The sequence below is a fragment of the Aythya ferina genome (genome assembly GCF_964211825.1).
Source record: "Aythya ferina genome assembly, chromosome: 3".
In the NCBI taxonomy this organism is placed as follows: domain Eukaryota; kingdom Metazoa; phylum Chordata; class Aves; order Anseriformes; family Anatidae; genus Aythya; species Aythya ferina.
The window spans coordinates 84,299,098-84,365,004 of NC_140298.1; the positions used below are offsets into that span (position 1 = coordinate 84,299,098).

The window sequence follows — 65,907 nt, forward strand, 5'->3', positions numbered from 1 at the left end:
CAAATTCCAAATGTTTATTGCAGTTTTAATTCTTTATGCTGAGGAATGATGCAATCATACAGCCATGCTGCACAGAGCTTTCAGCAATACCATGGGCCATAAAATCTAATTCTAAACATTAAAATTGATTATTTCAACCTTAACAGTTACTCCAGTCTTCTGCTCTATCTCCCTTTTCTCCTTAGACTTGCAGAAGTAACTGCAAGTTACTTGAGCGAGCGGTGTGTTTTGGTGGTGGGTATGTATTCTATACATACGTTTCTGGGGGTGGTGGTGGATGGTTCCAGAACACTGCCGTTGTGCACCAGTTGGAAGGGCAGATTTTGGAAAGCTAGCACAGAGAAAGAAGCAGTGCCCGTTCTGAATATGCACAGTCAGCACATGGATTAACTGCTGCTCCTTTTCTTAACTGCCTTCTCTTCCCCCCCATCCAGGTTAGCTTCTGCGCTGAAGGTTGCTGAGGTTTCTCTCTCTTTAAAAATGAGTGCATCTCGAGGGTGCACATAGTAAATATAAACTGTGGCCTTTAATCTTCCTGCTTGATCTTTGAATGGGGAGAACGTGCTGTCATGTTTTTGCACTGTAACAGGAAAAAATAAAAATCAGGCAATAGTTGTTGCCGATTCTTAATTCTCAGGGAATGTTGCTATAATTGTTTTTAAAATACACTTTTTTTTTTTTTTTTATGACCACAGAACTAGCTTCTAATCTTTTTTTCGTATATTGAAGCAAGCCTTTAACTACAGCAGTCCTGAAGATGTAATGTGTTCTGCTTTTAAACTTGCTCTTGTGGAAGATTTTGTTTTATGGGAGTGCCTATGTTTCTCTTTGGTTCAAGAAAGACGGTGATTAATTATGTTTTAAAGGATTGGATTTGTTGTTCTGCAATGCTATTAAATGAAGTGCACACAGTATCTTTGGCTAAACTCTTGTATTTGCTTCCCCAGTTAAGAAATGTTGAGCAAAAAAGTAAACTCAGTGAAAGGTACTGAGAGTATCTTACAGGTAACAAGTATCATAATTGTGCTTTATCTTCTGTGAATACAGAAGGGTGACAGCTGCATTTTTCCTGTTTTTAGAGACCAAACATTATACAACTTTGCCTACCTGTATGTCTCATCAGGCCTGCATTCTGATAAAAGAAAGTTATTTTAAACAATTCTCACTGTCTGCCTATGCAGACTACTTTCCAGTCACAAAGTGATGTCTTTGATCAAGTACAGTGCTGGCCTCAAATGTTGCTTGCATAGGCATAGGCGTAGTAGCCCTTTCAGTAGCAATGCTCAGGTTTAAATGGGCACTGGGTCATATGACAGCGAGTGGCTACAGCTCTGCACAGCACTTCCCTTATATACCTCATGGTTGCATTAGACCCTAATTAACACAAACTCTCCATTAAATGTATTCCATATAGATTTTTACCATTTTCATCCAAGAAACCATTTTAAAAACATGATGCCCTTCTTAGGAGTTCGACACAAATATTTCCTCCCACCTGTGTAGCTAGGTGAAACACAGGGCTGAGGATAAATTGCATCAAAGGATTTGAGTTAAGGCATCAAAATCATCTCTACTGTAAGGAACCACAGAGTTATTTATTACTATGATCCATACCCCATTGCTAGGTGAGAATTTTGTAATGGAGGCACTGTATCGGGTTTGTATGGCAAGGTTTTGGTAGCAGGGGGCTGCAGGGGTGGCCTCTGTGAGAAAAATCCAGCTGCTGCCCCATGTCAGATAAGGGCCAGTTTCAGATGGCCTTTAAAAGGGACCTGCCACTAGCCAGAGCTGAGCCGATAAGCCATGTTGTTTGTGCCTCTGTGAGAGCAGATTTAAGAAAGGAAAGAAAACAAACACAAAAAACTTCTGGGGACAGCAGCTGGGAGGGTGAGGAGTGCAAAGCAGCCCTGCAGCCCCCCAGGTCGGTGCAGCAGGAGGGCAGGAGGTGCTCCAGGCAGGCAGCAGCAGTTCCTCTGAGGCCTGTGGAGAGGCCCCTGGTGGAGCAGGCTGTCCCCCTGCAGCCCATGGGTCCCACATGGAGCAGATCTCCACGCTGCAGCCCCCCCATGGGTGGAGGAGCCCCCGGTGGAGCAGGTGGATGTGGCCTGGAGGAGGCTGCGGCCCATGGAGAGCCCCCGCAGGAGCAGGCCCCGGGCCGGAGCTGCAGCCCGTGGAGAGGAGCCCACGCAGGAGCAGGGATCTGGGGGGAGCTGCCACCCGTGGGGGACCCGTGCTGGAGCAGTTTGCTCCTGACAGACCCCATGTCACGGACCCACACTGGAGCTGTTCTTGAAGAGCTGCTGCCTGTGGACAGTCTCTGCAGGCTCAGTTCAGGAAGGACGGCATCCATGGGAGGGACCCCACAGGGAGCAGGGGCAGGGAGGGACCGTGAGGGAGCGGTGGGGACAAAGTGTCAGGGACTGACCACAGCCCCCATTGCCTGTTCCCCTGCATTGCTCGGGGGGAGGACGTGGAATAGGGTGGATGGGAGGCAAGGTGTTTTAGTTTGATTTTAGTTTCTCACTGCTCTAGCCTGTTAGTAATAGGCAATAAATTTTACTAATCTCTCTACTCCGTGTCTGTTTTGCCTATGGCAATAATTGGCGATCGATCTCCCTGTCCTCATCTCAACCCTTGAGCCCTTTCCGTTTCATTTTCTCCCCCTTTCCCTTTGAGGAGGAGAAGTGATCAAGCAGTTGTGGTGGAGTTCAGCTGCCCAGCTGGGCAAAGCCCCCAGACTCACCTTACTACCTGAGCACACCGTACTGCCCTGGACACAAGAACAGCCAGTGTAAGGGCTGTACCTTCACTGCAGTGCTGTCCCACATGATGTGGCCTGAATTTTCCCCTCTTGTCACTTCGGGTGACTGGACCAGCCATGTGGAATAGACCTGTTCTTGCTCCAGTGTCAGTCACACTCGTTTGGCACAAAGGTTTAGCAGCACATGGTTGCTGTGTTGCTTTATCCAGCTCCTTCCCAGCAAAGTGTAGGAAAGCCTGTCTTTTCTTAGCACAGACAGGTGGGGAGGCAGTGGGAGATCTGTACTGGGCCTGGCCTGAGTCCACGTCAGAAAAGGTTGGTTTGGCAAATGGCAGCACCCTCCCCGCTGCCCCTTGTACTTGTGTTAGTGAATTCTGCCTGTGGACAACACAGGAGGATTGGGGGTACCATGTTGGAAGAGAAGCTGACCTCGCAACACAGGGCAGTCCTGAGAGGTAGAATACAGCACCTGGGACGTGGATGCTTGAGTTCACAAATCCTTACCCATCCAATATGTGTGTTTTTTGGTTTCTCTCAGGCGGTGTGTATCGCCCAGCCTGGACTTGCAGCCAGATCTGCTGTGATGTAAGAGGCTCTCCTCTCAAGTGATGCTCTCATGGGGAGGGGACAAAATTGCTTCTTCCAGAGGTCATGCTGAGGTGTAGGAGCCCCAATTACTGCAGTATTTCCAGAAAACACATTTTTTTTTCTCCATCTGCATTTAGTTATGAAGGAGATTTTTTTTCTCCCCCATGCAAAGAGCATCACAGCCATCCACGTGTTCCTTCACATTGTGCTCTTTTTGGGCTTTGAGATGAGTCCAAATGGAGGCCAGTGTAAATTGGTTGGCACGGTTCTTCAGTGGGTTTTAAAGCCAGAACTGGTCCCCAGTGAGTCTAAATGAAATGAAGAGCTTCAACACTTACACGCCTGCATGTTTCAGGACACTTCACTGTGTGCATGTATGTCTCAGCTGGGCTGTGGAGCCTGCTTTATTCCTACCCCCGGGTAGCACAGATTGCACTGCCAGGCACCCTGAGGTAGCCTGGGGGGTTCAGGTATTGCTTTCCCCTCTTAAGGAGGCACACACACAGAGCCCTGTGGTGGTTTTTTTGTTTGTTTGTTTGTTTTGTGTGTGTGTGTGTTTTTGTTCTTGTTGTTTTGGTTTGTTCATTTTTTTTGTGTTTGTTTTTTGTTTGTTTGTTTTTCTTCAGTGTTTAATATTTCAGTCAGTGGAGTTTTTAACCTACAGAAATAGAAGCACTCGCATACTATGAAAACTAAAAATTTTCATTTAAAAAAAAAAAGGTGAAAACACAACAGTCTTGGTGAGAAACAGAGAGAGAAAAAAAAAAAAAAAAAAGGAAAATAAATAACCAGCGTTGGAAAATAATCAGGGAGCACTTAAAGTCAAAAGGGAAAAGCCAATTTAAGGTAGTAGTTAGCAGGGGCATCCTGCCACGGATTCTGTAATGGCAGGGAAGGAGGGAGGTGAAGGAGGACAGGAGAGGCTGCGGCTGAGCCAGGCGGGTCCCGCCGCTCCTCCCCGAGCCCCACAGTCCTGCTCGCTGCCCGTCTCGCTGCAGGGGCTGGTCCCTGCCACCACAGAAGACCCTCAGCACACCCAGCACAGCCTCGGGCAGATGTTCCCGGTGTGTCTTTCTGCTGCTCCTCAGCAGCAGCGCGGTCACTTGGCGCAGCCGGGCAGCCCCAGCACGGGCACGGCCGCGTCCCCCATGGCTGAGGGTCTCACCCTCACGCCGAGCCGTGCTTCTGGTGACACCCGGTGACACCCCTTGGGAGAAGTGTGGCTGTTGTTGGACGTGTCTCTGGGTCCGTCTCACGGGCATGAGCTAGGTACGGCTTTGTGATCGGTGTCAAGCACCTGCTGTGCCTGGGCTGCATTCGCCATGAGCCCAGCCGAGCTGACAGCCCTTGCTACGCCTTCCAAAGCCGAGCCCTGAGCAGCAACTTTGCCGTTTCCTCCCGGTTTTACAACCACTTTCGCCAGCCCCGCGCTGAGCAGCCTGCCGGCAGGAGGGACGGGAGCGCCCTGCGAGCAGCGGGGGGACACGGGGGGGACACGGGGAGGGGACACGGGGAGGGGACACGGGGAGGGGACACGGGGAGGGGACACGGGGGGGACTCGAGGGAGGGGACAGGCGGGGAGGTGGCAGGGGCGGCGCGCCGGGGAGGGGACGGCGGCGGCGGGGGCGTTGCGGGGGGCTCTCGGCCGCCCCCGGGGATGGCGCCCGGCCCCCGCCCGCCCCCCTCCCGGCCGCTCCGGGGCTCCAGAGCCGCGGGCCCCGGTGCCGGGACGACGATGGGCCGGTGGCGGGGCCGGGCGCGGGGCGTCGCGGTGGCGGTGGCGCACGGGCTGTGCTCGGGCTCGCTGAACATCCTGCTGAAGTTCCTGCTGGCCCGCTACCACTTCGCCTTCCTGACGCTGCTGCAGTGCCTGAGCAGCGCGGCGGCGGCGCTGGGGCTGGAGGCGCTGCGGCGGCGGGGGCTGGCGGCGCTGCCCCCCTTCGGGCCCCGCCTGGCGCGCCCCTTCGCCGCCGTGGCCGCCCTGGCCACGCTGCAGTCCACGCTCACCCTCTGGTCGCTGCGCGGCCTCAGCCTGCCCATGTACGTCGTGTTCAAGCGCTGCCTGCCCCTCGTCACCCTCCTCACCGGCGCCCTGGTGCTCCGCGACGGCATGCCCTCGCCCGGCGTGCTGGTGGCCGTGCTCATCACCACCTGCGGGGCCGCGCTGGCCGGTGAGTGCCCGCCGCTGCCGGGGCTGCACGGGGGGCACCGGGGCGGGGAGGGGAGGGGGCCCCGGGGAGGCTGGGGGACCCCCGGGGGCACAGCACGGAGGGACGAGGGCCGGGGGCTGGCACCCAGCGCGCTGGCGCCCGGGGATGCCGCTCCCGGGAGGAGGCGGGTTGGGTTGGGTTGGGTTGGGTTGCGTTGGGTTGGGTTGCGTTGGGTTGGGTTGGGTGAGGGGGGGGGTCAGGAAAACGCTGAGGATGTTTGGAGACCCTCAAAAAAGAGAAGGAAATCTATCGGGAGGTGAGCGTGCCCAGCCCCGGGACCTGCATGACAAATCCCGGGAGCCAGGGAGTGCGCGCTGCCGCCCGTTTCCTAAATCTCCGTCCTCCCCGACCGAATCGGGGCTCTCTTTCCATCTCCATGCAACAACCGTGCTCCTTCCTCCCTGTGACTCCGCCAGGAGCTGGTGACCTGACCGGGGATGCCATGGGCTACGTGACGGGCGTGCTGGCCGTGCTGATACACGCCGCCTACCTGGTGCTCATTCAGAAGACCAGCGTAGACAGTGAATACGGACCCCTGACGGCCCAGTACGCCATCGCTGTCTCAGCCACCCCCTTTCTCATTATCTGTTCCTTTGCCAGCATGGACTCCATCAACGTCTGGTCGTTCCCTGGGTGGAAGGACCCTGCCATGGTGTGCATCTTCATTGCTTGTGTCCTGATTAGCTGTGCCATGAACTTCACCACCCTCCACTGCACTTACATCAACTCGGCCGTGACCACCAGCTTCGTCGGGGTGGTGAAGAGCATCGCAACCATCACGGTGGGCATGGTGGCCTTCAACGACGTGGAGCCCACCAAATTGTTCATAGCCGGCGTGGTGGTCAACACCCTGGGGTCTGTCATCTACTGCGTGGCCAAGTACGTTGAGACCAGGCGGCAGAGCACCTACGAGGACCTGGAGAAGGAAGCTAGAGCCGAAGAGGGAGCGAGGCAGGATGGGGACCAAGCGCTGTTTGCCATGGAGGCCATTTCCCAGGAGAAGGGGGCCGAGGAGGCGGCAGTGGAAGGGTCGGCCCGAGGGGACAGCCAGAGCGCCGGGGAGGAGAAGGGCGGCGCTGAGGAGCCCACCGAGGCACCGGCGGCCCGGGGAAAAGCTGCTGGTGCACCTGAAGGGAACAGGAGCTCGCTGAAGGATGCCTATCTCGGAGTATGGAGGTTGGTGAGGGGTGCTAATTATATAAAGAAGGATTATTTGATAGAAAACGAAGAGCTACAGAGCCCCTGAAAAGCAGGTTGGAAAACCCCACAAGACGTGTTGCTTGAGGACAGACAGCTGGTTCTCTGTACAGGGGGAGAGGCAGAGCATACATTTCCACATCAGTGCTGACGAATCAATCCAAACCGTTTAGGATAATCTTACCTCATTGTCAAAAAGCAAAAGGTCAGAGTTTGCTCATGCTTTCGGCTTGCATCGAACTGCTTCCAATACACCCGTTCAGACCCACCACAGCTAAAGGTGCCGAGTCCTCTGCTGTGGATACAGAGAGAGGTGGGTGATGGCACGTCGCGGGGCACCTGCCCAGGAGCTGCGGCTGTGAGGGATGCCGGTGCCACCGGGTTAGATGGCAGTGCCAGGAACACGGCGGTGGCCTGTAGCTTGAGGCGCTGTGATGTGCTGCTGTATCTGTGTCCACCCAATTATAGGTCCGCTCCGTAAATGTGTTCCTGCAATATATAAAGCTCCTGCCAACTGTGTTCTGTGTGCTCCTCTGTGTCGATATGATTGCAACAGAGCTAGAGATCGTGCCACTCTAATTACATTGGTGTTCAGTCACCCTCTTAACTGAAGAACCGAAATTCTCCCCGATGCCGTGGCCAGGCTGGGCCTTGGACCTGCTTCACCTCGAGTGGTTTGTGTCTTCAGGAGAAACACTTCTTTCCTGTGGTCGTGTGCAGGAGAGCAGAGCCAGACCCGAACTTCTGGGAAGCTTCGGTCAGCAGCAGCAGGGCGTTCTCCTGTGAGCTTTAACTACATGTAGCGCTGGGAATAGCTTGACCCGAATAAAATAATTTGGAAGCGTAGGAGTGATGTGGGTTGGGAGGGCTATTAACAAACAACAGGGAGAAAGCGTGTGCCTTGGGCTATCCCCTCCTTATACCTAGAGCCGGGAGGATCCGAACTGGGACTGAAAGCTGGGAGCAGGCTACAGCAGGGCTGGGGAGACCACCCCTGGGGGCCTGTAGGGACACCCACACCGGGGTCAGGGCGTTTTGCTGTGCCCTGGCCGCAGCTGGGATGTAGCATGGAGTGGCTGCCCTGTCCCCGGAGGAGAGCAGGCAGGCGGGGAGCAGCGGGGTGCCCGGCGGGCTGGGACTGCTCGGGGTGCCCAGCACCAGGGTGACCACCTCGGGAGGGGGAAGCTGCAGCCCTTTGCCCACGTTGTCCCCTTGGGCTGCGAGGGACAAAGCTGGGTGCTCCCGGGGGAGGCTGGAATGTGATCTCCAGGGGGTCCTGTAAGCAATATGCTCGTATTTTGCACCAAACACGTGCAACAGGGGAGGTGGGAGAAGCAACCGTGTGAGTGTTTCTCAGCCTGGGGATGCCCCTTTGGGAGGCAGGAGGCCTGGAGCCAAGCCCTTGCTCAGGACCAGGCAGAGAAGAGTTTTGACCCCGAGTCTTCCTCTTCCCAGGAGCGCCCCAGCCATCGGGCTGTCCTGACCACAGACTGAAACAAATCCTTGGCATTTCCTGAAGAAAACGAACCAAGCTGTTGTTGTTGTTATGGCTGTTGTTGTTATTGCTGTTATTAATATTATTATTATTTATTAAGCCACTGAACTACAAATCCGTTATCCCCACAGCCCTAATTAAGCAGTGCCTAGCCCGATGCCTTCTTCAGCCAAACAGGCAGCGTGAGCCTCACGCTGCAATCAGCACTGAAATTGGAAACGAGCAATTTCCCCAGCAGGGCAGATCTGCAAGATTGATCTCTAGGGAAGCTGTAGATTCTCGCCAGACAGAAAATGTTGGGAGCGTTTTTTTGTAAAGGAGCACAGAAGTCGGGTGACCTGGTATCACCCACGAGTTCGGTTATAAATGGTTGTAAAGGCATCGAGACTAAAAGCCTGTAGCTGCTGAGCCGTGGGGATGGGGCAGGGAAGTCCGTGCATCACGTTACGTGTACCTTGTGCTTAGGAGTGGAGAGATGCTGGCTGTGCTGAAACATGTTTACTTTCTGTTCGAGCCCCAAAAGGCATCTTTTTTTTTTTTTTTTTCCAATAAAAACACTATTTATTGTTTATGAGTTAACGTAATGTTTTTATTTGTAAGTTTTTCAAAAACATCCGGAAGAAGCTCGTGCCTGTAACGTGCAGTTGCCATATTACAAAACTCTTCACACCATCAAACTGTGTTGTAATCCATGCAGCTGGCTGAAGAGAAGTCTGCATTTCTGCTCTGCCCCACGCTGAGCTCAGTGCTTTCTGTCCACGAGAAATGCAGATCTCTGTGCCACCTGACTGCCCGTCCCGGTGCAGCACACAGTGCCTGTTTGGCACACAATATACACGGCTCTCCACCGGGATTCATGCTGCAGGAGTTTCTCCTGGGAGAGTTTAATGTGTTGCCGCTTACTGTTGTGGAAGTATCAGTAGAAACTTGCCGAAATTCTCCCAGTTCTGACTGTCAAAAAAGCTGCTGTTACCACCTTGTACATTTGCATGTATAGGAAAAAATGTGATTATCTTGTATTCTGTTTATACCTTCAAATTCCCTAAATTAAAATGGGAATTTGGCAAATGCAACTCACTTTTTTTCAGTAAAAGAAACTGTCGCACAATAAGGCAAAAATATTGCCTCGTGCTGAGGCATTTTAATAGCATCGGCGGAAGACTGCAGAATGAGATGTGGGAATAAATGCACTGCTTTCCAAAAGCCTTCTGGTTTTCTTATTGTCGCTACTCCAGGGTGCTCAATTTTGTTTCATTTCTAATTATTCTTGTGCCTTTATACTGTCCAAGCTTCCTCAGCATGTGACAGCACGCTATAAATACTGTCATTGACAGAGGGACTGAGGACACACAAAGGAGCACAAGAAATCTGAAGTGGCCGAGTCGTCTGTGTGGTTTTAAGTGTCTGTTGTTCTCAGCAGTGATTTCCTTGGTACGTGTTAAAGGTGATTTACTGTCACTAGTGCAACTGCTGTAACTTTAGAATAAAAATAATTAAACGGGAGGATGCTCGTTATGCCTAGCTACATGATAAAGTCACTGCGTTATTGAAGGACTTTGTATTTATTTCGCACTATTCAGTAGTTACACTACGAGTTGTGTCACCTGCCAAGACGACGGGGTGACTGAACAGCCACTTTTTATGTAAATGAAACGTAGGTGCTGTGCCTGTGGCCGAAACTGAGCTGTGCCCCGCAGTGGGGCTGGAAATCATTACAGGATTCACCCTAGAGGCCCACATAAACGTGCCTGCAGGTTAGAGAAGGGAACTGCCCTTGTTCCAGGACAATGATTGAATCCGATGCACGATGACTGCTTTGAGAATAAGCATTAATTTCGGTGTTGATACATCACCGAGTAACGCCTGTGCTGGCACTGCTATAGGCGCATGCACGCACATGCAGACAAACAGACATGCAGCAGGAAAAGGGAAGCCAGACTGGTTACCTTTTCTAAAACAAATTGGTTTTGGACAATTTGGCCAGAGTAATTGAAGGCAGTGACAGTTAAAATTTCTAAGAGTAATCAAGAAGTTTGCATATGTTACTAACAGTCTGGTGCCGAGTTTACCAGTACTGCCAGAAAGAAAGTGGTCAGCGATCTGCAAATAAACAGGTGAAAGAAATGCTACAGTTTATTAAATGATGCTCACACTCCTCTGTGTGTCCAGGGCTTGCTTATCGCCAGTGCTTAACAGCCTCCCCTAATTTCATTATCTCTGTTTGCTGCAGGCAAAGGGTTTGGTGCACTGAAAGGTGCGAGCCCTTCTGCTCTGGTCTCCAAAATAACAAAGAGGACTTGACACGGAGGCTTCTGCCATATCATCCCTTCTTTTCTTTTTATTTTCCTGGAAAGGAGCTGGGGGGAGGTGTGGACCAGCAGGGTCTTGTAAGTCCAGCTTGCTTCCTGCTGTGGCTGCCCACATGCTAGACGTTGTGCTTGAATGAACTGGGGAGGGAAGGTGCCTGAGATCACAGCCTGGGCAGAGAGCATGAAAACACTGCCAGGGGAGGTTCAAGGGATTGGGGCGGATGGGGAGAATGTTACAAACCCACAACTACTTAGGTAGAAAAGCAAGACGTTTCTGTACATGCCCCTCTCCAACACCCACGTTCATGGGGACTTGGAAGCTAGTGCCTCCACCAAATTTCACCTTGTCACTCTTCCTACAAGGAAAGGAACAGTGACAGCGTCAGAAACTCAGAACCAAATATTGCGGAGAATTTGCAGTGAATGTACTTTAATGTGGGGCCCTGCATGAGCAATACGCATGGAGGAGAGGTGGCCCAAGTAGCCTATGGGGTGTGTGTGCATCTCCTCTTTGCAGTCCTGTGATTTTCCCTCACAGGTAGACATAAATTCTGCACTGGGCATGTTAATTTTGTTGATAAACTTGTCCTTTATCGAACCAGATCAGTGTCAGTTCTGTTCTCAAAATCATGCCACTGATTTTGTTCCTGACAAACTTTTAATAGAAGTCAGGATTTCTGTGGAAAAGAGCTGCAGCTGCTAAGGCCATAAACTGCTTTTACTTGACATGGAGGTGAGTTGAGAGAGAAAGATGAGCTGTAGCTGGTCGTGATGGTAAGCCAGTCGGCTTTGCAGGCTGCTGGAAGCACTGAGTGTCATCAATAAATAAAAACAGCTGCAGGCTGCTGTGCACGGTGTCATTAACTCCTTGCATCTTGAATTGAATTCTCTTCCATGAATTTTCAGTCCTCAGAGTATCTCTGCAAACCCTTATGGTCCGGCCAATTCCAAAGCAGGTATGCTTGGTTCAAAGGTAAAATATAGTTATTATTATTATTATTATTTCATTAGTAACAGCTAAGCATGACCAGAGTGGTCTGTAATATCTGATCATGTCCTAGGGTGCCTCCTGGGTGCTGAACTCTTCTGAATCGCTTGAAGTCACTTATCAAACTGGGGCTGATCATGCTGCACCCAACGTTGTCATCCAACACAAACTGCTGTTTATTTCTCCATTCGGAGGGTCTACCTAACCCTGATAAAGTATACTTGTATACTTGCAAAGGTCTCTAAGTATTCAATGCTATAATTCAAGAGATACTCAGCAACAGCCAGCTACTAAAGAGTAGTCTCGATTCCATGTGTCTGTATCACACGGGATTTGTTCCTTATCATTTTTTCCTGTAAGATGTGGAAGGTAAGAATGACAGCCAGAATTTGCTTTTCCACAGAAGATTTTGCAGGAGGAGTTCTGGCTAATGGTTACCCAAGCTTTAGACTTTCCCCAGTTTTATCTACTTCAGTGCCTTTCCTCAAAACCATTGCAAATTCTGATCGTGAGTGAGCTTTGGTGTAAATTTGGCACCATTCTTTTTTCTGTTCTCTTTCTGCAAAGAGAAACTTTTGCCTGTACCCCTGAGGCCAGTTGGGCAGAGCACAACGTGGTCCTGGGCAGGGCGCACACCCTGTGATTCTCACCTCTTCAGGGAGAGCAAAGCTGCAGCCAGCAGACAAAAACCATCAGACCCCACTCTCCCAGACCATGACGAGGACGTGCTGTTCTGTGATTGAGCTTAATTACTGATTTATACTCGTCATGAGCAAGCACAGAGAGTAAGGCCTTCAGAGCTAAGGGTGCTTTGCTGCACTCCCAGATTTGAAGCATGGGGTGAAATGGGAAATTATTTGCCTGTGGGGCTCCCACTGGCGTGTTCTGTAAATCTGGGCTTAGCAACACGCGGCCAAGTAAGTCAGCCAGCTCTGAAGCCTCGGGCTGCTGTGTGAGGGCAGACTCCTAGGTGGCAACACGGAGCACTCCCTGCAACACCCTCCCGGTTGGTCATGACCAGTGCCCTCTTCCAGTAGTCCTTTCCTTTGTACTGAAACCTTTAAGGGCACGTCTATGTTGTGCCTTGACCTGGCCTTCAATCAAGAGGACACGAACCTCAGTGAAAGCATTTTGCTGCATTAGGGGCTTGTGTTTCACCTCTCTGACTGTGTCTTTCTAGCAAAACAATGCCAATGAAGCACACCCACCCCAAGCCTCTGCACTCCCACTGCTGCGGTTGTAGGACCGATGGTAAACGCGCCTCCTGCAAGAGCAGAGACTTTGGTGGCACTGGGGAAGGGCAATCACCTCTTCCCAAAAAAGCCTCTTCTTGGAAAGGCCTGGCACATCGCAGCTCCCTGCGCAGGGTAACCCAGGTCCCACACGAGGAGCTCAGCACAGGCAGACGGTGGCATCGTGGTGAGGGAAGGGAACGGTGCAAACGCTGCATGTGCTGTCCAGCAGCCTATGACTGGAGCAGAAATAATTCCTTTACCTTTTTTATTTAATTTTATCTTTGTTCGGTCACAGCTTCCCCTGTATTTCTGAAAGGAAAAATGCAAATCCACTATTTCTTAATTTATTTATTTTTTAAAGTAGAGAAGAATTACTGAAGAAGCAAGTTCCTGCAGGCAATACAGCACTGGCTGAGCTTGCAAAATAATTCAGTGTACGGAATGGATTAGATTGGCGGCTGCTTTATTTTCATTGCTTCTGAAGTAGCTGAGAAAACGAAGCTGTAAAGGTAAGAGCTGTAATAAAGAACGAGCTCTGTAAAGCGGCTTTGCTATAGCGAGCCTTAAAACCCCTTTGAGAATGCCAGAGATTTAGCATTATTCTTGAGCTGACTTGACACACAAATCTGGCGTCTTTGCAGTTGAGCCTTCGAATGAAAAATGCTATAAATTCAATCTTCAGCAAGATAAGGAGTGAGCAGCTGACTCCCAGGGCACAGGCGGCACTGGTTCGCTTCTGCTATCGGTGAGCGCGCCGTGCTGTGAGGGGATATCTCATCTGGGTAAGTGCGTTTCCAGCACCGGGGCACATGAAGTCTGACTGTGGATGGCCGCCAGTACAGACACACAAGATCAATTTTGGAGAAAAACTGCTCTCGTTTTGACTAAAATGCTAAGCTTGAGTAATAATTTAGGACTATTATAAGCTATCAAGAAAGGAGGAAAGCCAAAAACTAGTCACACAGTCACATTTCCAAAGATGCACAGTGCTGTTGCTCTGCATTTTTCAGTCAGAATAATGAATTTATGTTTGAGTACTTGTGACGCGGAAGTTTATCATTTGGATTACTTTAAATCCAACAGAGCTATCTGATCCACACGTAGGGGTGCGGAGCCCATGAGCTGCTTCCTCAGGAGCTACCTGTGTCGGAGCTGTTGCCACCAACGCACTTTCAGTAGGCTACAGATGGCTGGGGCAGCCCCCATCCAAGGCAAGCTGGGACCCGGGAGGATGGAAATGACTATATCTGCTGCCTCTTTCTCTCCAGGCTTTTGTGTATCCAGCTGAAATTTTGAACTTCACAACCATTTCAAGTCGCTGGTCCTGGCCACTGCTCTCTTTCCTTCAGGGGAGCACTCTCACCATGCCCAGCCCGTGTATGTGCCGCCCCAGGAGCTGGAGGCAGCAGTTTGGAAAGGATTTGGGCTAGCAGCTCCAGTAAATAACAGCGACATATTTTGCATGGCAGTGCTTAAAATGACATTCTCATTGCTATATTGCCAGAAAAAAAAAAAAGTTGTTTTTTTTTGGACCACAGATTTCAGGCTAATTTAGTCATCTTTGTTTCTGCTAGCTTGTTTTCTTAAGAACTTGTGAGGATTTGGGTGGACTGCTCTATTCTCTTTTGGCCTGTCTGTTAGCACGATGTGAGATAGAGATTAGACAAGCCACTCAGGGCACTGTGGTGGTTACGGCAGTCGTGACAGGAGCTGCTGTGTTCCTGGAGTGGTGTGTATGTTTCAATAAAGCACATTAGACATGGAGTAGAGCCAGGTCTTTCATTGCTGGGCTCTCTTCAACTGCAAACAGAATTGCTCTCCCTCCGAAACTGAGCAGTCACTTGCTTTTGCAAAAGGGGACATGAGTATTTGGCATAATATTGTGAATTTTCATCCATTGATTTGTACCGTGAATTAATTCTGTATGTTTTGTGAGATCGATGCGTTTCAGAAAAATTAAAGAGCCTGTTCTGCTCTGCTACATTGTCACGGTCCCATAATGCCAATGAAATTGATTGGGAAGAAGTTGGCTCAGGACAAATAGGTCCCACACAAGCTGTAAGCATCACTCACGGTTAGGAAACGATGCACACAGAGCTGCACAGTTCCCTGATGTGGCAGCAGAGAGGAGTGTAAAACATCTCCTCTGAGGGAAGTGTGACTCGCTGTAGCTGTCACAAGCGTTACTGAGATGCTCAGGAATTTTTCTGGTTACAATTTCAGGAGTTGTGGGGTAGTTTCATGTGGGAATCTTTGTCTACTTGTTTTCACCCTGCTCCCTGTGTCCAGCCACAGACCCTGTTCTGGGAGACACCTGCCCACGTGCTAGGGCACAGCCAGACAAGCTGTGGATCTGCCACTTGGCACAGTGCAGGGGGAGGAGATTGGTGCAGGAAATGGGGAAAGGATGAACTTGGGGGGACTAAAAACTTCCTCCATCAGTAGCAGATCCACTTGAAGAGATGTATGCTGTATGTTCTCAGTCCAGGAGTGCGTCACCTGGATAAGCAACTGCTGTGTGTGTGTGCAGGAGGTCAGTGGAGGCATGGCTCTAGACTGAGGGGTGCTCCCAGGCTCTGCAGTGAACCACGGCTGCCTGAAACCTGTAACTGTGTCTCTAAAGCAATCCTGAGTGTGATAGCAAAATGTTTCCATTGATTTTTATATTTAACATTTTAATTTGAAGACGAATGCCTAATCTGGTTTGAAATGACTGGATTCGATGACAATTTGATTCCCAAGGCTGGACGATCCGTTAAAGCACCACAAGCTAAACACAATGCAGGGCTGAACTTTCCAAAGGCACAAAACAGGCAGTGGTACAAAGACACGTGGCTGCTGATGGCAAAACCTGATTTTAATTGCTCTTCCCCCTGTGGAGCTCTCCACCCCTACGTGAAGGTGACCAGCCCCTCCTGGGGGCTGAGAGGCAGGTTTATATACTGAGTGGGTGGGATGCAGGCGTTCCTGAGCTGTGTTTGGCTGACAGGGCTACAAAAAGCAGGACGGAGGTAGTCATGCGTTACAACTAAGGCTTGTTCTCCAGATCTAAATCCCATACCCTCTGGCTGCACTTGTTGTCTCAGAGCTTGGCAGTTGTGTCTTATGCCTTGGAGAGGGCTGAGATGGTCATAGTCACCACAATTACCTTCTAACTGCTTCAGCAAGAGCAGAGCCAGCAAGTGCTGCCTTGGTATGGGGAGGAGAAAGGACTGTAGGTTGGTTTGCCAGCCAACTCAGTCCTTGTTCCCATAGGGACTCTTCTTGTTCTGGTCTCCCTGTCCTATAGCCAAGGATCTCAGCTGGTTCAGCTCCTCCCCACCCAAGTTAGATATGCTCCGACATCTACGGGTGTGTGGAGGGAGAGTGTCTGCTTCTCTAAGGGTATCTGGCCAAGGATATTTTTCAAGAGGTAATAAGAAAGGAGGAAGCCATAAACAAGAACATGCAGGGGCACACACCTGGCCGACAAATGATAAGGGAGGCAGTGACAGGAACCAAACCTGGTCAGTCACACACATTGATGAGGGCACATGGGAGTGTGGGAATGCTTATTTCAGTGAGATAATCTGATCAGGAGCCCTGTCAAATAGGAAACTAAGGGGAAAAGGGGAAAACCAGAAACAAAATACGCAGAGATGCAGACTTGACAAAACAAAGAGACAATGACAAGAAACAAGCTTCATGGTCACACTGCTTGATGGGCTAGCAAGAAGGCAGAGGTGCTGCTTCCAGGAAGATCAACCCAGACTTTGCAATGGATGAGATGGTAAACTGGGGGGCTGGGAGGGGTATGGGGATGGCCAGAGCTGCAAGGAACATGTGGGAAAAGGGGAGCCAGGAGGGACAAATAGGTGGGAGATGGAGAGGGGTACAAAAGTGCCAGGTGCATGCTGAACAGTGCTGGTCTTTGTGCTTGTCTGGCTGAGCCCTGAGCATGGTCACTGCAGCCTGTCCTGCCTTCTTGTATCTTCTCATTAAACCTTCTCTTAACCATCTCTCTGCCTCATCTCACTCTCTATCCCATCTCTGTGTGTGCTGCAAGGACACGTGTGCGTACTGTGAATGTGGGTGCCTGTGGGGTGAGCATGTCAGGAAAAATTCAGCCACGTGAATTGATAATATTTAGCATTTGCATCCCAGAAGTATCTGGAGGATACAGATGAAATCAAATTTCCATTGTGCTAGGCTCTGCTTATACAAGTGATGGTCTCTGCCCAAAAACATTGCAATAAAAACAAACTGTTGAGTGATCCTCTGCAGTAGTACTTGCTACTGGAAGATAAAACTACATCAAGAGCATAATAAAATTACTCAGTTCACAAACCTGTCAGGGCAGATAGATAGCACTGTCTCATCTAATAGGGGTTTACATCATGTGGATAACCTCTTATTAGTAAAATACCTTATGCAATATTCCTTAACAATTCATAATGGCTTGTGTGTGAAGAGAGGAAGACGAACTAGTGAAGAGAGCTCACGGCTGTAAAGGTGAGATAAAGAAAGTGCAGGGAGTTCTGCTACAGAGCAGCTGCCCAGATGCTCTTCTCCTCTACACAGGACTCTGAGCCCACGGTGCATTGTTTGAGTGAAAGGCTAAGCCGAGCTGTTGCGTGGGATTGCACTGTCTGGAGCTCTCTAGCAGTGAGCTGAGCACATATATTGCAGATGACAAATGTTCCTGCTACCTCTGACATTTTTCACCCTTTGTTAGAAGAAAAAAACAAAACAAAAACAACAACCAAAGAAATTCTGCCTCTGACTATAACATTATCTTCCTCCAGTAAGAGGAGACAGTGTAAAATTGTTTTTATATTTTTAAGCACCGTTTCTCGTCTCAGAGTTGCCTGTTGAGTTACTGAACACATAGACGTAGGCACATAGGAGCACCACTTACTTTAGAAGATAAATGGAGTGAAAGTGGTAAACATTTCCTACATGCTTCTTTTCTGGTTAATGGGAGTTTCACAGGTGACTCCAATGGGACCAAACAGACAAATAATGAGGGGCCATTTGAAAAAATCTTGCTGAATTTCATACTGATAAAATTTCATAAAAGATGTTTAGTGTGCTTCACTAATAAATATCAGCCTATGCTATACCTTTTTACTATAAATCCATTGTGTTTTGGAGGCTCTCTACAAACTAGGTTTTGAAGATGATCTTTCTGTGGTAACAAAACAAAGAGCGAGCAGCTACAGCACGCAGAGGACACAGGTTAGCACTCATTAGCTATGTAAATTACAAAATTACACACTTCAAGCTGTGGACAACCTACAGTGGCCAGCAAGCGAACAACAAAACTTAAATACCTTGTCAATAGACATCTTCAGAACTGCTCTGTTTAGCATTTCCTGATAGTAGGTCCTGGTTAGCAGCTTGGGTCTCTGCTGCCACTCGTTGGCACCCACCCCTGCCCTGAGCTACTTGCAAGCTTGCATTCCTCCTCATGGGTAGAGAACTCCAGCAGGCAGCAGGGAACCTCAAAACTGGGCACTGCCGTTCCCAAAGCCTTCTGCTGGGCTTTGAAGTTCTGGTGCCTCCTCTGCAAAATGGGTTGTGACACTCCTGGGTTGGTCTGCTTTGAGGATTAATGCGCTAAGTTACTTTCAATAGCTCTTCATTGTTCCTCAGAAGATTATCTCAGATATAGATTGCCTCAAGTGCGGAGACATCTGAGGTAGCTCTGTGTGACAGCATGGGATTACCTGGGTTAATTTGCATAGGGTGCAGCACCCTATGAGGAGAGCTGCACTGATACAGAGCTGCCTAAACTCACGCACATGCCTGCCCTTGAAAGCCCTGGTGCCTGGGGCAGCTTTCTGTGCCTCCCTAACATTTCATTTTCCCCTTTTCTTTAAACTAGGCTTTCTACTGTTCCTCACAACAGACACTACATTACAGGGCCTAGAAGTGCCTACAGTGTGCCTGCTGTCCTTGTCACAGACTGCACCCAAGGGCCCAGCTGCTTCTACAGTCCCAGTGCCCGATCACCTCTGGGTGCAGACCCTTTCCCTAACCCCCAGCCTGACCCAGCTCCATGCTGTGCCATTGGGTCCTGTCACTGTCCCCAGAGAGCAGAGCTCAGCGCTTGCCCCTCCGCTCCCCTCGTGAGGGAGCTGCAGGCCGCCATGAGGCCTCCCCTCAGCCTGCTCTGCTCTGGGCTGAACAAACCAACGTGGTGTTCAGTTCAGGGCTGCCCATGAGAGAGAGAAATATACCTCACCAGAGTCAGGCATCAGGCTCCAGGCTCCGATTTCCCTGTCCTTAGTGGGTCTGGGGATTTGAAGTTCAGAACTGGAGTCCTCTTCTGAGGGCTTGCATCTCGTGAGAGGAGTTGATGGTTCCCCTGTGCCAGGGAAACCAGAAGCATTGCTCTGTCACAGCTGAGTACAGCAAATTATTTCAATTTTATTGTGCTGTCACTGCTGTGCTACTGAGCAAGAGCAGCCTCCCTGCTTCCCCCATCCCTTCCCAAAGCCACAAGCATGGCAAAGGCTTAAAATATGTTGAACAGCAAGTAGCTCCTCCACTTAATCTGATATCTGCCATAACACATGGCATTGCACTGCAGTGCTGTGCTCCAGCCTCAGATTCTTCTGCAGCATCTCCAGCTCTTCTAGCCTCTGATCCTTCCTGAAGGGTCCTGCATGTTTATGGGAAGCCACAGAGCACTTGTGACTTCTAGAACAATGTGTCTCTGCAAAAGAGTAATCTCCAACAAATCAAAAAAAGTTCTGCACTCTAAAAATAAGATGAAATTTTAAAAGGGCTATAAAAAGCTAAGTCATTGACTGGATCCGGATGATGTACATGAAAGAGAGAACAATATTCAATTTGTCTAAAACTGTAAGTTCTTCTCAAAAGGCACTAAAGAAAAGCATTCAGAGGCATAATGTAAATTAGAAAACCACCAACACAGTTCATACTTGAATGAAACTAATTCACACAGGATGCAGCAAATATGGAATAACTATAGCACCACTACTATTATTTTTTTTTTTTTTTGTATCACCAAAGCCTTTATTTCCTTTGAAGATGGATAATTGTGAGGAATACAATACTTTTGTCTCCTACGTACTATTCTTCTCCTGGTCACTCTACACTACACAATGTATCAGCTACAAATGATTAAAGCTGGCCTCCTTCCCTTTGGTTGTTTTTCAGAGACTCAGTGTCTCCAATGGGCTGAAGCTGTGTAGCGGAAGAGTGTGCATATGGACATAAAAGCATGCTATTTATCTTCAAAGCAAAAAGCAATTGAGCAGTCTTGACAGATGTCTGGGTTTCTCTGAAAAAGAATTGCTTTTATTTAAACAAATTAAAAAAAAAAAAAAAGTAAATTCAAAGCAAAATATGAATTCCTGGTATTATTGTCTTGGCAAGATTGCTACCAATTTCATATTTTTGGTCCACCTGTGACATTCATACTTTCTAAAATGTTGTGAATCTAGAGCCATTAATTAATGGAATTTCACCCATATATATATACCCTATCATCTTAAGACCTAGAAGTAAAATTTGGCTTTGTCTGCATTATTATTTCATCGGACTGAAATTTTAGTTATTCTAAGAGTAGTTTTTGATTCTGTGATTGGTCTCTCAAGGTCTTTGTTGACTCTCTGTTCCCTGAATAAACGTAACAGTATAGCTGCCAACAATATCTAGGGTCTCTTCTGTCCAATCTCTAATAGACTCCCCTGCACTGATTTATGGAGCTGTTAAAAATGGGCAGGTTTGGGCCCTATGTTGCTATCAAAAGGCTGTTCCAGAGCTTTAACTCTCCCGTAATAAGAAGTTTTTTTTGTTTGTTTGTTTGTTTGTTTGTTTTTTTTTTTTTTTTTTTTTTTTTTTTTTTTACTCATTTCTAGTCTATTTTTTTCTCTCTGTGATTACATGCTCAGTTTCCAAATTGTGGATAGCAATTTGCAGTTTAGCATATCCATCCCCCCGAGCCATTTTGGCTATGTACTCCCTCCTACTTGTCATGTTCTATATCATCTTCATTAGTAACAACTGAAGAAAAGGTTTGCCACTGTCCTTGGATTATCCCTGAGTTTCTGTCTGGTTGTTCAAATCCTCCTACTCTCTTGAGCCTTTATAGTATAGGATTTTCTTATAAGGTTATTACAAATCCTACTTTTCCCTGAGACAAATTTTCCTGTGGAGCTTCTCTGTCTTCTACAGTTCCGATTCCTTTACAGTTCCTATTCCTCTTTAAAGAAAAAATATTTTGTTGAAAATGGCATTACTTCAACAGCTGGAGATATGGGGTGAGTGAAACTGGGGTATTTAAATTGTGAAAAAGATAGATAGGTTCAGATTTGGCATTGTCTGAGTACTGGCATGAGATATACTTCAGCAATTTCAGAGCCTGACTGGGATCCAGAAATCAAATTGGTTTTGGCCTATATCTCCCTATGGGCTTTATCCATTTGCCTATTTTGAGAATGTCTTATATACACTGACAAGTCTGGTCTCCCCACAAATTTTGTGCTTGTTGCCATGTTATCCATCCAGAGAACATTCAGAGCATTTGTTATTCTTTCCATTGTATGTACCATTTACACTTATGGATAAAATAGGCAAGCATGCTTGTGCTCTTCATGAGAGATGGAAAGTTTTCCTCTTTGAATTGTAATACAGCCTCAAAAGTTCCTGTGTTCAAATTGCTATGGATTTGGAACTGACCTTGGGCAGAGGAAGGAAATTTCTGTGAACACTTCCTGGGTGGCTGATCCAACCATTCAAATATACTGGTGATAGCATTACCACCTACTGATCCTGTTTAAGAGAAGACTGAGTCTTTCTTGCTTTGAATGTCTATTTTCAGATGGGTTTTCAGTGCTCAGGATACCGAGTATAGGAGCTTCCTTTCTTTACACCTAGCACAAAGTGCTGACATTCTAGAAAGACATGAGATTTCACCAGGTGCTTTCCTGTTTGGTGGCTTAAAATGGTTCTTTGCCATGAGCACTGGTCACTCCAGCACCCCTGGAAACACCCTCCCCATCCTCTAAATAACAACTTTCGACATGAAATCAGTGGGTTCCTGTTGATCTTTATTGAATTTTGCTTTGTTCTCACTTTTTCTTTGGAAATTTAGAAATACAAATATCAGAAATAATGAGAAAATACTGAGAATATGGCATTTGAAATTATTAAAAATCTCAAGCTATATCTCTACTATCTAGGGAGAGGAAGCCAGTGATTTAACTCAGAATGAAGAGGAGACTGGTGGCGAGGTTCTAGGCAGATGGATAAAAAGGGCTTCAATATATGTACCCTTCTGGGAACTGCTCTCCCAGACCTGCTTTACTGGGTTTATATGCCAAGGTTTTGGTAGTGGGGAGCTCTGCAGAGGTGGCCTCTGTGAGACGAGGCCAATGGGATGAGGTTCAACAAGGCTGGGTCCTGCACTTTGGTCACAACAACCCCATGCAACGCGATAGGCTTGGGGCAGAGTGGCTCGAAAGCTGTGCAAAGGAAAAGGATCTGGGGGTGTTGGTTGATGTGTGCCTGAACATGAGCCAGCAGTGTGCTGAGGTGGCCAAGAAGGCCAACGGCATCCTGGCTGGTATCAGGAATAGTGCAGCCAGCAGGAGCAGGGAGGTGATCGCCCCCCTGTACTCTGCTCTGGTGAGGCCACACATCGAGTGCTGTGTTCAGCTTTGGACCCCTCACTACCAGAAGGACATCGAGGCCTTGGAGTGTGTCCAGAGAATGGTGAAGGGCCTGGAGCACAAGTCCTGTGAGGAACGGCTGAGAGAACTGGGGTTGTTTAGTCTGGAGAGGAGGAGGCTCAGGGGGGACCTTATTGCTCTCTACAGCTACCTGAAAGGAAGGTGTAGGGAGCTGGGGGTTGAAGCATTAGGGACTGACCACAGGCCCCATTCCCCTGCTCCACTTGTGGGGAAGAGGTAGAAGAAGGTGTATGGGAGGAAGACATTTTTAATTTGCTTTTAGTTCTCACTGCTCTGGTGTGTTATTAGTAGGCAATAAATTACATTAATCTCCCTTGGGCTGAGTCTGTTTTGCCTGTGATGGTAATTGGTGAGAGATCTCCCTGTCCTTATCTCAACCCGTGAGTCCTATTTCCATATTTTCTGCCCCTGTTCTTTTGAGGATGAGGAGTGAGAGAGTGGCATGGTGATGCCCACTGATGTGGAACTGCCGCACCTGTGCCCATGTACCTCATGTCCTTCAGACATCATCGTGGTGACTATTGTGCATGATTTAGGGCAATGTGTGTATTTCAGCAGGGTGGTGTGAAGGGACACTCCTCATTTCGGGCGGTCTTCAAGGACCGAGCCCGGCAGCGCCCTGGCGGTCACCGCCAGATGGCGGCAGGGGCCGGGGCTGGGGCCGGGCATTTCTACACAGAAACAAATAATTCCAGGTGAATGCCGGAGTATCACTGTAACTGGGCAGAGCTGCGTGCTGCGGGCTCAGCAGGGCAGCAGCCACCACCCAGCAGGGATTTCCAAGCCTCGCAGCTGAGGTGTGGGGGGGACAACAGCCTCTAGGAACCTGATGGGTTTCAGTGTGCAGCCGGCACAAACAAGGTACTGTCATGGAAAAAGCTCTTGCCCCACCTAAAGCTTGTTAACAGAATCACGTGCAGGGGTGTGGCCCTCAAGGACAGTTTATTTACGTGTGGGTTTAGCCTGGTAAGTCCCTCTGTTAGCTGCACTGCTTTACAAACTCCTTTGAATGTAGGGGGTAAGGTGCTGAGAAACCTGGCGGCAGCTTCTCACCTAGGGACCAAAAAGGAAAGGAAAAAAGGTTTCCAAACAATTTATGTGGGGCCCTGTGCTGGTGCGTGCCAGGTCTGTGAAGATGTTTGAGTCCAGGTGTGCATTAGATGCATGTACTTCTGAGGCTTTCAGACTTTCATGTAAAACTGCTAATACGGCAGTAACTTAGCCCTGAGACCTTCCAGAGTCCTTGGTCTGCACCTCTGTGTGTGGTATGCCACGCTTAGCAGACTAACTTGTAGAGCTGCCTCTTTACGAAGGCCTTGGTGATGTGATTTGCCTTTATGGCATGGGCAAGGTTTGCTGCCGAGGTCATATCGTTATCAGACTGAGAGCAGAGCAGGGGAAGGAATTAAAGCTGGAGTGTGCAGAAAGCTTTCTTTCAGTCCTAGAATGTATCTTTGTGTTAACTGTTCTGCAACTGCAGAAATAGCCTTGCATGCTCTGAATTTATAGTTAAAAAGCGACATGTTTTTCAGAGATACCAGTGCCAAAGATGGTTTGGTGACTAAGATTATTAGGAGTATTGTTGTAGTAAGATGCTGGGCTAACGAGACTTAGTCTAATGAGGGCTGGAGCATTTCTCTTACAAAGACAGGCTGAGGGAGCTGGGGTTGTTCAGCCTGGAGAAGAAAAGGCTCTGGGGAGACCTCATTTCAGCCTTCCAGTACCTAAAGGGAGCCTACAGGAAGGCTGGGGAGGGACTCTTTGTCAGGGAGTGGGGTGGCAGGACAAGGAGTAATGGCTTTAAACTAGAAGAGGGTAGGTTTAGATTAGATATAAGGCAGAATTTCTTTACTCTGAGGTTGGTGAGGCACTGACATGGGTTGCCCAGAGAAGCTGTGGGTGCCCCATCCCTGGAGGTGTTCAAGGCCAGGTTGGGTGTGGCTTTGGGCAACCTGGTTTAGTGGGAGGTGTCCCTGCCATGGCACGGGGGTTGCAACTGGATGGTCTTAAAAGGTCCCGTCCAACCCAAACCATTCTGTGATTCTGTGATTATTCATGGTGAAGCTTTGCTTTCCTGAAAATGGCTAAATATATCTGCCTGAAGATATTAGTGAATGAATTCCTTATTTTACTTTGCTTGTGCATGCAGCCATTGCTTTATCTGTTAGAGGTAAAATAGTCTTTATCTCAACCCACAAGCTTTCTCACTTTTGCCCTTCTAGTTCTTTCCCCCATCTGGCTGGGAGGGAGAGAGCAAGCAGCTGGGTAGGGCTTGGCTGTATACCAGGGTTAATCCACAACAAGGTCTCATAAACACAACATTTCTACACAGATTACACATATTTAAAAAAAAAAAAAAAAAAAAAAAGGAAAAATACGTATAAAAAAACGAGTTCAGGAAAATTACAGTGTGTTTTGGCTGCTCTGCTTTCTGCTTGTGAAATACTGAAACAGAGCAGTTGAGAAGCAAATCTTTTCTTCAAATCGTCAGTTCTCCCAGTATCCAAGCTCTTAATAACTGCCTTTGTTCTGCGTGTGGGAGCGTGACCAGAGGCCCCTGGCTCGGTGCTGCAGCTGATCAGCAGATGATCTTACACTCGCTCCCACCTGCCAGAAGATGCCTCTCCTCTCTGAACATGAACCAGTATTTGGCCTCAAGTTTCTGCTGCTGCAATTGTTGATTAACAGTTGGATGAACTTGCCAGGGGTTTGCCTCAGCTGTGCTGATTGGGTATTTCCTGTAGAGGGAGATTCCTGGCAATGCTGAACATCTCACAGAAAAAACGAACCAGCTAGCTGGCCCACCTAAAACTATGTAGGTAGAGACAGTCATTCAATGAATGTCAATCAGATGAGACTATAGGCAGTCCTTGAAATGATACGAAAAACCGTGAGATAGCCTTCATAAAGTGCTGCAGGGGTCTCATTAGGAAATGAATTCAAATGTATTGATGAAAGTGAGTCTGATTTACACTCCCAGGTATTGAAATATTGAAAGCACATGGCTTTCACCCCCTGCACATCTCTGCCCCGGTAGCTGTGTTCATTACAAATCAGAAGGTTTGCACTGAGTCTGCCACCACTGGAGAATCTAAGTTGGGAAAATTCTGCCATTTTTGTCATTGTTATGTTACTGAAAAGATGCAGAGGAGATGAGATGTATCAGAACTGTGCTCTGAAGCTCTTATAAACTGGACAAATAACATGGAAATGCAGTAGCTGAGGGAAAAAATGGGATTAAAAAAGTAATCAGGGAGTTCAGTGTAAGTCAGTGTGACTTTGACCAAATTTTCAGTCATCCACTGTCCTTGAAACTGTGACTGGTGGGTGTCTGGCTCTCTACTTCCTCCTACATTGCCGGCAACAACTTTAAATCATCAGAAAGCTGCAGTGGGTTCAGTCCATCTGTCGTGGTTTAACCCGGCTGGCAGCTAAACACCACGCAGCCGTTCGCTCACCCTCCCCCCTCCCTCTCTGGGACGGGGGAGAGAAATGGAAAGTGAAGCCCGTGAGTTGAGATAAAGACAGTTTAATAAGACAGGAAAATAATAATAACAAAATAATAATAACAATAATAACAATAATGGTGATAATAGGAAAGTAATAATAATATGTACAAACAAGTGATGCACAATGCAATTGCTCACCACCCGCTGACCGATGCCCAGCTTAACCCCGAGCAGTCTGGCCCCCTCCCCCCGGCTAGCCACCCCTATATATTGTTTAGCATGACGTCAGATGGTATGGAATACCCCTTTGGCTAGTTTGGGTCACCTGTCCTGGGTCTGTCCCCTCCCAGCTCTTACTGCACCCCCAGCCTGCCTGTTGGCAGGACAGAGCAAAAGGCTGAGATGTCCTTGGCTTGGTATAAGCACTGCTCTGCAACAATTAAAACATTGGGGTGTTATCAGCACTCTTCTCATCCTAAGCCAAAACACAGCATTCCACCAGCTACTAGGAAGAAAATTAATTCTGTTCTAACTGAAACCAGGACACCATCTAAAATCACTTTCTGTTCTGCTTGTGAAGAGGTTTTCATTCAATGAGCAACTTCTCTGGGTGGGCTGGCACTGCTCAGCAGCTGTTGCATGGGAAGACCCAGACATCCTTGATTTCTTCAATGCACAAAGTACTTGGACATCATCCTCCTCCCTGAGAAAGTGAGAGCTGTGGAAAAGCGTGCATGCCTCCTTGTCTCAGGGCATTCACTGACCAGCAGCCAGGATCTTAGGTGCTGTCCTGGCTTTCCCGCTTAGCAGCGTGACACATTTCTGCCAAGCAGCTTTCGTGGTTTAGAGAATGAATCAAAATTTCCCCCGCAGCTCCTGGTGCTTGTTATAAGAAGCCGCAATATGTCTTGGCAGCTGAAACGCTCCCGTGTTTCCTGCAGGTCTGCTCCTGCTCTGCCCCTGGCAAAAGCTACCTGAGGCAGGAAACTGAGTCTCTGCATGTATTGTACTAAGCCGACCAAATCGGAGGGAGGTTTGGGGAGCTATATAAATAATAAACACAGAGTAATCGAGGCAGAAATAGAAAACAGAAAGAAATAATGTGGTTTACGTGAAGTGCGAGTGAAGTATGTTGCAAGTGTGTGGATTAAGTGATAAATCCCTTTTATTGGTTCTTAACTGCAAACAGCTTTCCATCCCTAACTTAAGTTACTTTCCGTGTTGGTATTTCTGCCACGCTTACTGCTGTAAGATTTCTGTTTTTAGTGGCTAACATTCAAACTACCTAGTTCAGGGCTCAGTGTAATTGAATTTCAACTACGTACACTGCATTTTGATATTTCTTTACTACTAGGAGCAGTGGAGAAGGCACTGGGCAGTTGATTAACAAGATTATCTTGGTGACACTGTTAGGATGAGGTCTTTCCCAGCTAACTCAGTGTAGAGCCTCATGTGCTGTCTTGCAGAAGAGACAAACACAAGCGGTAATCAAATAAGACTGGAACAAATTTGGCCATCTGCCCTGTGTCATGGTGACCAGAAGTTAGAAGATAAGCAAATTTACAAACCTCGTTTCAATGAGGTTGCTTATTTTGGTCTTTATATGTATTTCCCAGGAGCTCTGATGGCCTTGCTGTAGCAGATAGCTTTCTGATAAATGCTAACAAAGTTATGAGGAACAGATCTGCCTTCCTAATGATGAAAAACACAATGGTAAAAACCTAGGGAAAACAAGCTGCAACTGGCCCATCCACTTAATGGATTTTGATTATTGCCATTTACTGGAATATTTGGCTTTGGATCAATCAGGATCCTTTAAGATGAATACTTCATCTCTGTTGGGTACTTAGGATGCTAATTTTTAAGGGAGCCAGTAGTGACATGACCCGATCACTGCACAGACTTCAAATAATAGGTGAGATGATTTTACTTTTACATGATGAACTAAAAAAAAAAAGTCACAGGTATTAAGAAGATGCCTAGCTATAGGAGATTCTGCATTGCTAAATGCCCGCAGGAAATTATTCACTGTTGGAAAGCGTTCCAGGCATTCAAAACAAAATCTTCAGTTCCCATTTCGTGCCTTTATTGCATTCTCCATCGGGCATGGGACTGAGTTCCTTTTTGTGGAGGAAGGTAGATTTTCTCTTCTGAATACTCCAGTCCCTGGCAGGAGTGTCCAGTGCTCAGTGCAGTCACTGCGGGTCTTGGGCTCTGACCCCACTGCTGTTCCGGCTCCCCAGCCCTGGCAGAAGCAGTGGATTTCCCTCCTTTTTTCATGTGGTGTGAAGAAGGAACCTGACCTTTCAGCAAACTCTTCTAAATCTCCTGCTTGCTCAGGATGCACATCGGGGTCCAAGAGTAGCACTAAAACGTCAAGATTTTGCTGAGATTTCCTTTGAGGTTAACTACGAAAGGAAAGCTAGTGTTGAGCTTAACAGACCTAGGGAAACACAGCATGGCATAAGTAACAGGGTAAAACAGCTACTGTTGCAAAGACATACAGGAGAACAGAAAAAAATAGACCAAATAGTATTCAGACCTAAATTGCACAGCCTTTCAGCTCTAGAGGGAGGCTGGGGGTTGGCTGCTCTGTCTCACATAACCTTAGCAGCTTTTTGTTAACAGGATAGTACAATCTTGCAAACCAGCAGTGCTTTGTTTGTTCGTTTTACTCCAGAAGCATACAGTGCATTTCAGAAAGCAAAAGGTTTCAATTTCTCTCCAGAAGCAGGCTTGGATCGAACTTGTGTTGGTTATAGGAGGGTTTGTTAGAGACAGTGGTGTGAGCGGGTTAGAACTGGTCCCACCTGAGAGACCTGCTTATGAGAAATGTATTGGTTGGCATAGTGGAAGTAAGGGTTTTTTTCTCTTTGCCACACAAATCATTTGTGTTTACTAACTGGGTAAAAGGTAGTCTTGCAGCATCTTGACGTGTTAGACAGGAATGTGTTTATAGAGACCTGGGAATGTTTTGACGATGGCTGGGAGCTAGGTGGCTCTGACACCTGCGCTTTTGATAAACTGCAAGTACAGCCATCACAAAAGATCATGACATATTTATGGTAGTGATGAGGAGTTAAGGATGTCGCAAATAGAGGAGGGACACAAATGGAAGCAAACTACTATTTACCTATTGGTGTAAGGCACCCCAAATGAGTTGGGGGATTACCCACCAACAGATGAGCACAATCGATGATTTCAAGTGTAAGGAGACGTGTTCAAAGATGCGTGGCTTTTTTAGATTCACGCTCTCATTTATGTTTTAAAAGCCATGGGGTCAGTTTGCTGACAGCCCTCTGCTTCTGCAGTAGGCGAGGAGCATGCAGGGCTCCCTGCTGGCTTCAGCATTTGTGCAGAGGCTCTGCAGAGCGGGTGACATTGCTGCAGGCCTTCCGTCAGCAGCTGCCCTGAGGTCCCTTAGAGTCACACTTCCTATTTTCCCTATTTTTCCCTTGAAGTATCTTTGCTTGTGATCCTTACAGAAAAAACTTTGAGTGACAGCTTGAGTCAGAGGCTAAACTTGTAGCTACAATTTATCTGTAGTCCTTTGTCAAAAGCTTTTATTAGTGCATGTTGAGTGCAGCAGGGGCACTGCATTAGTGCAGCAGGTCAGCACTGGAGGTAGGACTCCTATTTCCAGGTGGCAACAAATTCCTGTGAAAGTTAAGAGGGTAGAAAGCTCCTACCATTGCCCTCAGGCAGGTGCAGGGCCTCTCTGCTCATCTCCATCATAATTAAATTCCTGATTCTGTAGAGCAGAGAACACCCCTTAAACAGCGTTTACTGTTTTCCTTTGCTGTATGGCAAAACACAACATCTTTGCCCCAGCCAGCTGCACTGCCTGAAACTGATTTTGCCGGTTGCTCCTGATCAATTGCTGAGTCTCCCTTTCAGTCTGATAACTGGTTGCCCTGCTCCCGGGTTGCTTTTTGGCTACGGCTTAAAAATGGGAGGCCCAGGGGCGAAGAGTGTGGGAGGAAATGAGAGAACAGCGTTGAGCAGCAGAACAGACTGCTACCTGTGTTTTCCCACAGAAATAAATAAATAAAAGATTGACCATAAAGGCTCTGTTTTCTAAAATTTGTACTATTTCTTTATGAAGCTGGGTAAAAAAACAAACAAACAAACAAACAACAATAAATGTTTGTTATTATAAGTCTGTGAGCTATGCAAGACCTGTTGTGCATACTATGAAAAAGTTCACCCTAATAGTTTTTAACATCTATCTTTAAAACCTATATAGTCATAAAACCAGAAATGTGCTCTCTGCTAAGATGCATATAGTCTGTGGTAACTGCTTAAAAACTAAAATGTCTCTGTGATCACACAGGAAAGCGTAAGCACACTCAGTTCAGGATGACAGTTATTGGGGGGTGCTTGGGTCAGCCAGTTCAGCAGGAGACTCAGAGCACACCGTGTTTTCAAGTCCAGTGTGGTGACAGTTCACACTCACTAAATCACGTTGCACAAGCTGAGCCCATCTTTTTGTAGACGTTTATTTTCTCACAGTACAAGGATCAAGGGGTAGTCCAAAGAACATCATTTTTGCAGACGCAGGACTAGAAATGGATGTACAAAATACTCTAAAAACTGTCTTGTGTTGTGCAGAGACAAGGGGTGTGACAAGTACCGCTTCCCTTGTGCCTCATCCGAGGCCACAAGCAAAGGAACTGATAGCCACCCTGCGCAGTGGGATTTTTTGTTGTTGTTTAGGCTGATGCAGCTTACTATAGCATCACACTGGCTAGCAGCATTTCCAGATGCTGGAGTAGAATTTCATCTAACTCTGGCCCTGCTCCCTGGCACACTGAGTATCCCCTCTATCCCACTGGCCTGCTGTCCTCCTTAGCAGAAAGCAGTCAGACAAAATGAACCCCACTGCTGTAAGCATGGACCATGTTCCTGTCAACGTGCCAGCTTACTTTTGACAGCTGGAAGACATTGTTTCTTAATGCCAGCTTTTGGGTGCAGAGCTGACGATACATGTTTATGGCACAGGCTGCTGCTAAATACCATGTCTTCTCTCAAGCTTTTGTTCCTTATTCTCTACCAGAGGTTTTCATAGCTGTGTGGTGCTGAGGAGCAAGTCTGTTCCTTATAACCTAAGTAAGTCTGGGAAAATCTGTATCAGCTAAACTGATTCTGGAGGTTTTTGAAAACAGAAGTCTGTACTTTTGGTTCTCTGTCCTATTTATTTATTTATTTATTGTTACCAGAAAGGGAAAAGGCAGTGCAAATTAAGGAGAACAGCTCAGCGTTATTACATGTACATATTACCAAAAATCTTTATGGTTTGTAGATGACACTAAACATGAAAATGACTTCCTACACTTACTGCTACGTGATCCTGGGCTGATGAAGCTTGAAACCTATATGCAAAACCAAAACAGCAAAATCTTACCTAGTCGCTGTGTCTTCCTTTTACAGAACATGAATTTTGAATTGGCAATGAATTGCTATTTTGAATGGACAATGGGAGACAGGTGAATGGTTTTAAATTTTGACTTTGCAAAAACGAGTCCCATCAGACAAGATCCCTGCAATTATTTAAAAATATGATGCTTGGAATAACTGATTTTTAACTCTGCTGTATAGGTGAAGCACATTTCTTATTTAAAGGGAAAAAAGGATTAACTGGCTTTAAGATTTGATAGAATATGAGCATCAGTCTAACATTCAGCGGGTCAAGAAATGTCATCCATCTGTTGTTGAAGACAGACGTGCTTGTTTGAAAGACCTACACTCACTGGAGAGTTTTCACAGACCTCAGTCAATTGTTACTGTTCAAACCATGGTGCAGTTGTAGTTTGAGTTTCTCTTGCTTAACCTTTCAATCACTTGGTCTGCTTCAGCCTGTATTTGCAGGTTAGACCATACAGAAGTCATGAGTGTACTCTCTTTTGGTAAACTTGACTGATTTTCATTTCTCAGTCCCAAATTCAGGAATTTAACTCTCTTCAGTGAAATGCTTTAAAATAAGCTTTTAAATTTATTTTGAAACCAATAGGGGTTGAGCATGTTTCTGTGCAGTCATTGATTAAGAACGTAATTTGAAAGCGTGTCCTGGCTCAGGACCTTGTTTTCATATTGTACATTTTCTCGTCCCTGAGAACTTTTTTCGCAGCTCTTGCTGGAAATATTCATGGGAAGAGCTGTGCTATCTGATTAGCAGTGTAAGCAGCCTTTTCCAGAGTCTAACCCCTCCAAACCACTGCACCGCTGGTGTGTTGCAAATAACTGGACCATCACTGATGCTAATGCATTGCTGGCATCTCCAAAGGGCACCTACTTGTCCAACACTACTATCAGAACTGTTTCTGATCCCATTTCTGCAGAGAGTATGCTAATTTCAGCCTTGTCCAGCAACCTATGCTCTTTTAGTGGCTCAGCACAGAAAGAAATTACCTGGTAAGGTAATTGGAGTGCCCTGTGAAGTCCAGGCAATCCAGCTGCTTGTATGCAATGGATGTGCAATTTTTCCTTGTAACGGTTTGATCACATCCCTATACTTTGCATTACATGTTATCTTGCATCTTGTATTGAACAGTTATCATGTATTCCTCAACTGGCAAACTTTTGTGCAGGCTCTCAGGCTGCAGCCTGTATCATGCCATGCAGACAGCTCACCCTCTCTTTCTGCATGCCATATTTGGATTTTTCCATCTGCACGTTCTCTTTGTGTAGTAATTTTTCCGGAGCTGCTGTAAGTCAGACCACAGGTATCCTGCACTCACATGCCTGTTTCAGTCACTCCTTCAAAACCCCTGTCACTCTCTCTTAGTTGTAGGCAGCAAACCACACTTACAAATTATGGTTCCTTTTCCAAAACTGCGTGTGCCCACACCTAGCTATCAGTTTCATCAACATTAGATCTCATTTTTGATAGCTAGACTTCCTGTTTTTCAAGCTTGAAAAAGCATTTCACTAGATTTTTATATTAGTATTTGCCTTACATCTTCCCGGCTTTGCTTCGTTTGTAAACTAGATGCTATTTTTCCAGTAGTGGTCACATCAGCCCTGCAGACAGAGGTAAAGTGCTATTTTCATCGCTGTTGTACTCAAGAAGTATACGTCCTTTTGTCCTCAACATACTGCTACTTAGTTCTATTAGTCTCCCACATCATTGATTTCAAGGCTATAAGTAGCCTTATGTTTGAGTATAGTCTGTAGTCTTTGTTTCTAGATATATCACCTTGCTTTTGGCTGCATTAAGTCCATTAGATGGGGCTAACCAATTTTTTTATTTAAATATAATAAAGGCTGGGAACATGTCAGTTCTCTTATTGCTTCAATCTTCCATCTTACTAATTGTAGATTCTTGTCTGAAATCTTGTAGGTAGAAATAGTTTTACATGGAAGTATTTTGGTCCATGGTGATTGTTTTGCTTGCTGAAGGTACCACATCTGATTAGTTTCATTTGATTAATATAATATAAAAGGTATTCGTAATGTAGAATCAGTTCCAGAGAAGCTGCCTAGAGAAATTTAGTTCAGAGAAATTGCCCAGAGAAGCTGTGGATGCCCCATCCCTGGAAGTGTTCCAAGACCAGGTTGGATGAGGCCCTGGGCAACCTGATCTAGTGGGTGGCATCCCTGCCCATGGCAGGGGGGTTAGATGGTCTTTAAGGTCCCTTCCAACCCAAACCACTTTATGATTCTGTGATTCTGTGAATTCAATGCAAATTCAGATTAAAAGGAAGCAACACTGAAAGTGTTGCAAACATCTCTTACAAATATTACTAATGAGGCTGGTCTATAATAGTAGAAATTCTGTCCATTTAACATCTGCTCAGCTGGCCCTCTCCAACTATTTTCTTCTTTCACCCTGAGCTATGACCCTCCTCTGTGATAGATAAACGCATTGATATAAGTATTTAGGTATAACATTGCTGCAACATCTCTATATTTATTAAAAGACAGTTGAGAACATTTTTTACATCAGGAAAACAGTCATCAGTATGAAATATTTGTTGTTTCTTGTTTTAAAATCTATGACTGCAACTAAAATAATTCAGAGGATGAATATTCATAGAAAATGCCAAGCCTATGTGACAAAAACATTACCTGAGAGAAAAGATATTGTTAAGGGTCTTCCTTCAAAAATAGACTTAATGATATACCTACCTTGGAGGCTACAAGTTTTGAACATGCAAGAAAAATTTTTTCTCTCTCCTTTTCAAAACCAAGGAAAGCATTACGGTAATTTCTTTGGTATTCAAAAAAAGGACAAAAGTGACAGGCTTTGAAAGGAAAAATGTCACCTCAGTAAGTAACTTCTAGTGTGTCTGGTAACCTTACTATCCAAGTAAATATTACAGAACACAGAGAAAAAGTGAACTTGTATGGAGAGTCCTGGTCTGGACATCAGATAGGAAAAGAAAGCATGCAGGGACACTTTCTGGGTCTGCCATGGGCAGTGGGATGTCTGAAAAAGCAGCGGTGTGTCTAGGGCAGGCTTCTCCATCTAAGTTAGTCATGCTAACCTGCCATTAAAGTCATTACAGAGGAACAGACACTTGCAGGACATGAAGTCATTTCACTGTGAAACAGCTGCTCTACTGCTGGTGGCTGAGGCTGAGCGAGACACAGTCCATCCACTAAGAGTAGAGGTGTATCAGTAAATCCCTCTGTGCCAAGTTTTTCCCTGGTTTAAAATATGACTAGTCTCTCTTCTTCCCTACGTTTGTTGAACTGGTAGGTATACCTGTTAAAAGAAATTTTGCTGGATGTGTATTTGTGTAGCAGTATGGAAGGGACCATGCACCTCAGAGAAGTTTGTCATGAAAAACGAATTAGAACCTCTTCATTAAATAGAATATTCATAAAACAAAACATATACTGGAATGCCCTTTTCTTCCACAGAAGTCAGCTCCAACCATTAAAAGTAGTAGGAGTGAGACCTAGAAAAAAATGTGTCAAGATACACGAAATAACCCGACAAAATGTCATATTGCTGCTTTTTATTGCTAAAAATAACTGCTTTCAAACTAAAATAGTTTGAAACTACAGAACTACAATGTGAAAATTCTAACAGCCCACTCTCTGTAAAAAGATAATTCTTTGAAAAAATACAATAATCTCATAACCATTGTATTTTACCTGAGAGGTCTATGATGAGAGTTGAAATTGTTTACATTGGGTCTGGAAATTGTTATAAATATCATGAATAATTTGGTCAACCGTGACAGTTCTGAAAACTTCAATACATTATGCTGTGTTTGCACCACTGAGTCCATCATTCTCTTTGGCAAAGTAAAGAGTACTTTGCATTTTATAGTATTTTAGAAAATTACTGTTCAGTCCTCCATTTCTACATGCAGCCCCCATAGTTCCTTGAATTGCAGGAGATACATTTCTTGATCCTCTGATGATTCTTCAGACAACTGTTTCTCATACAGCCTGGACAAAATTCCCTCTTTGTCAGGATCATTACACTTAACCAGTCCTTCACACACCTGATTTTCAACACTGGACAAAGTAGGAATATACAGTCTTCCAGTATGAGGATCCCAATCCACTAGTATGGTCTGTTCACTCTCTTTCTCTGTGAGGCTCTGTGCTATTTTTTCCAGCTGAGGATAGGATGTCTGCCCAGATTTTTCAGTATCCAAGTCCACCAAATTGATATGGGTCTTACCTGGAATTTCATCCACTGCATCAACCCTCTTCAGTTTAGGTTCCTCTAATTCCTGTCCCAAACAAGGGTCTGTTGACCTCACATCTAGTTGGGGGCAATATGCCTGTCCTGTTTTGACGTTAACCAAGTCCCCCAGAGCAATTTGTGGCTCACTGAGAAGCCCTCTTAGGGCAGAAGTCTTCTCTTTCAAACCAAGTTCTTCCAGTTCCTGACCAGAACTGAAGTCTTCAACCCTTACATCAAGTTCATACTCTACAGTCCTTGCATTTTTCTGGCTCAGAGTATTCTTCGTTCCAGGCTGGCCATAAAATGGCCAGTTCCCAGTTTTGTCCCTCTCTGCTAAAATATCTTCTTCTTGTAAAATCTCTTCATGAGAAATATCAAGCAAGTATTTTGTTTCCAGCACTTCTTTTGGAGGAGGCAAATCCTTCCTTTCAGTGCCATTGTAAACAGTGTAATAACGGGGACTTTTCCTTTCTGATATCTCAGCATTGGGTTCCTGAGATGGCTTGTACTCATCCACATTAACACTGATAAGGTTGACCACTATCTTTTCACATGGTATGAAAACCTTTTCCTTGCATTTATCAGTGTAGTGCCATACCTGGAAAGGAAAAAAAATATTTTGGTTTAAGTGTAATAAAAATACCACCTTGCTTCTTCTTCTACTATAATATATTTTTAAAAGAAATGGCTGTATTAGACTTTATTAGAGTGAGTAATGCAATGTAGGGAAGAACGAAGTTCATCATGTATGCCTCCAAGAGTGTTAATACACCTCACTTTTTTTTTATTCCACCAGAAGTAAAAATGTATGATGAGCAGCTCTAATTTCCCTTTTCTCATCTTCTCCTTGTCAAAATAATGGTTAGAACAATTCTGTCAAATTCTGCTTCTGTTTCCACCAGTACAAACTCAAGTGACTTTGGAGGGAACATCGGAGTTGGCCATGGGTCACAGACTACAGAAATCTATTCCACCCTTTTTAACCAGTGAAGAGGAAGTGCAGTGAAAACCACATCCCACAAGCGTAGTCAGCTGCTGTGTTAAGGTATAACTTACAGAGAATTAAATAATATCAGGTTTCCTTTCAGAGAAGGAAAATAGAGTAACGTTGAAGTGCAGTGTATGGAGCCTGCATTGTGCATTGTCATAAGCTGGACTTGTGACTGCAATAAATCGTCTAGATAAACAAATAAACAATCTTTCTGAAATGAGTAATACTTGTAGCTGAAAAGAAGTACTGCAGGAGCAGTCACTAAGAGAAAATTCAATATAAAAACAACCAGAAGCTGCATTTCAGGGTTTTCAAACTTGAATGGAAGACTAAGGCCACTAATGTATGTAGCAAGAAGTCTGACAGCTCCCCAGGTCAGAAGTGCTGGACTAAAACCAAACTGCTTATTCCACCTCTCCTTGACCACAAGGGATGGCCAGGTGGAACAGTCTGTAGGTTGGGAAAAGCAGAGACCATCGCTAAAATAGCTGATCTATATTCATCTGTTACCTCAACGTGAACTGAATTCAGAGGTACAGAAATAAAATTGAAGCTTTAAAGGTGGACATAAAAAAGTTCATTGAACATTAAAACAACAACAACCCCTTCCTGAAGCATTCAGTCCCTCTGTGAGCACTTCTCCTACCACCTCTGCACTAGATTTCTTCAGAAAGATCAGCATGTTGAAACCACCTCCCTTATAGCTCCCATCCCACCATGTCATGCAGACCGGATTAGCATCGGTGTTCATTCATTGCTGTAACTGCATGCTTGTGCTTGAGCAACTTGTTTAGAGATAGCTGTGAGAAAGCTCTGTTCATGGGATGCAAACGTGGTATTTCTTAGGCATCATGTGTTACTTCCAAAAATTATCGAACTTTGCAGAATGGCTGCTAACTGGTGTTATTTCTGTGTTTTTATAGCATTTAGTAAAACTCTCATGTGATGTTCTTTCTTGATCTGAGCGGCAACCAGAGCTTTTTGTATGTGGATAGCCATGGCTTCCCCCTGGAAAATGCACTTCTCTTGCCAAAGTTGGCAACATCCTCAAGCAACAAAGAATACTTACCAGGTTTGTTGGATGTTTCTGTTTGCTGACATGAATATACCTGTGCACACAGTAGCATGTCATTGAAATAAGAAGGACAGCTAGCATGACAGGCAGAAGATATCCAAATATGACTGTTATAATCTCATCTGCTGTTTTATCTGTTAACAAAACAAACATTTTTATTGCACGGAGTAACTTTTTAACGTATTCAACTAGAAGTATAAACATTTTCCATATTGCTTTTTGGATATGGGATGTAAATGTTTTAAAGCAGGAATTTGCAGGAAATTACCTTTTTAATTTTTTATCTAAATTATAAATTAAATTCTAAAAAGAAGTAATAATCCCCCCTAGTTCTCCTGTTGCTAACTTCTGCCCCCTCAGACCATCCCAGCTATTTCGTTCTCAAACCTCATTCAAGGAGAAAAATGATCTCCATTCACTAAGAATCAAAGAATGCAAATCCTGTCTTGTCTTTCAGTCAGTAGGTCCCAACTTTGTTTTAAAGTCAAAATTGTTTTCATCAGTGTAGAAGAGGGTGCAAAGAGGCAGAAACAGTACTAACTTTTCACTCTGAGAATAAATACATCAAAATTTACAGACTCTACCACTATGATTTTTTCTAACTTAATGTTGCAATTTGACAGCTTGCACATACCTTTCAAAGTAGCAATGCAATATTCTTTGGAAAACCCACTGTGTAAAAGTGGCGTGGTGACATGTATCTGTGCACTGACACAGTAAGCTGTTCCAGGCTCTAACCAGGGCACAACCAAGGTGTTGTTGCTGATGGAGAAGAACCACTAGAAGATATTAAAAAATAAAATAAAATAAAATAATTTCCCCTTTAACTCTTCACTTACAGAAAGGTAACGATTTTATATACTGTAAAGTAAAATAATTGCGCTATGTCAAGAACCTTTATTAAAAAAAATAATAAGAAGAAATTTCTATACACCTCTAATTGCTAATCTTAGCATTTTAATATACCATTTAACAGAGAGGAACCTTTATGGTGTAAATATCCTGTCTAGAAACTCAGAGATTTGCCAGATAGAGATTGTGCCTGGAGGACAGGAACACAAATAATGAATATTTTTGTAAGTAATCACTGAGCGCTTCCTCATCTACTGTGTTTATGCTAGAAACCACTCCCTGATACGGAATGTAAATCTGGAGATAAAGAAGAATTCAGACTTTCAAATGTGGTGGCAAAGGGTGAGCTTTGTCTTGATGCCTGGTGAGTACTTTCACTAGACCGCCTGGCTGGGGAGCAGCTCTGCTGAAGGGGGCTGGCACAGGCAGCGAGCTGAACACGAGCCAGCAATGTGCCCTTGCAGCAAAGGAGGTGAACAGCATCCTAGGCAGTGCCAACAGGAGAGGATCCAGTAGGTGAAGGGGTGGGGGAAGGACCTCCTCCACTCAGTGCTCATCAGACCACCCCTAGAGCAGTGTCCAGTTTTGGCTCCCCCTATACAGAAAAATGGACAAACTGGAGTGGGTTTAGTGGAGGGCCACTGAGACGGTTAAGGCTGGAGAACATGCCCTGCAAGGAGAGCTGAGGGACTGGAGCTTCACCACCTGGTGAAGAGAGAGCTTCAGGGGGACCATGATGACCCACAGAGATTATCAGGACAAAGCCAGGCTCATCACTGTGCTGAATGGTGGGAAGATGAGAGACAAGGGACATAAGCAGAAAAAAAGAGGTTCAGGCTGGGTAAAAAGGAAAACTTGTCCTCCAAGAGGACGGCTGAGCAGTGGAACAAGTTATGCAGTCTCCATCTTTGGAGATTTTCACTATGCAGCTGGACAAAGCTCATGTGAGAGCTTATAGCTGATCCTGCTTTGAGCAAAAGTTTGGACTAGAGACCTCCTTGAGCTTCCTTCCCACCTGAATGATACTACAATTCCTATAATGCTGTGAGTCCTACTTCAATTCTTGCTGTTAAAGAACATTTCAGTAAGTACAGTGCACAGATTGAATAGGTGGAGCTCCCCAGCCTTCTCAACGCTTACCCGTTTCTTTGTTTTTTTGTTGAGGACAGACACATTGTATTGCAGGCCAGGATACACTTGAAGCAGAGAGACTGATTCTCCATCAGGACTTCTCTTCCACTTCTCGGGAGCAGTCAGAATGATTGAAATAGATTTCTCAGTGGATGATAAATTTACCATGGGTGGATCAATCTTAGCTGGACAAATAAACATTTAGATGAAATAGTTACATGCAGCAGAGGATTTGACCATGTAGTTTCTTAAAGTGATGATAATAATTTCTTGTAATATTCTGGGGAGTCTAGGTAGAACTTTGAACAATCCATTTATATTGGTAGAAAATTACTTTCCAGATAATGAAGAGAAACTTCACAGAAGGAAGCTGAACACTGACTTGGAATTTTGCCTAGGAATTCCTGTGACTTTGCAGAATATATAAGCTTGAAACTCAATTTGCTAAAACAGGCTAAATTACCAGCATGTTGTCAGATTATCTGGCATAGATAAGAGAGATGGTGCTTTAGAGTATGATTACTGCTTGGTTTAACAGGGCCTTTTGAAAATCAGAGTTCTTTATATAGTGGATGTGCCACAGCTTTTGTTTTCCTTGAGTAAAGCTTTACCATTGCATAAAAGAGTATTCAGCATATATAAGGCAGTTCTAAGTACACAGGTTTAACATACATATGCCCAAACTCCAACACAATTATTTCAATTATTGCTGCCAGCAGCATAAATCTCAAACAGCAGCAAAAAAATCTAACCTCACATTAAAATTAAAATACCACATGCTATGAGGCACATGCACTCTGAGCACAGAGTACTAATCAAGGCCATGAACACCTGGATTTGTGATTAACTTTCCTTACTGTCTGTAAGAGGGTTGAATCGTGCCGTCTCCATCCAGTCAGAGCACATCCCATTCAGGAAGGCTTTAACACTCGCGTAGTATTGCTCTTCATAGTCAGCAGTCTCATTGGAGAGGTCACACCACGTTCTGTTGATATTCCTGCATTCTGGCTTCCTAATCCATTTGCCAACGCCATATCTATATTGAAAGAGAAAGAGAAAGGAGCTATGCAAAAGCTATTGCTATATTAGTCACCCAATAATGTAACACAGAAATGGATCATCCAGATGATAGAAGAGTTTGCCTGTTTTGCAGAAATGTGCAACTTCAAGGAGCTCCCAACTTCAGCTGAGATAAAACACAAGACTTCCATAAGTTGTTAATGAAATATAAATCAGAGTAGGCCCTACCCAAAAGAGGCAATAGGTAACTGAGATGTTATTGGTACTAATTTAAGTCCAGATTTGCTTGTGACCATCTCTCAACCTCTGTCTCCACAGCTTTAATTTAAACACTAAACACAGGAGAACCGAGCCAGGATGACTGTATAAAGACAAGAGTTCTGCCAGAAAGGCTCTTCCTGGTGTGTGAAGACAGGTGCTCAGGGTCTCCCAGATGAGTGGACAGGAGACAAACCTTTCCTACTGAGGGGGACTATGTCTCTCCTCTGTTAGCACGAGATCTGGGCAAAAGAGGTTGTGGTCTCTGACTGCAGGAGGAACTTCTTGCTTTGTTTAAGTAACCAATACAAGTTACAGGAAACTTCTGGAGATCTAAATTTCTTTTGGTGTCATGAAAGAACTACTAGACCAAGGGAAGGTTATATAGCAGAGGATAAGCCTGGGAGCATTACATCGCCCATGACATCAGTGCTACACCTAAAAGCTATAAGCTAAACTTCCAGTACTGTCCTCAAGATGACCTAGTGCTCTCTTGATGGGAATGAAGAAAATGGATTCTGGTCTTCACTCTAATTCCTTGATATCCTACACAGGGGTGAGGCTTGATTCTGATCATGTTACTTGGTTTTCTACAATACTTGATAACTTCAGTGGTTGGACTCCTAAACTGGAGAGGTATGTGACATCAAAAGAATCCTGTTGGTGATGAGTTTGTTAGAAAAGACCAATGAAACACTGGCTGCTCAAAATATTATATTAAATACCACATCCCCAGATCCATTCAGATGTGTACAGAAGGCCACTGTGATGCCAATCCACAGCATAGTCTCAAGAATCACAGAATCACAGAGTGGTTCAGGCTGGAAGGGACCTTAAAGCCCATCCAGTTCCAATCTCCCTGCCATGGGCAGGGACACCTCCCACCAGACCAGGTTGCCCAAAGCCCCATCCAGCCTGGCCTTGAACACCTCCAGGGATGGGGCATCCACAGCTTCTCTTATATATATATTTAAACTGGATCTGAAGAAAGCATTACCACAAGTAAAAGCTAAAAACTGTATTGTTTAAATCTAAGCCATATTTTAGTTCTCTCTTGTTTTTAGCAGCCCTAGCTCACACACACACATATATATATATTTAATTTAAAATGCTTTAAAAAAGGCAGTGAAGGATGAAATAAGCCAACTTACACTGAATATTTCACCTTGTAGAGTACTCCCTCTCCTGTACCTTCTGGTGCTGACCAGTGAAGGACATTCTTCATGTTTATAGATTCAAAATGGACATTCCTGGGGTTGGGCAAAGAACAATACAACTCTCCTGAGAAAGAAAACAAGAAAGGAACAACATACACTAAGAATCTGCAAGTGCATATGCTTCCAAGTTAACCAAACAGATACTTATTTTTAAGTAAGCCATAAAATGCTATATATTGCCTTTATTCTCCATAAAGTCAAAAACTGAGCACCTGTTGGTATGTCACTCATCTAAATTACCATTCTTTGCACCAGCTTTTGAAATAAATAAGCAACACAAGCAAGTCCAGGGGCTCCTAAGAACCCATTTTCCTCTGTTCCTAATACACACTTTTAAAATCATAAATTTAACGGAGATGCTCACATTGCTAAACTGCTGGCAAAACAGTGACCTTGGGCCCAGGAGCAGAATCCCAAGCTGCAAGCTGCGAGCCCCAGCACCTCCCCAGCACCTCCCAGCAGCCCTGAGATGAGCCCTGGGGCTGGAGGTGCTGGGAAGGTGCTTCTTGAAAGTGGCCACGAGAGCATAATGGGGAAGAGAAAAAGTGAATCTGTGGTCTTTCAGGACTTTTCAGAACCGTCTTCCTCCCGCAATGCAATTCTAGTTCTTAAGATAATAAAATGTGACAAAGAAAGGAGGAAATACAGCATATTAACATGAACAGCGGGAACCTATCTGAATGAATAGTCCTTGACCTTTGTTGCTTCCTTAAGCAGACCTTAATTTTTTTTAAGTATATTTCACTATTAATGTGTTTGTCCTCCTGTATGAATTGTGTACAACATACTAAATGTAACACATAGTTGCTTTTGTAAATAAAAATCACCATCATTTTCCTGAATACCTGTCTGACTTCTAGCTGTCTTTGAAGCAAACAGTAAAAGCTTTTATCTTCAATGTATTTATTAAAACAATCTCCTTGTTATTTTGTAGGGGCCAATTATTTTAAACAGTCATGGTGCAAACTATGGGTTTTCCAAGCCTCTACTTGTATATTAACGTTCAAAACAAATGCCAGTATATGCTTAAATCTGTATCTTCAGATCATAAAGCTGTTACTGGGAGGGTATTTCTAATGATGCTCTCTTTAATCCCCAGCACTTAGCTAGGTGACATTCAAATTTCTATTTTTATTTTTATTTTTTGGAGAACAAGTCTTGTCAGGTACAGTCCTCAAGGCAAGCATACAGTATGCAGGAAGTCCCCTTTCCTTGAACACTCAGACACAGAAATGCCACTTAACAGTAATCTAGCAGGGGCTCAAATTACAGGCTTGGTTACAATGAAATCCCAAAATTTGAGGATGCCAAGGGTAAGAAAGAAGCAGAGAGAGACTGACAGGAATACTTCTGCATCTGCTTTACTCTCACATTTGCTTCCAAGTGGGAGATAAAGAACCTGGGAAATAAGAAGTTTTACTTTCCACCAATATAAATGTCCTCTATGTGCCTCCTGCTTAGGTGAAACTAATCCAAATGGAAACATGAAGCTGCCCAAGAGAGCTACGAAAGCATCCAGAAGTTGGCAACATTTGTTCAGAGAAACAGAGAAGAACTTAAAACATTGATGTGCAAGCTACTAACCAAAGCCAGCAATGTATGGACTGTGAGAAATCACTGAGGTATCAATTTTCATTATTTGCACCACATCCCTGCACTAAAGTGTATGAGAGTGCAGGGAAGCCATCAATTGCATAATCAGCAACCACGAACAAGAGAGAAAAAAAATCAGAAGTCAAACAGTCCTGCCCAAGCCCTGAAGAAGGCAATCAGGGAATCTGTCCAGAGAGGGCAGGAGGAACTGAGAAACAAATGAACTTTCTGTTGCAATTCCCAAAAAGAAGGAAATACGCCACAGATTTTTTCTTAGGTTGTGGGAAATCAAAGCCATAAAAGGTTTCTCATTAAAAAAGAAAAAGAGGAAAAATAAATAAATAAATAAATAAATAAATAAATAAATGAGAAAGTTAAGAAAAAGATAGAGAACAAAGGACTTAGTGAAAGGTCTGACCACTCCTGCTACTTTAATCTGTTACACTAAAATATTTTTGAACTAGTAACACGTAAAGGTGTTTTTTAATTGACTTTTTTTTTAATTTCCCTCCGCCCAGTGTGGTTTCTGATGTGGTAAATGAAGTTTCAAAACAGAAACACTGACTGCAGTGCATGAGCCAATCTCAGACAACAGAACCCACAGGCTGTATCTTTACAAGATCTAAAGCATTACAACATTGCAAGCATGCTCCGATTTGCCCCGAGTTCAGTGTGATCTGGAAGGCAGAGGGACTGGGACCGTTAACTTTCCATCAGCTGCAAAAGCAGAGATTTGCTTTCTATTTCTGGTCTTTTCCTTTCCTCAATTCTGCATCTGTAAAACATGAATAAAACTGCCACACTCTACAATTTCTACGAGAAGAGTGAAGAATAAACTCCTTCATGTCTCCTTGATGCACAATACTATCTGGAGAAACGTGAAAAATAGAACGTAGATATAGCTAGTGCGTCCTGAGGTTATCAGTTAGTAAAGAACGCAAGTATGTGTATCGGCTGCTTATTTTGGTATCTTGTCTTTAAATGCAATATAACTAATCATATTCCAATTTTCTTTCCATTAACTACGATTAATGGCGTGGATGTCACATGGAGTATTTTCCGTCTACACCGGCCTACATGAGAGCAGAAATCAGTCATGCAATTCACTTTGGTAGGTTTAGTGTGTCTCATAGATAGTCTGTACTGGTTGTCATCACTTTCCAGTATAATGAAGTAATTTCCTTTATTTATTTCATGTGTGTAAAAAAACCCAGAGCCATTATTACTCTCTTTGGAAATGCTGTAAATCAAACCTTGAGTAATATTGTTCTTTATGTCTTCATGACTGCACACCTGGACTGGAAAGACAGTAATAAAATAGGCTTGTAAACTTCACCACCACAATGAAGAGCCAAGTCCTGATCTTAGAGTAAGCTATTGTGAGACTCTTCAAAATAGATGTGACTTAGCCTGAAAACACCTTCACATGTGAGCAAAAAAATCCACTGACGTCAGTGAGGTTATTCACATGAGTAAAAGTCTTGATGGCAGGTGCCTCATCTCTTCGTAAAAGCGCCTCTGTTGGGTTGAAAAATGTGGTCAGTTTTAATCACACAGAGTACTCAGTCAGCCACCTCACTCAAGTTGGTACTGTTCAAACCTTGGGGCTGGCTATTGCCACATCGATCTATCTATACACATATGCATATACATGCACACACACCTATGCAAGTATATTGCATGTGTATGTGCATTATTACTACTGTCTGCTCAGTGCACCTGCTTTTTATCTGCTAGGAGGCAGGGCTGCCTAATTCGGTGACAAATGGCTGTGTTTAATGTCAACGTTGCAGGACAAATACAGCTGCAACTACCCGAGCTCTCTCGCTGTAAACACATTTGTTAACTCGTCTCTTGAATTAGACAACCCAGCAGCTGCAAAGCATAAAAATATATAAATTAAAAAAAAAAAGAAAAAAGATTATTTTCTGTACACTAGCTGAAGTTATGGGGTGGGGAGAAGACAGATACCCACTGAAAGCTGAGGTGTAGCCACCGAAATTTGTCCTGTGTAAGTACCAGTGTTGACTGTGCTGCTCTCCAGCCAAGAGAGCAATACAATATTACAACATGCAATACCTATTGTATTTCACTCTCTCATGGCTACAAGGATTGCCGTCCCACCAAATTTTCTAGCAAAATAAAATATCATAGGAAGTCACAGAGTTTCTCTAGACAACTGTAAGATGTAGGACGTAATTTATGACAGTGAGTGATGTGGAAAGCATTAGGGCAGAAAGGAAAGTCTTACTTCAACACAGCTTTTCCTAATAGCTACAGCAGTCAAAACTGAGGACTCCTCCCTTACCAATTACTTCTATTTAAATGAGGAACTCCTTTTTTGACAATGACAGAAAAGACTTTGGCTTCAATTGCTATAGTATTTTCTTATGCAAAAGTGTTCCTGGGGAGCACCCTTAAAGGAAGCAGCTCCTTTGTGCCAGGAGCTGAATTTAGGGGCAACACAGCAGGCACTCTGCTCCTCACAATTTGCAGCTGGGAGTGAACTTTTGAAAATGCCAAGCCCCACAGCCACCTCTTTCCACCTTTTTCCTCTACAGAACCACCAGTGAAACATGAAGCAACTTCGGAGCAATTTAGCACACCAGTGATTCACTTCTGGCTATGTTGTGACCAACTGCCCTGTTCAGCTTTGGGCAACTTCCACCAAATTCGTGTGAAATCTTGCTTGTTCCTTCTGTGCTGCTGCTCTTTGTTTCTTATGAATTCTTAACTCCTTTTGCTTCCTCCAGATCATCTGCTTAAATGATGATGTTTACAATGAAAAATATTCCCTCAAACACATGCGTAAGGATATCATAAAAATAGTCATACTCAATCAGAACAAATGTCCGTTTAGCATAACGTTTAGTAGCATTTCCTAGCAGAGGGTTGGGATTGTCTTTTCTGGTACATCTACAGTCTAAAGCAAGCTGGCACTGGCCATGCAGGAATGCAAGGGAGTGCATGAATGGTAAACAGGGGAACTGAGCCAAAACTGGAGATCAGAAGTTACTGAGAGGAAGGGAAACCCCACTAAGCCAGGAATACACGTTAGCAAATGTCATTACCTGGTATTAGTCATCTTTGTAACAATTTAAGCAAATGAGTTAACTTTTTTTTTTTTTTTTTTTTTTTTTTTTTTTTTTTAATGGATTGAGATTGAAAGTTTTCCTCTGTGCTGATTCTTCTGCACTCCTCTGTGGAATTCAACGGACTGGTTAGTGAGAAGGAACAGGAGGAGAAAGACGGGCAGGCAGAAGTCATGGCAGCTTCCCTGCTTTTCCTCCCAGCTGGAGCTCTAGGACCACCCTGCACAAAGTCGGGCTAGTGAAACCCTTTTACTTCAGCAGTGCTGGTGGGAATGGGGGGAGGAGCACGGAGGTGATTTCCTGTTGTAGTCAGAACAATGCTCAAGAGGTAACCACAAAGCAAACTCTTGGCCTCCCAGAATAGGAGACAGTCACTCCCATCACAGCTTCTTCATAGGGGACATGGTGGAAAGGGGAGAGCGTGATGGGGACAGAAATAGGGTCATGAGACTAAATGAAAATGAGGTGGTGGAGGAGGCAGGAAAGCAGAAGTCATGAGAGAAGAGGTGGGAAAACAAGAGTGACAAGGCTTGGACACGTGGGGTTTGTTTTTGAAGAAAACAGGCAGGCTGCCATTGGAAACAGGTGAACCTGGGGAGGTCATTTGGGGAGGGCTGTGGCAGCTGATACCTATTCCTTTCTGCTATCTTGTATGACAGAAATTAAATAAACTGAATTTTCTTCCCACTGCTTTGAAGGTTTGCAAGCACAAGAGTAGAGCTTGTACAGCCTAACCATGCTGTACTGCAAAAACACGCTCTTGATCCACTCTGACAGGAGAAAATGCTTGTGGGTATGTTTCCTACTAATTTTAAGAGATCAACATTGGCCTGAAACAAGTTGAGGGAAAATCAGGGTGGGCTCATCTAAAATTACTCTCAAGTTGGTCAAGATTCGTAGAGTCACCATCCATCAGAGGTGTGGGATTTTTCTTCATTTAAAAAAAAAAAAAAAAAGGAAAAATATTTGAAAAATATTTTGTTAGTTTGCAATGCAAAAACTTTTTTTTTTTGCCTTTTTTTTTTTTTTTTTTTCCAAAAAGTAATAAATTCATTCTAAAAGCCTGTTGTTGATTAAATTGACTACACCTCAGTAGCCAAGAATATGAGTGTTTAATTAGAATATTTCTGATATCTTATTCTTTTTTTAAATGCTCTGGGGTTAAGTAAACTTTCTTTTTGAAAAGAAATATTTTAAAAATGATGCTGTGTGAGAGTTATCAGGTGAATTCTGACACAGCATGTTGTGGACCAATCCTAATCTATCCTTACATAACCTATCTATTTTTTACATAAACCCAGCAAAAGTTGTTTTTAGCTTCATCACTTAGTGCTGGCTAATATCTATGAGGCAATGACAGTTCAATTAGTACTGATAACATTTTATTTATTGCCTAAAGGGTGTTGCTCCTCACTCTCTGACCTACTAACAGCTTGTCTAGACAAGGGATTTTGTTTTTCTTGGAAACTGAATTAGTTTAATAAGTGAAATGCTGTCTTCTGAATCCATGTTTTCCCTTGGGCAAGAGACAAAGTGTGGTGTCAGTGGAAGAGCCTTCCCTTCCGAGGGAAGGCCAGACCTACAAGATGCATATGGAGCACCTTCTTCTGCATCAGAGATTTGAGGGCTAGGGCTAGCACACCTTGCAAGCTTGCAGTGCCTCATCTCTCGCAGGGGAGGTCCTACGACCACCCAGGGCAGAGAGGTAACCAGCGACCTGTTCCCAATCCCCAGCCAGTGCTCACAAATGGCAAGAGGATATTTCAAGAGGGAGCAATGCAGGAGGAGGGGGATGCTCAGTGCCTCGCAGAGGTGGCAGCCCCGTAGTTGGGGGCACAGCATGGTGCTGGGTGCCTGTGGAGGAGTCCCACAGCTGCATGGGCATCTCCCTCTGCTGCCCAGGGTGGTGCGTCACGCCAAGCTCTGCCAAACCACAGACCTGCAGGCCGCGAGATGCCTCCTCCGCTCACCCTTGGGAAATCTGGCTGGGATGAAGGCAGCCCCTGCCCCACCAGCTCCATTTCCAGCCTGGGAGGACAGGGAATGCTGGAAAGTCCCCTCTGAAAAGCCTCGTCTGGAAGCTCTGGTCTTGATCTTCTGCATGGTACCAGGGCTTGGCCAGGAATACCCCAGCGGGCATGAGGCGGCCTGCCGAGGATCTCTGCTACTCCATGTACTCAACAGCATTATTTTTCCCTTCTGGTGCCCCACATTCATGCTTCTTTCACAGATAATCTGGGACATGAAGTGCCTTTGGGAAGCAGCTGCCTGTAGAGAGCTCACGAGAAATGAAGGTTTCCTGGATCACCCACCCATTTCTGTTAATCTCCCCAGAGGTATGGTCTGCTGTGTTTTGAGGCACCGTATGACTGTATGTTCAGAGTGCTCCCACAGAAAGTTCAGATGTGAACAAGTAACAGATATAGTATTATTTTTAGTATCTTTCCTGGACATAACAAGTGTTTTTTTGTTAAAACCGCCAGTCATGATTTTTAGACTCATTTACCCCGCCTGTAGGTTTGAAGTGATTTTGCTGTACAGAGGAAGTCATTCAGCGTAATCACCTACCTCCTTTATAAGGTACAAAAGACTGCCTCAAAAATGCTAGTAAAGGTGGCGTTTTCTTCCTGAAGTTCACCAAAACAGTATACACATTTTGATGCGCACAGCAGAAGCCTGACTGTGGACTATGCCGATGGAGAAGGCAGCCCAGTCATGTTGGGACTGCTACGGCTTGATGTACGTTTGGGGAGTTGTGAAGCCCCACGTCTGTCTGTCTGTCTGTCTGGTACCTTCTGATAAAGTGAAAAAACTGTCAGCAATTACACGTGTCTCAACCTTCTCCGAGCAGTTTTTAGTGTTTCTGAGCCACATCCTGTACATTACTATTTCGACTACAGTACGCCCTAAAGCAGGTATACTGACGTACTTTCAGAATAGACAAGGAGAGCCAAGAGCAGTTGTGTACAAACCACACACAATAATAAATATTAGCCTCATTGCTCCCTCCAGCCTTTAAGAAACTACCATGAAATAAATTAACCCCTTTCACCTCAAAGCTGTAATACCAACCTGGGTGTGCTTATGTGTATAGAGTGTGATTGCGCTCAAATACATAAATCTTCATAACCTGTTTTCCCCTCCTAAAGCAACATTCTTCTCATAATATTTTTTGGATCCTTTTCTGTTCCCATCACAGAAAAGGGAGTGGAAAATGGGAGGCTGAAAAACAGCTAAGCTGTCAGGTGAGTTTTAACTGAAGGTGCTGGGGAATAAAGAGGGAAAGAAGGGACTACAGCCTTTCTCGTGACCCTTCATTCACCTTAGAATACTCTTCAGGTAGCCAGGCAGACAGGAAAAGAATATATAAATACATTCCTCTTCAGTCACCTATTTTCCATGAGAAGGAGGCATAGTTTATTTAATCTCTTTATATGTAAACCATCCCATACCTCCAGTCCTACATCTCACTGTCACTTCTTTCTGCCTTATCTAGTTTTATTGTACTTTTTTTTTTTTTGAGATAATAAAAACAGCAGTAGATAGAAACTCCGTAAGTTACTAATACAGAAAGTGTAAAGCAGAAACAGATCTGTACATCATTTAAACTTGGCTTTCTAATAAAACTTCGTTTTTATCTACTGATATCTACTGATGACTTCCAAAATTCAGGCTTTTACAAACCTCAGCTTCTTAAAAGAAGCTCTTGTTTGGGTTGTAAAGGATGATTATTCTCCCTCCTAGCTATTAATCATGCAGTTGTAATCAACACCAATTCTTTGAGAGAAATCAATCAGTAGAAGTGTACAAGCCACAACTATAAAAACAAACATAAACTGAACCACACGTACATAGATGACTTGAGTAATACTAACCACTTGCTTGTCTTGGAATTAAAAATATAAAAGCCACTGGAGAATAACAGTGAAAGAAGGCTAAGGTTACCAGCTGGAGTAGCGAATCTGAACATTAGCACTGGGAACCTCAAAACATATGTAAGTTTTGGACTTCAATCCCAATTTCCCAACAGTGTTTGAAGTTTCTCTACAGAATGAATTAGCTACTCTTGCTGTTTCCATTCCTGATTAAAATGTAATGAGAATTTGTCAAGTTGTGGAAATTGTAAGCCAAGCCAACAAGCAGGGCACGGATCACAGCATTATCTGACATGAGACAGTAAATTAGAGATGAGACAATAAGGATGAGTCTTTTGATTGTATGAACATAACACTCCTTCATATACTGTAGTTCACCTCACACCAATATTCCTTTTTATTTCTACATTACTTTTGTTCTTCTCTCCTTCACACTGCAGAGAGCCAGAAAATACCACATAGAACAAAAAAACTAGCTCAGCCCTCCCATGTACTTCCAATACAGAGGCTTCGCAGCACACAGACATCACAGAGTATACCCACGGTGCAATTAGCCTATTTACAGCATGCACGCTACTTGCCTCATATATGAAATGATCTATCTGACACTTCAGTGTGCTATTTAATACCTCAGCTAATACTTACTGTTTGTGTCTGCGTAACAGATCAGCCTCTTCTCAGATCCAAAACATACCTCGAATCACCTTGTGTCAATACCTAAGCATCTCAGCACCGGTGAACTTTGAGCTAAGCATTTCATTTCTGCCCTTCAAAATCACAGTCTGGTGCACACCTTCTCAACAACTTACAGAGGATAGGTGAGGAGGAAAAGGAGTGGATTATTAGCACTGGAACATTGCCTGCCCTCTGGATGGCTTTAACGTGGCAAAATATAACCTCTGGACATAAACATGATCCCTGATCTCAAGCTCAATGGCTTAACTGCAAGGCCTATACTGTGATCCCATCCTTTTTTTTTCTGTATTTTCCAGAATAATTCCTTGATAAAAATGGGATGTTTTGTATGTTTCAGTGCTCTAGTAACTGTGAAAGAAAACATACTGAAATCTGCTTAAAGGGAGGTCTGAAGCTGCTTCTTAAAATATAGATGTATTTATTAGTAAAAATATGATAAAGAGAGACAAGTAAATTAAATCAGGTATGTCAGTGCAGACCAACCAATTTATGCAACTATTAGAAAGCATTAAAATGAGGAAGCTTTCAAGGTCCTATCATAAGAAAAGTAATTTGTATAGCCATGTACCAACTCAAGTGGTATTTACAGCTGTTGTCTACATTAGTGAACAATGCAAGCCAATATGAGCAGATCTCTTACATGAAAAAGTCAACACTGAAAAAAAATCTTGTCTACGCTGTACACATTCTATTTTTTTTTTTTTTTTCTAATATTGGACTAGCTCTACTTGTTTTAGATGCACTCAAGGAGAACACCTTCCAGGTCAGCTCCATCCAGAAGACATCCAATACCAAGACTGCTTCACGATATGGACATAAGCAAAGTAAGTGCAATCACTGAGCTATTTGCTTCAACATTACATGCCTGATCTGAACAAAAATAGTAAACGTGCCTGAAATATATCAAAACACTTCTATTTTTGCAGTACAGTATTCAGGCTCATTTGCCTTTCCCAGAATCTGTATAATGTAGCATCTGTTACTTGCTCTTTCTCTGAACAGATCTACAAGGTACAGACTGGACTCTGTGAGTTGGAAATGTAATAGCTTCTCTAACTACATAAGAATGTGGTTAGGGAAGCCCCCACTAGGAAGGATTTAAGACGAAGTTTGGTAAATTAAGAGAATAACATTCTATTGCATTCAAAAATTGTGACGCTTCTTCCCTATCCTTGAGCTGCTTACAAAAATCATGAAGCTCTTGTGGTAAGGAAGAACACGCCGCATTTCTAGATACTATGGATTTTCCTTTTTTTTTTTTTTTTTTTCATTTGCTTTTCCATTTTGCATTTTCCATCCCTTTTCGTTTGTTCTAGAGTACAGATTTTTAGCAGCAAATGAAACACCAATGTATAAAAATCCCACTGATGTGCAGTGACAAGTGAAATTTTTGTCCTGTGCAAAACCAGGTAACACTAAGGCAGCATGTGTTAAGTGGGCACACATCACTGGACAGCAGTACCTTAGCTCTTCATGCTTTCAGGGACCTTTGAAACAGCAAATGTAATCCAGTAAGAGTAGGATTGTACCCACACATACACCACAGGGAAAAGAAAAGCTGTTTTGCCTAGTGTTTTGCCATGATCCATCTGTAAGTTAATGTTTAAAAGCTGCTGCCACATTATTTGGAGAGGAATTAATTTGGAAACTCCCAATGGACATGCACAGCATGGATGCTGTAAGGTGCAAGAACCCGAGTCTGTGAAGTCCTGCTGTAAAACCGCTCGCCACGGTACTGAGGTACACTGGTGCCCCTGTGCAATCTGTTCCTATTCTGGCACCGGGTGAAGCCCCCGGGACAGCTGCAGTATTTGCAGGACTACATCTGCTCACAACTGGCAACCCAGGCTTATTCTGCTGGAAGAAAGAACCCAGAGGACATGGCTCTGCACCTGTAACATCAATTTTGAGGAAGAGCAGGAGCACTGCTGTTACAGTTCTGCCCCTCATGTAATGTCTTCTGTTATTAGCACAATACTGACAGGGTGAGTTAAAACAGTTTTTACTTGTTATGCTGAAATAGAAGAGGTGAAAAAGGAGGCTGTAAGCCTCCAGTGAAAGGCAAAACTCTCCTTTCTGTGCTGATATTGCTGACTGTCAATAAAAACGTGGAAGTACGTCTAGCTAAAACTCAGGACCATACTGTTTCCCTTCTCCCTTGAAGGAGTGTTAGTGAAAAACAGCTCATCTCCCTTGACATTTTTCTAAACCTTCTCTGGAAGCAGTCTGTGCTAATAAATAAATATATATATTAAAATATAAATAAATGAAAGGGCTACTGAAAGCCAGTTATAGAAATTTTCCAAACCACTTGCACTGGTGATCAGTGGACTTTGATGAAGTGAACGTGATGTGGGCAGCTGCCTGAAAGGGAGCCAGCCCCGTGAAGGGAGAGCTCGGAGTGCCCATCTCTGAAAGCCACTGGTGCATGAGAGAAGAGTTGGTCAAATGAGTTAACTGAAACCATCCTTAAACAGTGTTACTTGAGGATGAAGTGTGCTCCTTACTACACTCCAGCTCTTGCTAGGTCTGGAAGTTTTTCTGTGGGCTTTAATGGGAGAAGACCAGTAGGTTTCTCAGAAGCTGTGCTCATCTCTGCTTTATGCTGGAGAGACAGAGCATCTCGTGAGATGATCCCAGTGACAGCTGAGGCCCCACCGAGCTCGTGCCCACCCGGCAGCACCCCCAGCCTGCTCCTGCTGGGCTGTCACCAGGGTCGGGTCTGGCCGTGGCTGGCAGCAGGGAGGCAGAGGCGCTCAGCGCTGGCACAGGCGGGCAGGAGCTCTGCCAAAAACTCATCCTGCCTGCTGCTGTAACATCTCCCACCGTGCAGGTAGGGCTCCTGCGGCTGGCGTCTGTCAAGCACAGGGGAAGCTAGGAACACGGGAGGTATTTGGGGAATTACCCTGATGCTCGTAACAAGGAGCAGCCCGAGCGCACGCGCTCAGATTACAACTGAAAGCAAACTGACATTTTAGAAACATAAAGTGCTCTACAGCCCAATTCCCCCGCAACTGCAGAGAAAAGAAGAAGATGAAACGGCCTCACAGAAGCACCCAGTCCTCTTCCCCCACTGCGAGCCCTGGGGGGCAGGAGCGGGGCCATAAAACCGGCGCAAAGCGCAAAAAGCGGCGAGAGCGCCCAGCTCACCGCGGGACCCCGGCCCGGGGCAGCCCGGATCCGTGCCCAGCCGGGGCTGCTGCTGTGCAGGGGGGCACCGGGGAGAGGCTGGGGGCTCGGCACGGCTCGGCACAGCACCGGGATGGGCCAGCTCTCCTGTGTCCGGGGGAAGGAGCCCCCATGCCGTGCTGTGCCGTGCCATGCTATCGCTGTCCCAGGGGAGAACCCGCAGCCCCCATCACACCCCATTTCACCCCATTTTCACCCCATTTCACCCCATTTTCACCCTATTTCACGCCATCCCACACCGTTTTACCCCATCCCCTACCATCCCATCCCATCCCACCCGTCGGGAGCGGGCACGGCCGCCACCTACCCGTGTGCGCGGCGGTGCGCGGCGGCAGGAGCAGCAGCAGCAGGAGCGGGAGCAGCAGCAGCAGCAGCAGCCGGGCCGCTCCCCGCCGCCGCCGGCGGGCGCCCATGGGGGTCACATCGCCCGCACCGGGGCGCCCGGCGCCGCCGCTCTGCCGGCGGCCGCAGCAGAGCAGGAGCAGGGGCAGGGGCAGAGCAGGGGCAGGATGAGGGCAGGATCAGGGCAGGGGCAGGGCAGGGGCAGGGGCAGGAGCAGCAGCCGGGCGCCGCCGGGCGGGACGCGGAGGGCAGGGGAGGAGCCGCCGGGCGCGGGGGCGCGCAGCTCCGCAGGGGCGCGGTGCTGTTTGGTGCCATGCTGTGCCCTCCGGGGGGCTGGAGCTGGACACAAACTTCCTTGGGACGCTGAGGGTGCTGCCCGAGGAGGCTGCGGAGTGCCCATCCCCGGCGGTATTCAGATACACCCCTCCCGGCCCCCTCCACCTGAGCCCGGTGGGGCTGCGGAGGCGCCTTCCCACCTCGGAGACCCCGGGGTGCCCCGGCAGCGGGAGGGGGCCCTGGGGCAGCCGGAGGTGCCGTGGCACGGCTCCTTGCCCTGCCCTCAGACAGACCCTTGCCAGCTCCCCACCCGCTGCCCTCCTGTGCTTCTGTCCCCTTCCTGCCCGCCCCCAGCCCTGCTTTGTGGTTTCTCCATCCTTTCATCCCGGCCCTTTCCCCCTCTGGCTTTTCTGCATGCAGGGAAGATCTGGCAGGCAGCAGGAAGATCTGCAGGACTTGCGAGCAGCCTTGGAGTCAGCTCTTTCGCGGGGCTGTGACTCCCAGATGCTTCATACCCAGCCACCTTGACCAGACGGTCAGTGTGAGTAACACTGGCTACTAAAAACAGGGACTGTGCCTGGAAATGAATGTCTTGCTTGTTCTTGTGGGAACAGCCTTGCTGTTCGTACAGAGCGGAGAGCCAGGCAGTAATCAGACTCATGAGTTTTGAGCATTTCAGGGCCCCGGTGTGGACAAATGTCCGGGGTGCTGGTGCTGATTCACAGCCAGAGCTGAGAAGAGTATGTTTGCTGGGCAGCTGATTTGCAGAAGAAGATCAGAAACTGAGAAGTACATACGGTAAGTATATGGTGTCTGTTACCACAGTGGAGCTCCTGGTGGACCTCTCCCTCCAGTTGCCATTCCCATGAGGTCTGCACTGGTTTCCAGTCCCAATTATCTGTCTCGGTGGTTCCATGTCACCTCCTGGTGACTCCTGTGGGTCTGTCCATCGTGCCATCTGTGTTAGAAACGAGGTGCTCATTGCCCTTGTCCAGGTACAGGGGCCCTCTCTGTGGGTGCGACATAAGAAAAATGAGGTTTCTAACCTCAGTGCTGGTTCCACAGACAAAACACAGACAGTATCTCAAAGTTCAAAACCAAAGTCACAAAGCCAGTGACCCTGCTTGCTCTTGGACTTAAATGCACATATGGTAGTGATAGCAAATTCAGGTACCAAACGGACAATGCCCTGTTGGTGAATTTTGGTCAAGTATTTCAGAGCACAAGATGAAAGCCCACACTGCTTTTTCTAACTGGAAATTTGTCCACATTCCATTGAAATTTCTTGAATTATTACTGATGAAAGTTGTTGGCATTTAAAGCAGAAGTGGGGGGAGGAGGCCTTCTGGTGTTTTTTCCCTTACCCTTGTTCTTGGAAATGTCCCAGCTGACTTGGCTTAAAGCCTGAGGAAGGCTCCAGCCTGGCTTCTCGCCTGGAAACTTTATCACAAGTGGTTAAAGTTTGTCAATATTACAAAGACTGAAACTAGCCCTTCAGTTTCACTGTCTCTTTTACTATTTTCTTTGCTTGAAGGAAAAAGATGATACGTTTTGTATAACTTTGCTTTCTGGCAGAGTTTGGCTTTGTCTAAAGCAGAGTTTGGCTCTGCTATCACCCCTGGCTGCCTCTGCCACCCACGGCCATGGCTCTTTGCTTTCAATTTTATTTGCACGAGAACTGAAGAGTTAGATGATGATAACGATACAACAGCTCCCGGTTGAGCAACACCAGTGGCTCCAAGGAGGAGGTGGAAGGACAAAAACAAAGGAGCCCAGAAATGCTTAAAAGAGGGCCAAAGTCTGAAGAAGCAAAGCTCAGTGCAGAGGAAGGTGATATTAAAGCAAGGATATCATATGCAGTTAAATAAAGTAACAAGGAAGTTGGGAGCAATATTTTTTTATTATTTTTTTTTTTTTCCCCAAGTCATTAATGCATTATAGACTTGTCTGTGGGAAGAAGTGATGAAAGAAAAGCAGGTTGAAGGATCGGGCTCTGCATGTGGCGGGATGTTTGCAGTTGGTGTTCCCTCCTGTGGGCCCACAGGTAGGAGCCAGCAGACCTTAATGCCATCTCTGCTGGTCGGTGGCGGTATGGGTATGGGTTTAATGAAAAGCAGCTGTTAAGGCAGGCACTGAGGCCCAGGGGAGAATCGTCCTGATAGTCGGAACCAGTCCAGCTGAGGGTTTTGTAACATCAGGGCAGGGACTTTGGATTGCATGATGGTGCAGGAGGATGATGCAGTCCTCTTCACAGTGGAAGCTACCATGGGTGTTTGGGCCCTCAGCTTTTAGCTATTTAGCGTCCAGTGGTGCCCAAACCCACGGGGGTCCAGCAGGCATGAGGCAGCTCACAGTGCCTTCATGAGGCAGCCTGGGCTGTGCTTGCCCTGACAGTGCTCTGGGATGCAGGCTGGGTGGTACTGCAGGAGGGCACTAGGGTAACCTGAGCAAATTTCTTCTTCTGTGAGCTGCACTGAAGTTACTGGAAAGGTGCAGAACAGCTGTTTTTCTCAGAAATTGGTTGCTTCATTTCCTTTCTATTTCAGCTCTTTTAAGAGCAGAATAAAAGGAAAGGTCTAGTTACCTCCACTTTTGAATATTTACGTTTCCCTTTTTAAGGATCTTTTATTATTGTATTTTTATTATGCTTTCCTATAAATACAATACTGCTATGTTTGTGCAAAATTTTGATAATACTCAGGTTCCAAACACATAATAAGACTTGTTTCAATTTTTATCTTTTTTTTTCTCTCAATTTTTTTTTCTAAAACAGATGATATATGTAACACATAAATAACAGAAGAGCCTAAATAATGTTAGTAGTACAGTCACAGCAAATTTGGATTAGCCTTTAACTTCTGCAGATTTACTCCAGACTGATTGTGCGAGGGCATGGTTAAGAGCAGAACTTAACTTCTATTTATAGTGACTAAAAGACTGAGTGGGTTGAGTAACTTGCTCCATATTGTAAAACAGTAGTTCAAGAAGTGAAGATTTTCATACAGTGGAAAAAGTCATAAGTCTAATTAATATTATGTACCTGTGCAAAAAGCCTTCAATCCTAGATGTGTTGATTTTTACTCATTTTTAGCTGTCAGGGCTATGAGATGGTATCAGGGTTGGTTCCTGCCTTTGTCAAACAAGTTTGGGAAGGAGATTGTGGTCTTTCCCTATAAGATGCCATGTGATGGCTATTATGGAGCAGTCTGATTCCCAAAGGACTTGCTGGCAGGCTTGGGGTGTTTCTTTCCTTTTTCACCTGACCTTATTAGCCCCAAAAGCCCAGCAGAAGGGAGGAGATGCTGAGCTTGACAGAGTCCTTTTGAGGAGATGCTGAATTTGACAGTCTTTTTTTTTTTTTTTTTTTTTTTTTTTAATCCTTTTATCTTTCCCTGATTCCTTGAGATTTGGCTGAAATCAAGTTGTAGTTGTACTGTTCAGCAATCTATCTCATTCAAAGTACTGTTCTTGTTTCCAAGAAATATGTTTATTTTATGGAACAACACACATGTATCCATGTATACACACAGCTTTTGGCTTTAAGGCTATCTTTAATCCTTTCTCTGTGTAAGCTGCTTGTTGATATTGGAAATTTGCCTGAGCAGGGCATGCAGTATCTGGCCCTGTGTTTGTGCCAGATGATGCTGATATATTGACTACACTTGGGTGGTGACTACTATTGGGTGTGTTTATGGACAAAAAGCGAGGTAGATGGACTGCATAGATACCAGTACACATCATGCTTACATTTTGCAAATAATAAAAAAAAAAACCTGTTTGGACAAAATACGAACTTGATTTTAGTTTAGAGCTCTGACATCCCCACTGAATCTGTGCGTGCTAACCAGTGACGACAACAACTTTTCAGATACCTTTCCTCCTACCAAAAAAAACAGAGAGATTGCCTCAGAAAACGAGAGCCTATGCTTTGTTTTGTAAATAGTTTAACTTGGGAGTATAAATAAAAGGCTTATTTCAATGCAGATAGCATCAGATGTTGCCAAATGTATTAATAAAGGACAACAAGGGAAAAAGGAAGGAACCAGAAAGTTCAGAGGTCTGGCAACAATCCAATCCAACTTTGCAAATGTGATCTTTCTATGGAAATATTTAAATGGTTTTAATTAATTGTGCAGGGAAGCAGTAGCCTGGCTACTTTTAAAATTATACTTTGAAAAGACAAACTTAGAAAACGTTTCAGAAAAGTTTTGCCTTTGCGTTCATCCATTAGGACAGTAGCAGCCTAGTACTCTTCAGTGGAACTTGAAGAAAGAAAAGCTTGAACAAAGTTGAAAGATGCTATCAGATTTATGTTTCGAAATCCAAATGTTGAACCGAGAAAGGCGTTGTTTGTGCCTTGTGCTCGCTGTAGGAGCACACCTGTGCACCTTGTATATCCTGAACTCCAGCTACCTTGCAGTCCTGAGCTAGGGTGGCTGTCATCGTCCACCAGTGGCGATACCATCTTTTGTATTCTGTCACTACAGACACTTAACTGTAACAAATTTGCATTTTCTCCTCTTTCCTGTCCCTGAAAATAGACTTTGAACCAGGATCTTAAGCCAGTCAGGTTATTAGGTTTTGCTGGTGCAATTGAGAGGCAATGGTCTTGCTTTTCAGCTCAGAAGAAAATGGATTGGAAAGTGTATCTTCTACTAGATCCTGATATTTGTTGCTTTGCAGATAAGTGCTTCTGATAGTGTTGGGGTCAATGGAAATACTGCCCAGCTGTCAGCTTTGCTACCTGCCATGCTGTTATTCAAAAAGGTAACAAGAAAGTGTCCAAAGGGAAATACAAACAAAAGTCATTTATTTGTGGTGCTTCCTGACTGATTATGAAATGCAGTCACATTTTGACTATAAAAAATATATGTACTCAGGCGGCAATAAGTTAAATAGCATTTTTCTTTCCCTGATGTGTGAATCTGTCAGAGCACTCAGATAGAAAGCTGAAGAGAGCAAAATAAATTTCTTCTGAGTATTAGTGAAGAGAGTTTTGATTGATGACTCAAGTTCCTCCAGACAGACTTTATGGGTTATTCCTCATGTGCTATTCGTTTCAGTTTAGCAACAGTTACTCATCTTCTCCCATAAAGTACCTCTTGCGAACGAGGTTCTTCATCATCCTGTTTCCTAAGATATTTTTGTCATTTACTATAAAGGAGATGAACCTCACGGTTTCTGAGGTATACAAAAAGGAGCACATTAATTTTCAGTCATAGGCTGAGGAAAAAGATTGGGTGTTTGTATTTCACTAAGAACTTGGGTAAGTCAGCAACAGATCTCTTTTAAAAGTACTCCAGACCTTCGGAAGGAGACAAATCTCAGAAAGGTCTGCTATTGCTCACAGTGAACTGAAACAGTTTAAAAACTGCTTACTGCATCTTCCTTTGCTCTTTGTACGTTAACTGACTAAAGAAAACAAGTATTCTTAAACTCATAAGCAAAACAAATCAGCGTCAATCAAAGTCATTGTTATGCACAGCTTACTTAGAAATACACCCTTACAGAGCACTCCATAAAGCACAGCCTCAAGTGAGTAAGATTTGTACACATCCTAAACCCTGAAGATCATTAAACTCTAGATCTTTTGCAAATGTTTTCCTCTTGGCTCTTACGAGCTGTTGTTATTAAATGTAAACTTAACTGAGGAAAAATTTCTGATATCCAAGATCCAGCACAGGTGTGGATGTTGAAAAGGGTAGAAATGGAGCTCTACCTCCTTGTTCACTCCTGTTCCCTTTCACAGCAGCTGTAGTGGTAGTCGGATGAGAAGGTCTGACGTGCAGCTGACCTTTCTCTCCTCCATGCCATGGCTAAATTGAAGCAAGTATTCCTCAAGAGGCTCTCATGACTGTGTCAGGTCAGTGCAGAGATAGCTATGCACACACACTGCTGCAGATTTCATCAACATGGAGATCCCCAAATAAATGGTCATTTACCAGAAAAATGCCTCATACTACTGAATGCTGCCAATAACCCCCATAAAAATGAACTGCTTATTGTACAGACTAATAGATCAGGTAAGCATGGTAAGCCTTCCAGTGACTACACTTGTTAGTTAATACCTTTACCAGAGTTGTTCCCTGGCTCTAATTCAACTGAGAAGATTAGTTATGATTCACCATCAGATTACATCAGGTGTTATGTGTAGGAGGATATGGCATTCAGTCTTAATTTGACTCCTTCTGCTGATATTACCCAGACCCGTAAAGTTAAACCACTGCAAAAAGGAAGTGAAAATCATTCTTCCATCCTCCAAAGTCACAGCTGCAGAGCTATTTTGAAGGGTGTATTTACAAATCCTGATTTGCATAGTCTAAACAGGAGGCCCAAGCACTGACCACAGCCAAGAGCACCCGTTCTGTTTTGTAAAATCAGATCCAATGTGAGTTCACCGAGGCAGAAAATTTTAACCTAGATGGAGAAGTATTAATCATAACAGCACTGTCCCTGACTGAGCTGGACCCAGCACATCACGGAGGCACAAATAGCTCTGAGAAATGTTCGGGCCAGCAATGTGCAATATGAAGTATGCCTCTCGAGTGAAGACACTGCTAGTGGAAAGCAATTTCCTGCAAGAGGAAAGCAACTGACATCCATCCTGAAGTGACCTGATTTATCTTGTCCTCAGAAAGCAACCCCCAGAATATTGGAAGGTTGCACACACTTAGTCCTTGGGTGCAGAGCAGCCTGAATGGATTGAACATGAACTGCATATTGCTCTGCTGTCTCTTGCAGTGTGGTTTGTAAATCAGGATTCATTAAATCATTTGTATGTATCCATCTCACTGAGCTACTCAAGACATTTATTTTCTTTCTTCCCCTTTTCTTTATTAATTTATTGTTTAATTAAGTGTTATGGTGAAACTTTCTTGCAGTTCTCAGCTCATGAGCCCAAACCCATAGCTGTGTTCCAGGCAAGAGAAATCCTACTAGATCCTGCAGCAAGGGTCTGGTATGCCTCTTAGGAGGTGTCTCATGAACCTTCAGAAGACCAGGATCATGGTAAGCTAATAAATGTGCCTGTCCTGCAAAACAGACTTCTTAACTTGCTTAGCAGAGATAATTACATCCTTAAGATACAGCCTTGTGGAACAGAAATGAATCTAGGAAACACCTGAAACAGGAGGGAAATGTGTTCCTGCCTGGATCCTCAGAGTATAACCTGCTCCCATATTCTGGCATCTGGCCTAAAACTGCAGACAGACCTCTCAGCTGTATCATTTGATAGCTATATGTATCAACCCTGGTCTGAGAAGTAGAAGAATTATGTAATTGTAGCTGGTTTAGGTCAGACATGGCCATGTATGCTTATTGTATGTTCACATGCTTATCGTATGTTCACAAAAGTTTGGAGCAGCTGCAGGTTTTTTGAGGTTGGTTGTTTGAAGTACCACTATATTTGAATGTCTAACATGTCTGAGATTTAAAAAAGCTGATTTTCAACCATTTGTTCAAGTGTCCATATTAGGAAGACACCTTTTTAATGTGTCTTCCTAAAATAGAGGTCTCCAATTCACTTTGTTATAATTAGAGACCTTGCTCAGGCAGCAAGAAAGCCACGTATAATTACTAATGATGCGCCCAGAATCAGACATATTTTAAGAATCTAAGAAGCCTGAATTTGTGCAGTTTACATTGTCAAGGCTCTGCAACACTCACAGGGTAAGTCTGGAGCCACTGCACGCAGTTCACTGCATATGTGTAGATGAATGGCTGTCACGTAGGTAGGCATGGCACATCCAGAATTGTTCTTAAAGTGCATCGCTGTGGGGATTGCCGTAATACAGATGTTATTTTGATCCTTTGCATCCCCTTGGGAGCAGAGTGGAAACCATCCCATTCAGAGTGATACTGATGTGTTATGGTAGTGCAACAAAGAAAGAGAAGAGCATTGCAAGTGCTTAATAAATCATAAGAGGTGGTTGAAACAGTCACCACATGAATAGAGAAGGCTTAGTTCCTTGTAAATAATGAAAGACCTCTTGCATTGAACTCCTGAAAGAGATGGCACATATGTGAGAGGTAACAGTGTCACCACAGCAGTTTTGTGAAGGAAGAACACTGGAGAGGTGCCTGAAGGCAGGGTTTTGTCCTAAAGGTGGCAAAACACAGTTCCAAGAGGAGCAGGAGCACGCATGGCTGATGTGACGTGGCACTTCCCATCAGCTGCTTCGAGTTGCTGCCGGCACCTGCAATACAGTTGATGGTATTAAATGGTAGCTGGGTGCTGTTCAGTATGGGAGGTGCCATGCAGCACAGCATCTTACTTTGTGTCTGCTGATTTGTGGTAAAAGCTTGAGGGTGCCTGAGAATCGGGAGAGGGGGAAGAGTTTTGACCCTGCAGTGTTCAGGGCTGCTGGACACTGAGGAGGGTGGGACTCGCTGGGGTAGGTAAAGGGATTTAATCCACTTCTTAAGTGGATGCCATCACTCCAGGTTCTGGTGGTAAAGGTGGTTATTGCCACCAGTTGCACATTTAACTCAACTCAGCACAGAGTCTGGCAAAATCAGAAATACTGGTTGACAGTTAGATCCAAGGTCCTGCCTCAGCATGGTCCTGCCTCCCAGGTTTGGCACTCTATGAACACACTTTGTTGGGCTCCTCCTGAGCACACCTTCCCAATAATATCAGGTAAGAAACATGCACTTGGGTGTCACCTGTCAGCAAAGGGAGGGATGCAACCAGACAGCTTCATAAGTCCCGTGCTCCTGTACAAGTCAGGATAAATAGGATTAATTAATAATCTGTATTCTACTGCCACTGCATGCAATAATTGTTGCTATGGTGCAAGCAAGTCCCTTGAGACCCGTGAAACTGGAGTGTGATTTTAAAGCTTACAGAGGCAGCAATGCAATGGATATATGCATATGAAGAAGTTTAACACTGCAAGAGTTAATGAGACCACTAATTAGAAATTAGGTGTTGTGCATCACGGGACACGAGTCATATGAACCTTGTTTTTTGGAGTCTAGAGGACATTTGCATTTATAGTAATAATAATAATAACCTAAACAGAATTTTTGATTCCATTATAGTTGTTCAGAAAATTAGCAAATTGCATAGCCTCTGAATCACTTTTCTGCTAATTTTGTGTTCTCTGCTTAATTCCAGTATCAGACTGTTAACCCATGAAATCAAGTTTTTACAAGTATCTTGTTGCAGTAGGAAACTGAAAAAACTGAATAACCTGTGAAGAAAACATAATGGTATAGTTTTGAAAGCATTTGCTGTAACTCAGACTGTTAACATCTGAAGGGAACAAGCATTACAGAATCACAGAATCACATTACTATTATTTTATTTTCATACAATGGTTAAAAAAATGATATGGTCACAGAAATGCTTGATAGGATAAATACTTGAGTCATTGTAAATTCCATTAACTCTGATTTTTAAAATGTCAACAATCCACTCTCTAGTGGAAACTACAACTTCTGCATTACATATATCAGTATCTATGCCCTATAAAACATGTCAGAGCAGATTAGCTCTAGAAAAATAAGTGCTAAATTTGCCACTAAATCTCAGAGTTTAAAGACAAATCTCATAGAACTGTATAATCACAGAATACCCTGAGCTGGAAGTGACCCACAAGAATCATCGAGTCCAGCTTCTGGCTCCACACAGGACCACCCAAAAATCAGACAATATGCCTGAGAGTGTTGTTCAAACATTGCCTAAATTTGATTTGTGTCTGCATATTTTACTAGCTCTAATTAAAATCTGAATACAAGAATATCCATGTTCATTGTCCTAGAGTTGTATTATTTGGGGAAGTTGTACTCAAAAGGCGTCAGCTTATATTTAAAGTGAAATACTAAGCAAAGAGGAAATACAGAAAGTTGAAAATGCAACTTTGAATAGGATTAGTCTCAAACTTAATTTCCAGTTGGCCAATTGATAAAGATGTGCAAGCCCTTTGAAGCTCTCAGTGATGTCCTGCCAAACAGATGGCAACACTCATCTCATCAAAATCAAAGATTACTAAAACACAGAGAATGGATTTGGCTTCTTTTCTCTGTTGTTACTGTGTAAAGAACTTTCATTTGTTTATTTCAATTTTACTTTTCCATGAAGAGGATCCTTTGTGACTAAGCCTCTTGCTTTTAAGAGTTTGTACATCAGTTTAGGAGATATTCCTGATATCTGCTGGACTTGCTGAAAATCAGTGAACGTTGTTGAGATCACATCTGCCTGTGTGCATTTGGCTTAATCATAAAACAGCCCACACTCTCACCACATAAGTTTTCTAAGCTTCTGCAACTCTTTGGTGCTCACTTCATGCAGAGTTTGCTCACAGGGTTCTTTCTCAGTGCAAAGGTTTGCAATAAACTGGTTCATGGAAAAGTGTTTAAATTTCTTCTGGTAATCCCCCATTACACCATTTTATCAATTACTGTCATCCTGTAAAATATTTTTTCAGTTGAAAGAGGAAATGTATTTAAAAATCGTTTATAAGGACATAAGAGGACTCCATCATCTGCTTTTTCTATTGAAGGCTCAAGATGCGACATTTCTTACACGTGCTTTTTTCTTAGATGGTATCACTTTCCTAGCCAAAAGGAGTCTTTGAATAAAGGTTAAAGTCTCTTGCCTTGTTCAGATATGTCTTCTGAAGATTGGCATTTAGAATTTTTATTATTTTTTTTTCTCTATCAGTACCCCCACTTCTTTCCCTCTCTTTCTGGAATGTCCAAATGAACAATAAAAT

At 44.6% G+C, this 65,907-nt stretch overlaps 2 protein-coding genes across 6 annotated transcripts; one reads left to right on the top strand and one right to left on the bottom strand.

Moving 5' to 3' along the window:
- The first annotated feature begins 5,016 nt into the window (after positions 1–5,016).
- On the top strand, positions 5,017–9,454 carry SLC35D3 (solute carrier family 35 member D3). Its single transcript, XM_084514736.1, has 2 exons — positions 5,017–5,520; positions 5,976–9,454. Exons 1-2 carry the CDS (start codon positions 5,085–5,087, stop codon positions 6,803–6,805), a joined length of 1,266 nt encoding a protein of 421 aa, XP_084370862.1. The 5' UTR covers positions 5,017–5,084; the 3' UTR covers positions 6,806–9,454.
- A 25,430-nt stretch (positions 9,455–34,884) lies between these two features.
- On the bottom strand, positions 34,885–56,126 carry IL20RA (interleukin 20 receptor subunit alpha). Of its 5 annotated transcripts, none has more exons than XM_084512882.1 (7): positions 55,987–56,126; positions 42,061–42,190; positions 40,489–40,667; positions 39,641–39,816; positions 38,283–38,427; positions 37,643–37,782; positions 34,885–36,180 (listed from the first exon to the last, which is right to left on the bottom strand). In XM_084512882.1, the coding sequence occupies exons 2-7, from the start codon at positions 42,132–42,134 to the stop codon at positions 35,236–35,238; spliced, it is 1,659 nt and encodes a 552-aa protein (XP_084369008.1). In that variant the 5' UTR covers positions 42,135–42,190; positions 55,987–56,126; the 3' UTR covers positions 34,885–35,235. The 5 variants fall into 5 exon arrangements, with proteins under 5 accessions (XP_084369008.1, XP_084369010.1, XP_084369006.1 ...); XM_084512884.1 differs by lacking the exon at positions 55,987–56,126 and adding an exon at positions 54,879–55,114 and having other exon boundaries at positions 42,061–42,159; XM_084512880.1 differs by lacking the exon at positions 55,987–56,126 and adding an exon at positions 54,879–55,106.
- Between the last annotated feature and the right edge of the window lie 9,781 nt (positions 56,127–65,907).

Bases quoted from the DNA above. Each gene is read 5' to 3' on its own strand.
- SLC35D3 (XM_084514736.1), top strand. From the start codon at position 5,085: ATGGGCCGGTGGCGGGGCCGGGCGCGGGGCGTCGCGGTGGCGGTGGCG. The intron at 5,521-5,975 runs GTGAGTGCCCGC...TGACTCCGCCAG, and splicing joins CTGCGGGGCCGCGCTGGCCG to GAGCTGGTGACCTGACCGGG.
- IL20RA (XM_084512880.1), bottom strand. From the start codon at position 54,984: ATGGGCGCCCGCCGGCGGCGGCGGGGAGCGGCCCGGCTGCTGCTGCTG. The intron at 39,817-40,488 runs GTAAGGAAAGTT...TTATTTGTCCAG, and splicing joins ATTCAACCCTCTTACAGACA to CTAAGATTGATCCACCCATG. The intron at 38,428-39,640 runs GTAAGCGTTGAG...AATATCTTCTAG, and splicing joins ACAAAAAAACAAAGAAACGG to TGGTTCTTCTCCATCAGCAA.